The following is a 72,089-nucleotide window of genomic DNA, read 5'->3' as shown; positions in this document are numbered from 1 at the left end:
TACTCAATTTTTTAATAGAAAGATTGCCTAGGCTAACCTTCTAGTCACTTGTACTTGTCTGATAGTGAGTTGGTCTTGCCATTGCATGTGGTGATTTTAGGAAACACGTCCAGCACCTTCCTTCAGTCAGTGTTCACTTTTCTCAGGACAACATGATCAATTAAGAAGTGGAAGCAATAATAGATCTGCCAGAGGCTGGTTTTGCTTTATCGTGTTTTAGGAGACTTCCCTTCCCTCAAACCAGGTTGCTAGGGTGATAGGTGACCTCTTTCTTTAAAAACTCCCTTTAAGCAAAGAAGTCAACTAAGCCAGCAGGACAGTTTTTGGAAGAGTGAAAGCGCAAGAAGAATTTGATATGAAATGTGTCAGATAAGCAAGAAAACTCTGATGGAGGATAGCTGAGGCTCCCTTTTGCCAAATAGACAAAAGCATCTACACTGAACCAGAGAACTTGTGACAGGCAATTGATTTAGTTATATCCTCTTGAACTTTTGAACTAGAACCTTAATTTTCAGCCATTATATGCCTAATTGAAATGTTTGACCTATTACTCATACGTGGGTATGCACTTTCCAAACTCTACTAATTCTCCTCAAAAGAAAAATAATAAAATAATGTGATAAGGGTGGTATAATATTTATCTTGAAACATTAAAATGAAGTTCATTGCTGGGAAAATCAACTGATACCAAGAATAAAGGACCTGAACAATTTATTTTTATTGAAAACTGCATATTCTCCAAGTCAAGGTTTTATTAAAGCAGTAGAATTCAATACACATGCACTTCTCTGCTTCTTGAAGAAAGAACCATCTATTAAAATGATTATGTTGGAGTTCCCATTGTGGATCAGTGGGTTAAGGACACAACATTGTCTGTGTGAGAAAACGGGTTCAATCCCTTGCCTCATTCAGTGGGTTAAGGATCTGGTGTTGCTGTGGCTGTGGTGTAGGTTGCAGATGCAACTCCCTTTTGACCCCTGGCCTAGGAACTCCTATATGTTACAGGTTCGGCCATAAAAGGGGGAAAAGAAAATTGTTATCTTTTTAAATAAAACCAAAGAAAAATATGACAGCATTCAAATGAAAAAGAAAATGCTGACTTTCAGTCCAAAATTTCCACTTGGCCATCAGTACTTGGAAATTAAATAGAGAAAAATGTTCACGACTCTAGAAAAACACAGCATTAAGGATATTTCCTTCAAAAAGACCACTAAGTAAGTAATTTACTTGTTTGTTTATTTCAGTTTTTAATGAAACTGTGTGGGAAGCCCTCATCTCTGTCCTGAGGAAAGGGCTAGCCATTGAGGTTCTGCTTCAGAGTCCTGGTCGGAAGCACTATTTGCATTGGTCTCCTCGACATCTCTGTCCTCTCCATAAAGGTGAAAGGCCTCTCGGCCCTGCGCTGATCATTGCAGCAGCAAATTGTGAAGAATAATGAGAGCTAGAGAGGCTGTTGCTATAGATTCTCTACTCTAAGAGGTGAACAGAGGAATTTCAGATGAGCCAAAAAGTCTAATGAAGGAGCTGACTCTCTTGATGAAGAATTGCAGTCATCAAAGAATTTTAGCAAAGTAGATGCGTAAATAGGATAAAAGCTCTGAAGGAAACCAGAAGAAACGTATTTCCTAGTTTTATAGGCCTATACACAATTTCTCTTTGAAGCAAGGTTTATTGCTAACAAGTGTTTTTAATGTTGAGTTTTTAAAAAAATACACTAGGGGTCCACATGACTCAGGCTCTGCTCAGAGTGAGAGGCAAAGGGGCAGAGTCCAGAGTCTGGAAGTAAGAAGGAAAACAAGCATAACTCGAGTAACTCAAAGAGTATCAAAGGTGATTGAATTCCCATTTGGCTCAGTGGGATAAGAACCCGATTAGAATCTGTGAGGATGGGGGTTTGATCCCTGAGCTCACTCAGTGGGTTAAGGATCTTACGTGGCTGCAAGCTGCAGTGTAGATGTCCAGGGTTGCTGTGGCTATTATGTAGGCTGGCAGCTGCAGCTCCAATTTGACCCCTAGCCTGGGAACTTCCATATGCTGTAGGTGTGGCTGTAAAAAGAAAAAAAGAAAAAAAAAAAAGGCAATTGACTCATAACCAACAACATCTGTCTAGCCTCATTTGTTTCATACATAATGTACTCTGGAGCCTTTCAGATGTAAGCCCCCAGTATTCATCTAAACCCATTTCTGCTTTATAGGAATTTTTTTTGTCCCCCATTCCTCTTCCTCTGAGTTCACCTTAGCCTATTAGTCTTACTTCTCTATTATATCTTAGCTTTATTCAAGGTATAGGTTCTGTGTCACACACAGAAACAGGAAAACACACTGCATCACGTGAGGTCATAGGGCATGAAGCATGAGTTAACAAGTATGAGGGTCTCCAAACTGAACTAACAGACAACTTGTCCCCTCAATCATCTGAAAGTTATGATTTTAGGGAAGTAAATACAACACGGCACTTGGGAGGTGCTTTGCTGTGATGAGAATATGGATATTACATGACTGTCATTGGTGCATTCTTACTCCACATCCATGCTCAGATGAGGAAAGGCTGGCCTATGTGGCCATTTGAAAGTGGCTGCCTTGTGCTTATTTAGGATGAGATTGTCTCAGCTCAGGGTGAGTTCTTTCAAGGTCACTGCAGGTTTTATTGTCTTTCTTTGCATATTTATGACAAGACGCCCTAACTAAAAAACAGTTCTTTTTCCTTACCGTTTCAGTCACATGACATGCATGGTTAGAACTTGAATTTTGTGGACCCCACTTATACTGCTATGGAAGGATTCACCTTAAATTGGTAATGTAAAAAATATATACTCATTATAAAGAATGAGAGTAATACAGGGAGTTTATGCTGTGGCACAGCAGGTTAAAGATCCGGTTTTTCTCTGTGGCTGCACCAGTTCCATCCCTGGCCCCAGCTCAGTGGGTTAAGGACTGGTGTTGATGCAGCTGCAGCATAGGTCAAAGTTGTGGCATGGATTCAATGCCTGGCCCAAGAACTTCCATATGCCAGGGGTGAAGCTGAAAAAGAAGAAAAGAAAAAAAAAAAATACCAAGAATGAGAGTAATACAGAAAGACAAAAGAAGAAAGTAAAACCTTCACCTCCGGTCGTATCACAAACAACAGGGATGAATGTTCTGAACACTAGTTCACACTTCTCTCTATCCAGTCTTTGGTATGTCATATTTCAAGTAACAAAAAGAATTTTAAAGATCATCTTCATCAAGAAAAAGTACCTGAGGAGCTCCCTGGTGGCCTAGTGGTTAAGAAATCAGCATGTCACTGCTGTGGCTTGGGTTTGATCTGGCCCAGGAACTTCCGCATCCTTGGGCATGCCCTCCACCCAAAAAAGAAAAAGGTGTCTGCAGTAGACATAGCCTGGTGAGTCTTAGCTAGCTCACAAGGTAATACACTTCCATCCCAGACCATCCCAGAAGAAGGGTCATTCTTTCTGTGTGAGCATCAAAGCTGTGGAATCTTAATGTACAGTGTGGTAAGCAGTTCATCTCAACAAATCTTTTATGTTGTTAGTATGGACTCCAAAATTAGGAAGCCTTCCGGCACAAAGAGTCCCCATATAAGAATAGCCATCCAGATGCTCAAACCAAGGAATCAGCAAGCCAGCTGAACAGCAGCCCTCACAATATGGAGCTTGAGTTGGGCCCCCTTGTTCTAGCATGTTTTCCCTGCTAGTGGGATGCACCCGTTCTAGCATGTTCTCCCTGCTCGTGGGATGGGCCTGAGTGGGACAGGATGGTCATAGACTATTCACCACCTGCCTGTAATCCTCATCAAATTTTTTTTTTTTTTGTCTTTTGTCTTTTTTGTTGTTGTTGTTGTTGTTATTGTTGCTATTTCTTGGGGCGCTCCCACGGCATATGGAGGTTCCCAGGCTAGGGGCTGAATCGGAGCTGTAGCCACCGGCCTACGCCAGAGCCACAGCAACGCGGGATCGAGCCGCGTCTGCAACCTACACCACAGCTCACGGCAACGCCGGATCGTTAATCCACTGAGCAAGGGCAGGGACCGAACCCGCAACCTCATGGTTCCTAGTCGGATTCGTTAACCACTGCGCCACGACGCGAACTCCCTCATCAAATTTAATTACTCCCAGTAGAGGCAGATGGAGAAGGAGAGAGTTGTTCAACCTAGGACCAGGAGATAGCAGATTTTTTTTTTTTTAAAGGCGACATAGGGTACAACAAAAAGAGAACAGGGGCCTTGAACTCAGATGCTAAGTCTCAAGTCCTGACTCTACCCCCAGCCAGCTGTTGACCCATGTAAGTAATTTAGTCTTCGAAGCCTCAGTTTCTTCCTTTATAAAATAAGGATACCATCTTGAAGTTGTTGCCACAATTATCAAGAGTCACAAATTTTAAGATTCTGTTGAGAGAGTTCCCATTGTGCCTCAGCAGAAACAAATATGACTAGCATCCATTGAGGACACGGGTTCAATCCCTGGCCTTGCTCGGTGGGTTAAAGATCATGCATTGCTGTGAGCTGTGGTGTAGGTCGCAGATGTGGCTTGGATCTGACGTTGCTGTGGCTGCGATGTAGGCCGCCAGCTACAGTTCCAGTTCAACCCTTAGCCCGGGAACCTCCACATGCTGCAAGTGCAGCCCTAAAAAGACAAAAAAAGAAAAAGATTCCATTGAATTTTGACAAGTGTTAAAATTCCTAGTTCATCTTACTCTGTTTTCCTTTGTTCAGATTTCTGATTAATGCCATTATACCTCAAGAACCTAAGATGACACATCTCCAGCAAGAAAGTGAGGTCAGATGACAAGAATGGTTAGGCAGGATTTGGAAAATACGCTGCATCTCTCACCTCCAAGCCCATTCTGTGTTCTCTGGGACATGTGACTTCTTTGAAGGGTTCGTGCACTTCCCTTTTATCACTCTGAAAGGTAAGTCCTCTTTAAACTCACTGCTAAAAAAGACTGCTTTTAGTTTCACAGCATGAGATGGGGAAAAGCTGTCCCTGGCTCTCCCAGACACTGAACCCAGCTGTTTCTTAGAGAAATGATTTATTACGTCCTAGTAGGTAGAATTTATTCATGTGTGTCTATTCCTGTTCAGGAAATGAAGGTCCTAGATTATTAAATGAGAATCAGGGAAGCTACTTGGGTTCAGACAGTCTGATTATTAGCAGGTTGAAGATGCCAAAGAGGAGAGAAAATCCAGGCCTTCCAAATTTCTGAACAGTAACTTACATAGTCTTGCTGTGTCCTAGTGAGAACATCCATATAGCTAGGTTTTGTTTTTGTTTTTTCTTTTTATGGCCATACCTGTGGCACATTGAAGTTCTGGGGCTAGGGACTGAATCAGAGCTGCAGCTGCCCTCTATGGCACAGCTACAGCAACACTGGATCTGAGCTGCATCTGTGACCTATACCACAGCTGGTGGCAACGCTAGATCCTTAAACCACTGAGCGAGGTCAGGGATTGTACTTGAATCCTCACAGACACTATGTCCAGTTTTTAACCTGCTGAGCCACAACAGGAGCTCCATTTTTTTTTTCCATGTAGCTAGTTTTGAACAACCTTTTGTAGAAAGGCTGTGATGAAAAACACATGAGACGTTGTTTCTATATATGGGCTTAAAAACAACAGTTGCATCAACCATATGCATTTTGAGAAGATAGGTTTATCAGTGAGAAAACCCACAGGATGAAGGTGTGTGTACAGACACTGTGGAGAAATTTGGGAATTCTGTAGTCCTGTCCGCATGCATCCTCCATGTCCATCTATTTGAGTCTGACCTGGACAAGTTTAGAATTGCAGAGTCAATCTTTAGGAGGAGTGGTGTGGAGGTCATAGTGGACCACATTGTAAGAGATTACAGAATTACCACTTCCCAGCCCTGGCACACTCTCCAGAACTTTCCACATGCTAGCATATTTAATCTTCACAATGCCTAACATCAGTAATAAGACAATAGCGACCATAGATCGTAGTTTTCTCATGTACGGAAGCTGTGCTAAGTTTCTTTTACACACAATCTTCTTTAATTTTCACTTAATCTATATGGTCATTTTCATTTTCTACTTTACAGATGCAGAAACTAACCCTCCAAGGTTCTAACAATGTAACTTACTAGAGCTGTGAATATATCCTGTGTATTTACACAGTTATAATCGGTGCAGAAAGGATTTAAATGCACAGCCATGTGATCATACAGCCTGAGCCTAGTTTTTATCATTATTTTATGTTGCATTATTCAGATATATTTTATAATTGCCATTGTAATTAAAAGATCATTTTTATTTGGGTCCTATTTATTATAGCAACCATAATACTAGATGTGTTCTTATGTTATCTTGATTATTGCTCATATTTATGTATGCTATTGCCTTTATCCCTATTTAATAGCTGAAGATAATAAGGTTCAGAAAAATGGGTTCCTCTGGCCAAGGTTACACATCAATTGAATGACTCTTGTGAGATACTGATCTAGTCCTGTGTTGGTCCAAATTCTATGTTCTTTCTGCTAAACTTGACTGCTAAACAACTTGGGGAAAAAAATAATAATGACTGCATCCTTTTCTAGGTATACAGATAGTACCATAGTTTAAATAATGGGTAGGTAAATCTCTAATAAGTCATATTAAATGTGAAATCACTAAGCTGCACTGACATACAAAGATAATGAAAATACCAAATGCTGGCATTATCTCTTTAATCATGCCCTGTTTAATTGCCACTTGTCATTAAACCCCTGTATGATAATGTCTGAAATACCCCTCAAATTTCGCCTCATGAATTCAGGTGACGTGAACAAAATTTGAGTTGTATTTTATCAGAATAATAGGCATTGTTATGCAGGGTTACAGTAGTAACAGGACAAGTCTTCAGTTCTTTAACTGATTTTAGGTTTTGTGTGACAAGCATAGGTTTGGCTGTGTGCACAGAAAATAAATAGGAAATCTTTCCCCAAGACTGGGAACAAGACAAGGATGCTTACAATCACCAAATCTATTAGCATTATGATAAAAGACAAGCTAATCTCTGATGTCAAGGATAGTAAACAAAATGTATATGGATGGGAAAGGAAGAAATAAAACTGTTCATATTTGCAGATAATAGGATGGTATATTTAGAAAGTCCAAAACAATCCACATATAAGTCATTAGAATTTATAAGCAAAATTAGAACATTTACTGACTAGAAAATCACTATAAAAATAATATTTTCATATACTAACAATAAAGAATTCAAAAATGAAATGTTTACAATTTTGCGATTAACACTGAAAATAACATTTGAAAACACCAAATACTTAGCAATACATCTTAAAAAAATGTGCAAACTTCTATACTGACAACTACAACACATAGCTGAAAGAATTGAAACACTACTTAAGTAAATACTGATGGATTTGAAAATTTGACATGGTAATGATTCAATTCTACTTAAACTGATTTATAGATTTATTGCAATCCTATTCATTATTCATAATGACAAAATGAAATGAGTTATTATTGTACTCTGGTGTGGAAAGTCTTAAATTTATTGTAGAAGTGCAAAGGGAAAAGACAAGCCAAGGTGAAGAACAAATCTGAAGAACTTACCTATGAAACATCAACTCATCAGATCTATGGGAAAGTATTGCTTTTTCAATAGTGTTGGGTGACTGGAATATCCCTGTGGGGAAAAATAAATTTCAGGCCATACTGAAAAATAATTCCAGATGGACTGTAGTTCTACATGAGAAAGGTGAATTATAAAGCTTTTAGATGAAAACACATAAGATCTGTGTGACCTTGGCAAAATTTCTCAACCAGACCATAAAAAGCAGTTTACCATAAAGAAGAAGTTCAATCGATTCAAATGAACTAAATTAAGGACTTTTATTCTATAAAAGTATGATAAGACAAACTACATAATGAGAAAACAAGGAAGGTATCTATCCATATGAAGAATATATAAAGGCCAATCATCAATCAATAAAAACAGACTACTCATTATAAAAATGGAAAAAAACCTGGACAGGCTTTTCAGAAAGAAGAATAACCAAATAAATGATAAACACATGAAAATGTGCTACTCTACTAATAATCAGAGAAAGGCAAGTTCAAACCACAATGGGCTACCACTAGACAGTCTCAGGAATGGCTGAGATTTAAAATAAAACATAGAAATGAAAAGTCTGACAGTAGCCAATGTAGGCAAGGATCTGGAGCAAAGGGAGCTCTCAGGCTCTATGAGGCTGGTGGGAACATGCACTTGAATTGTCCTGTTGGAAACTAGCCATATCCATTGAAGCTGAGTGTGTGTACAACCTGTGATCCAGCAGTTCCATTCCTAAGTACACACTCAACCAAAGTGTGTGCAATATACTCATCAAAAACAAGTGCAAAAATGTTCACAGCAGTTCAATTTGGGCATAGCCCAAATTGGAAACTACAGGAATTTCCATCAGTTCCAGAATGAATAAATAAATTGCTCTAGATTCATCCAGTGGGAAAATAAAGCACTGAAAATAAACTCCTAATACATAGAGTGAAATGACTGAATCTCACATATAAAATGTGAAAAAAAAGCAGACACAAACATATCTGCTGCCCCAGCCTTATCATGAACAGTACCAGCTTTTCATTCTAAATGTTTGTAGTGTAGATGGTGAAGCATGTAGCTACTTCCCTCAGTGAGTGGGCTTGGTAACCCTCCACTACTTCTATGTTGGGCTGGACAACTCTTTGTTGTGGGGACCATCTTGTGTTTTGTAGGATGTCTAGCAATCTCCTTGGCCTCTTTGCGAGGTGCTTGCACTCCCATCTCCCAGCAGTCGCAACCAAAAATGCCAAAATGACTCCCTTCTGGAACCACTGACACGTCATGTAAGAGTAAAAACAATTCTAAAAAAAAAATTGTATTTTCCCTGGTACCCAAAGGGAGAGAAATCACCTTCTCTTTATATAATTTCTTTTTTAAAAAAATTGTTTATTAAAGTATAATTGACTTACAATATTGTGCCAATTTCTGCTGTACAGCAAAGTGATTCAGTTATACATACATACATACATATATATATATATATATACACACACACACACACATGTTCATTTTTTATATTCTTTTCCATTATGATCTATCCCAGGAGACTGAATATAGTTCCCTGTGCTGTATAGTAGGACCGCATTGCTTATCCATTCTATTTTGTGTGTGTGTGTGTATGTGTGTGTGTCTTTTTACCATTTCTTGGGCTGCTCCCGAGGCATATGGGGGTTCCCAGGTTAGGGGTTGAATCGGAGCTGCAGCCGCTGGCCTATACCACAGCCACAACAATTTGGGATCTGAGCCAGGTCTGCGACCTACACCACAGCTCATGGCAATGCCGGATCCTTAACCCGCTGAGCAAGGCCAAGGATCGAACCCGCAACCTCTTGGTTCCTAGTCAGATTCGTTAACCACTGAGCCATGAGGGGAACTCCTGCTTATCCATTCTAAATGTAATAGTTTATATTCCACTAACGCCAAACTCCCTGTCCATCCCACTCCCTCCCCTTTGGCAATAAGTCTGTTCCATATGCCTGTGAGTCTGTGGAAACAACCTAAATGTCCTTCAACAGGTGAGTGGATTAAGAAAATGTGGTAAATATACACAGTGGAATACTACTCAGCCATAAAAAAGAGAAAATAATGCCATTCGCAGCAACATGGATGCGACTAGAGATTATCATACTAAATAAAGTCATAAAGGGAGACAAATACCATGTGATATCACTTACATGTGGAATCTAAAATATAGTACAGATGAACCTATCTACAGAACAGAAACACTCACAGAAATGGAGAACAGACTTGTGGTTGACAAGGATGAAGGGGAGGAAGTGGGATGGATGGGGAGTTTGGGGTTGGTAGATACAACTATTACATTTAGAATGGAAAAACAATGAGGTCCTGTACAGCACAGGGAACTATATTTAGTTTCTTGGGATAGACCATGATGGAAGATAATATAAGAAAGGTTATATATATATGACTGGTCACTCTTTTGTATAGCAGAAATTTGCAGAACATTGTAGATCAACCATACTTTAATTTTATACAAAAGAAAAAACTTAGGAGTAAGTTTTCATGACCTTGGGTTAGGCAATGCTTTCTTTAACGTGATAATAAAAGTGTAAGGGACAAAGAAAAATTAGATAAATTGTACTTCATCAAAATTAGAAAACTTTGTGCTTCAAATGATACCATAAATAAAATTAAAAAATAAACCACAGACTGAGAAAAAGCATTTGCAAATTCTATATTTTATGAGGTACATTTGTCCTGAATACGTAAGAAATTCCTACAATTCAACAATAGACAGACAAATAACCCAATTTTAAAATGGACAAAGATTTGAATAGACATTTCTCCAAGGAAGAGACATAGATGGGCAATGAGCATGTGAATGGTTAATAACCACTGATCATTAGGGAAATACAGTAAAAACTATGGAGATACCACTTCATGTCAACAAGCCAATGTCAAAAAATGCATTGGCAAGTAGAGTATGGTATGTCAATAGAGGGGAATATTAATTGGCAATAAAAATGAATAAAGTACGACATGGATGAGCCTTGAAGACTTTACTAATGAATGAAACCAATGATAAATGACCACATGTGATTCCATTTTTATGAAATGTTGGGAAAAGACAATTCCAAAGAAATAGGAAGTAGATTAGAAGTTGCCAGAGTAAGAGAAGAGGGGAAATGGGGAGTGACTCCCACTGGGTACAGGGACTTTTAGGGTGGTGAACACATTCTAAAATTAGATAGTGAGGCATTCTCATTGTGGCTCAGCAAGTTAAGTACCTCCCATTGTCTCTGTGAAGATGCAGGTTTGATCCCTGGCCTCATTCAGTGTGTTAAGAGTCTGGCGTGGCTGCAAGCCACAGCATAGGTTGAAGATGTGGCTTGGATCTGGTATTGCTGTGCCTGTGGTGTAGATGGCAGCAGCAGCTCTGATTTGACCCCTAGCCTGGGAAATTCCATGTGCTGGAGGTGTATCCATAAAAAACCAAATAAATAAAATAAAATTAGATAGTGGTAACTCTGAATAACATAAAACCCATAGAACCATACACTTTAAAAGGGTGAATTTTAAAGCATGTTAGTGATATATCAATAAAGCTTATTTAAAAAAAAAAGTTTTGTTGCTGGAATAAGCATAAAATAAGTATAATGCAGATGAGTTGAATTTTTTTTAATCAGGTAGTTCAAAGCTTTCTGTATCTACCTGAAAAAGACAGAGTGGAAACATCAACTTCTGGTATTGACCATAGTAAACCCATCATCACCTGCCTAAGCAGTAGGAGGACTTCTTACTACTTATTACTGTCACCTGGCATAGTGTGCTCACCTTAATTAACTTCTACTCTATCAATGCTCAAAGAGAATATGCTAAAAAAAAAAACAAGTTTTCCAAAGTTACAAAGGCACAAAGTAGACATTATCTCTTTTTTTGTGTTTTTTAAAATGAATTTGATTACATTTATATTTGTACAATGATGATCACGTCCCAATTTTATAGTATTTATATCCCAAAACCCCAGCACATCCCCCCCACAACCTGTCTCATTCATTTTTTTGTTTTTTGTTGTTGTTTTTTTCCCATTTCTAGGGCTGCACCTGCAGCATATAGAAGTTCCCAGGCTAGGGGTCTAATCGGAGCTGTAGCTGCCAAGCCTATGCCAGAGCCACAGCAATGCGGGATCCCAGCTGTGCCTGTAACCTACACCACAGCTCACGACAATGCCAGATCCTTAACCCACTGAGCAAGGCCAGGGATGGAACCCGCAACCTCATGGTTCTTAGATTTGTTAACCACTGGGCCATGATGGGAACTCCCCAACCTGTCTCATTTGGAAATCATTAATTTTTCAAAGTCTGTGAGCCAGTATCTCTTCTGCAAAGAAGTTCATTGTGTCCTTTTTTTTTTAGATTCCACATGTAAGTGATAGCATATGACATTGGTGTTTCACTGTCTAACTTCACTTAGCATGATAATTTCTAGGTCCATCCATGTTGGTAAAAACACCATATTTCTTTCCTTTTAATGGCTGAGTAATATTCCACTGTTTATACGTACATCTTCTTTATCTACTCCTCTGCTGATGGACATTTAGGTTGTTTCCATGTCTTGGCTATTACAAGTGTACAATAGTGCTACAATGAACATGGGAGTACATGTATCTTTTCGAGTCATGGTTTTCTCTGGATAGATGCCCAGAAGTAGGATTGCTGGATCAAATGGTAGTTCTATTTTTAGTTTTCTGTGGAATCTCCATACTGTTTTCCACAGTAGTTGCACCAATTCATATTCCCACCAAGAGTGTAATAGGATTCCCTTTTTTCAACACCCTCTCCAGCATTTGTTTGTAGACTTTTCGATGGCGGCCACTCTGGCCAGTGTAAAGTTGTACCTTGTAGTGGTTTTGATTTGTGTTTCTCTGATAATGAATGATGTTGAACATCTTTTCATGTATTTTTTGGCCATCTGTTATATCTTCTTTGGAGAATTGTCTGTTTGGATCATCTGTTCATTTTTTGATGGCATTATTTGTTTGTTTGGTATGGAGCCATGCGAGATATTTATAAATTTTGGAGATTAATCCCTTGTCAGTCGATTCAGTTGCAAATATTTTCTCCCATTCTGTGAGTTGTCTTTTCATTTTGTTTAGGGTTTCCTTTGCTGTGCAGAAACTTTTAAGTTTAATTAAGTCTCATTTGTTTATTTTTGTTTTTCTGTCATTATTCTAGGAGGTGGATCTGAGAAGATATTGCTGTCTTTTGGAGAGTGCTTGGCCTATGTTTTCCTCTAACAGTTTTGTATCTGATCTTATATTTAAGTCTTTAATCCATTTTGAGTTTACTTTTGTTTATGGTGTTGGGAAGTGTTCCAATTTCATTCTTTTACATGTGACTGTCCAGTTTTCCCAGAACCACTTATTGAAGGGACTATCTTTTCTCCATTGTATATTCATGCCTCCTTTATCATAGATTAGTTGGCTGTAGATGAGTGGGCTTAATTCTGGGCTTTCCATCCTCTTCCACTGATCTCTATTTCTGTCTTTGTGTCAGTACCATAAGTAGCTTTGTAGTAGTGTCTGAATTTAGGGAGCATGATTCCTCCAGCTCCATCTTTCTTTCTCAGGATAGTTTTGGCTATTCTGGAAATTTTGTGCTTCCAAACAAACTTTATAATATTTCGTTCAAGTTCTGTGAAAAATGTCCTTGGTAATTTGATTGGGATTGCATTGAATCTGTAGATTGCCTTGGGTACTATAGTCATTTTGATGACACTGACTCTTCCAATCAAATAGCATGGTGTGTCCTTCCATCTGTTTGTGTCATCTTTAATTTCTTTCATCAGTATCTTATAGTTTTCAGAGTACAGCTCTTTTGTCTCTTATTCCCAGGTATTTTATTCTTTTTGATACAATGGAAAATGGGATTGCTTCCCTAATTTCTCTTTCTGATATTTCATTGTTAGTATATAGAAATGCAGTCAATATCTATGTATTAATGTATCCTGTGACTTTGCCAAATTCATTGATGAGCTCTAACAGTTTTCTGGTAGAGTTTTAGGATTTTCTAAGTATAGTAAATATCATGTCATCTGCAAATAGTGATAGTTTTACTTCTTCCTTTCCAATTTGGATTCCTTTTATTTGTTTTCCTTCTCTGACTGCTGTGGCGAGGACTTCCAAAACTATGTTGAATAGTAGTGGCAATAGTGGACATCCTTGTCTTGTTCCTGATCTCAGCGGGAATTCTTTCAGCTTTTCACCATTGAGAATGATGTTAGCTCCAGGTTTGCCATATATGGCCTTTATTATGTTGCAGTAGGTTCCCTCTATGCCCACTTTCTGAAGGGTTTATATCAGAAATGGTTGTTGGATTTTGTCAAAGGCTTTTGACATTTTGGGGTGCAATTTTAAAAAGTATTGTATTTTCGTATTTCTTTTCTAATATTTCATTGTTAGTATACAGAAGTGTGACTGGTTTCTGAATGTCAGTTGTATATCCTGCTAATTTGCTGAATTTGTTCATCAGTTCAAGTAGTTTTTAGGCTGAGTCCTTGGGTTTTCTATATATAGTATCATGTCATCTGCATACAGTGACAATTTTACCTCTTCCCTTCCTATTTGGATAGCTTTTATTTCTTTTGTTTATCTGATTGCTGCGGCTAGGACTTCCAATATCATGTTTAATAAAAGTGGTGAGAGTGGGCATCCCTGTCTTGTTCCATATTTTAGTGGGAAAGCTTTCAGCTTTTCTCCATTGAGTATTATATTTGCTGTGGGTTTGTCATAAATGGCTTTGATTATGTTAAAGAATGTTCCCTCTATACACAATTTGGTGAGAGTTTTTATCATGAATGGATGTTGGACTTTGTCAAGGGCTTTTTCTCCATCTATTGAGATGATCATGTGGTTTTTGACTTTTCTTTTGTTAATGTGTATGATGCTGATTGATTTGAATATGTTGAACCATCCTTGGGCACCTGGGATGATTTCCACCTGGTCGAGGTATATGATCTTTCTTATATGTTGCTGGATTCAGATGGTTAAAATTTTGTTGAGAATTTTTGCATCTATATTCATCAAATATATTGGCCCATAGTTTTCTTTTTTGGTGGTATCTTTGTCTGGTTTTGGAATTAGGGAGATGGTGGTATCATAGAATGTCTTTGGGAATGTTCCTTCTTCAACTTTTTGAAAAATTTTAAGGAGGATGGATATAAATTCCTCAATGTATGTTTGGTAGAATTCACCTTTGAAACCATCTGGTCCTGGACTTTTATTTGCAGGGAGTGTTTTTATGACATATTCAATTTCATTTCTAGTGATCAGTCTGTTCACTTGATCTATTTCTTCTTGGTTCAGTTTTGGCAGGCTGTAAGGCTCTAGAAAGTTGTCCATTTCTTCTAGATTGTCGAATTTGTTGGCATACAATTTTTCATAGTATTCTCTAATAGTTTTTGTATTTCTATAGTATCAGTTGTGACTTCTTCTTTTTCCTTTCTTATTTTGTTTAATTGGGTTTTTTCTCTCCTCTTCCTGATGATTTTGGCCAGAGGTTTGTCAATTTTGTTTACCTTTTCAAAGAACCAGCTCTTGGTTTTATTGATTTTTTTTCTGTTGTTTTTTGAATGTGTATTTTATTGATTTCTTCTCTGATCTTTATGTTTGCCTTCCTTCTGCTGACTATAGGTTTTATTTGTTTTTCTCTTTCTAATTCATTTAGGTGTTGGGTTAGTTGTCTTTTTGAGATTTTTCTTTTTGGGGTGGAAGGCTTGTATTGTTATGAATTTCCCTTTGAGCATTGTTTTTGCGGCATCCCATAGATTTTAAGTGGTTGTATCTTCATTATCGTTTATCTCAAGGTATTTTTAAATATCCTTTTTGATTTATTCAGTGATCCATTGGTTGTCTAGTAGCATGTTGTTTCGTCTCCACGTGTTTGTGTTTTTTGCATTTTTTTCTTTTTGTTGATTTCCAATTGTATAGCATTGTGGTCAGAAAAGACGCTTGATATGATTTCAATTTTCTTAAAGTTGCCAAGGCTGGATTTGTGGCCCAGGATGTGATCCATCTTAGAGAATGTTCCATATGCACTTGAGAAGAAAGTGTATTCTGTTGCTTTTGGATGGAATGTCCTATAAATATCTATTAAGTCCATCTGGTTTAATGCTTCATTCAGGGCCTGTGTTTCCTTATTGATTTTCTGTCTGGATAATCTGTGCATTGCTGTAAGTGGGGTGTTAAAGTCTCCCACTAATATTGTGTTATTGTTGATTTGTCCTTTTAAAAGCTTGCTAGCAGTTGCCTTATATATTGTGGTGATCCTGTGTTGGGTGAGTAGATATTTAAAATTGTTATGTCTTCTTCTCGGAATGATCCTTTGATCATTATGTAGTGTCCTTCATTGTCCCTTAAAATATTCTTCATTTTAAAGTCTATTTTGTCTGATATGAGTATTGCTACTCCAGCTTTCTTTTGATTCCCGTTTGTATGGAATATTTTCTTCCATCCTCTCCCTTTCAATTTGTATGTGTCCCTAGAAGTGAAGTGGGTCTCTTGAAGACAGGAAATATATGGGTCTTGCTTTTGTATCATTCAGCCAATTTATGTCTTTTGGTTGGGGTGTTTAGCCCATTAACATTTAAGGTAACTATTGATATGTATGCTCTTATTGCCATTTTATTAATTGTTTTGGATTTGTTTTTGTTGCCTTTTTTCTTACCTTCTTATCTTGTTCTCTCCTCTTTTGGTTTGATGACTATCTTTAGTGTTGCATTTGAGTTGATTTTTCTTATTTGCATGTGTATCAATTCTAGATTTTTGGTTTGCAGTTACTCTGAAGTTTTTATATAAGAGTCTATATATATGAAATTGTTTTAAGTTGTTGGTCTCTTAATTGCAAGTGTATCTCCAGTTTTCTGTATTCGTACCCTCCTCATCTCATGATTTCTGATTTTGGTAGCATAATTGTGTTTAGATGATTTACTGTATTTATGCCTTTACTGGTGAGCCTTGTCATTTGTGGTCTTTTTGTTTGTAGTTGTGGCCTTTTCTTTTCTGCCTAGCAAAGTTCCTTTAGTATTTGTTGTAAAGCTGGTTTAGCATTGCTGAATTGTCATAGCTTTTGCTTATCTGTAAAGCTTTTGATTTCTCCTTCAAATCTGAATAAGAGCCTTGTTGGGTAAAGTAATTCTAGTTGGGGTTTTTTCCTTTCATCACATTAAGTATATCATGCCACTCATTTCTGACTTGCAGAGTTTCTGCTGAAAAATCTGCTGATAACCTTATCGGGGTTCCCTTGTGTGTTATTTTGTTTCTTTTCCCTAGCTGATTTCATTATTTTCTCTTTGTCTTTAATTTTGATCAATTTGATTAATATGTGTCTCAGGATGTTCCTCCTTGGGTTTATGTATATTGTACTCGTTGTGCTTCCTGGATTTGAGTGAGTGGTTCCTTTCCCATGTTAGGAAATTTTTCAGCCTTTATCTCTTCGAATATTTTTTCTGTCCCTTTCTCTCTCTGTTCTCCTTCTGGCACCACTATAATATGGATATTGGTGTGTTCAACATTGTCCCAGAGACTCTCTACATTTCTTTTTAATCTTTTTTCTCTTTTCTGTTCTGCATCAGTGATTTCCCCTAATCTGTCCTCCACCTCATGTATTCATTCTTCTGCCTCCTGTATCCTGCCATTGGCTGCTTCTAATGAAATTTTTATTTCAGTTATTGTATTTTGCATCTCTTCTTGTTTAAGTTTTATATCTCGTATTTGTTTGCTTGGTGTTTCCTGTAAATTATCCATCTTTGCCCCCAGTTTATTTCCAATGCCTTGCATCATCTTCAGCATCATCGGTCTAAAGTCTTTTTCCCAGAGCTGAGAATCTCCTGATCACTAAGCTGTTTTTCTGGGGTTTTTTCTTTCTCCCTTACCTGAGCTATAATTCTCTGTCTTTTCATTTTTATAGGTTTTTGGTGTGGTGACCTTTTTACAGACAATAAAGTCGTGGCCTCTCTTACTTCTGGTGTCTGCCCCCCTTGTGGCTGAAGTTGGTATGGGGGCTTGCTGTAGGCTTCCTGATAGGAGAGACTGGTGCCTGCCCACGGTAGGTGGAGCTGATTCTTATCCCTCTGGGGCTTTGTCTCTGGGTGAGATTAGAGGTGGCTGTGTGCCTGGGGGGTTCTTAAGGCAGCCTCTTTACTGATGAGTGGGGCTGTGATCTCACCTGGATTATTGTTTGGCCTGGGGCTTCTCAGCGCTTATGGGTGGGGCCAGATTATCTCAAAATGGCCACCTCTAGAGGAACATACACTGATGATTATTACCGAGACTTTTGCCTCCAATGTCCTTCACCCACAATGAACCATAGTCACCCCCTGTTTTCCCTTCAAGAACTGCATTCAGGTCCAACCCAGATTCCTATGGAGTCTCTGCTTTGCTCTCAGGCTCAGTACACATGAAATCCTGTGTGTGTCTTTCAAGAATGGGGTCTCTGTTTCCCCCAGTTCTGTGGAGCTCTTGCACAGAAGCCTCACTGGCCTTCAATGCCAGATGCTCCAGGGGCTCTTTATCCCAACGCCAGATCCGCAGTCATGGTGACTTGATGTGGGGCTCAGAACTGTCGCTCTTGTAGGTGATTCTCTGTGAAACAGTTACTTTCCAGTCTGTGGGCTGCCCACCCAGGGAGTATGGGGTTGCTTCTATTGTGTAATCACCCCTCCCTCCTACTGTCTTGATACAGCCTCCTTTTTGTCTTCTGGAGCAGGATATCTTTTTGAAAGTGTCCATTCCATTTGGTGGAAGGTTGTTCAGCATTTGGTTGTAATTTGTTTTTTTTTTTTTTTTTTGACATTATCTTTGAATTATTTACCTTTCTTTGCCACCCATTGCTGATCCCTATTCCTTTTGATTAAAATATCAAATTACTATGACTTGTGAAATATTTGCAATTAGGATGAGACAAATTCCAACAGAGTATGGATATCTGAGGTTATCTTTCCCGTGGGAAGATAATAAGCAAAGAAACTTGGGTTCTGATAAAATAGTGGATGTATATGCCTTAAAAGGTTTAGGAAGGGAAGGAAGAAACCTCTGAGTATTAATTTGTTGACCTGAAAAGTGTCACTGTTCCTGGCACAGATCGCCTGGGACAACAGTTAGGCAAGGAAAAAATTCCTGTCTTTATCATGTTCTAATAAGTCAAAGAAGGAAACTCTTCCTGATAATTTAATTTAATTAAGGAAAATCTTCAAAATGAGGGCAGGAAAAGTCTGCCACAGTTTTAATCAGGATGCATAATAAAATACAGGAAAAGATGGAGGAAATGTTACAGCAAAAAAAAAAAAAAAAAAAAAAAAAAAAAAAAAGAAAGAAAGTGAAAGATGCCTGGTTAACTCTTGAAAAAAAAAAAAAGAGGTAAGATAGATTCACTTGGGACGAGGACTTCAAATCAGTTACTCTTGAATATGGGAAGCTTGAATCAGCAGAAATTGAATGGAGAAAAAGAGAAGATAATCAAAAGGACCAAGATTATAGTGAGCATATTTGTCCCTTTCTTTCCTATCTTCTGAATTGCCACCAAACATCTTATCTCAGGACTATGTGCACATAGACACAAAAGTACTTATCGAGATGCCAAAGCTACTGCTAATATTATCTTTTATTTTATTTTGTTTTATTTTATTTTATGAGCAGGGGAGATATTATTTCAAATGACTTTTAATAATATCCACTACATCTTTAGAGAGATTTAGATTTTTTATGTCTAACACATAATGTTTTAAATTACTTTAAAATAAGTTGGAATGACTTCACGAATTATAATATTTTTGATGATGGGTGTATATTATATATCTAAGTGCAACTCAATGTTTATGAAGGCGTAATATTTTTTTTAAAGAACTGTTTTCATGACCTGATGTCTGGCATTGCTTCAATTTGCACTTCACACATTCAACCTTTTAATAAAAATACTCTTGTGTTTTGATCCTAGTAACTAAATATGTTAGACATTTAGACTTCTCTTTATAGAGTACTTTGCTCCAAAGCTTTATCATGGATTTGAATAATCTTTATTCCCAATAAATCAAATACCAAAGAGGCCCAGTTATTTTCTCATTTTAACAACATTTTTATCAGGTTTATAGACATCTTAATGTGTCATATAAATTTTTAATTAAATGACACAACTTCCAAAGCTGTTGAATAGCATTTTGAGACAAATTTGCAAACTTATCATCATGTTCATCCTCCTCATTAATTTGTAATTTAACATGGTGTTCCTTATTCTTCTTGTGAAAAATGGTCCCTGTTAAACAATTTAAGTTTAAGACTAAACACAATTAAAACTTATGGTCAAAAGCACCACTGCGGTTTCAGGTGTTCAGCTAAGTGCTTTCACAACTGAGTTATTGTGTCTGAACTACCTGCCTTAACTTCTGCTCAATGTGACGTGGGAACTCTCCAAATTGATCTATTAAAAGAAAGGAGACTAAATAATAAATTATTTATATAAACATTTAAATAGTACCTATTTGTCCTTACAGTGATTTCAGTGGCCCAAAACACTTCATGAGCTCCACAAAGGTCTGTAGACACACTAAGAAAACCCTAGGCCAAAGCTGTGCCAGGTAGCGCTGTCCTTGAAGGTGAGGTTGCCAATGATACCATTTACATAAAGAGCTTTCAGTATGTCCAGCAAATAAGTCTCTAATGTTGATAATGATGATGATGAAGATAATGGTAGTAAAGACAATGATAACAAAGAAGAAGATGAAGACAAAGATGAAGATGATAGTGATGATGAAGACAATAGCAGTGATGGTGATGATGGTAATGAAGATGGTGATAAATGTGTGCTCTCCTTTTTAATCACACTAATTACCACTGTGGTGTTTTCTAGGTGTTAGGTTTAATTCAATTGCTTGTTCATTTGTTTTTAAAGAGCTGCTAGAGACTGAACCTGGGTTAGAGGATAAAACAGAGCTCAGTCAGCAATAATACTGCTCTTTGTCCTGGCTTCTCTCCCTCTAGGAAAGACTGATCATAGCATCCCTCTCTCCAGAGAGCAGAGAGGTCTTCACAGTTCCTACTACAAGATGTTGCAATCTAGACTAATCAGAGTTGCTATGCCTGATGAAAATGACTGCTGTTCTAGAGGTCTTATCTCAAGAATTAGGGAATTTAAATGGCAGTGATTTCCCAAGCTAGTGCCTAAGAGAAGGATATGAAGTGTAAAACTAGGAGAGAACTGGGAAATACTGAGACTCCCTTTAAACACATACATATATACATATATATGGGATAAAGAGATTATTCAAAGACATTATATACAAAATTACAGTTGATGGAGAATAAGAAAGTGGTAGCTACATGGATTATTTATCCATAAGCCTTTGTACAAAATCTGGGGTCAGATGTGTTTAGAAAAATATTAATATTAGGATATCTATACCACACATTTTCTACCACCAGTGTGGAGTAGCAATCTATAAAAAAAATAAATATTTCTGAAGGAAAATATGTAAATATACCTACTGAATGGTAAAAATAAGGTCTGTAATTAACTTCATGTAAGCTTAGATTATTTCAGGCCAGAAATTGTAGGTAAGAGTTTGTTAACATCTATTAGGATGGTATACTAAGAATAGGAAAAATTTTATTGTATAATGTACAAGAATACAGTTGTAATATTTTTGGCATCCTTTTATCACTGTGAAATAATGAGAAATATATATATTTGGTTTCTGCTCTGGTTTATCTTTTGTTGTAATGAGGCAGTTCTTGGTGGGCTCTTGGATAGCTTTGGGTTGCAGCTGGTCACCAGAAAGATCAAGTCATGATTAGAAGCCTGGAGCTTTTAGCCTCACTCTCCATCCTCTGGGGAGAAAAGAGGAGATGGGGGTTGAGTTAATAATTGATTATACCTACCTACCTGTGGACACGTCCATAAAAATTACCAGCTTTGAAGAGCTCCTGGGTTGGTGAAGAAGACATCCATGTGCTGGGGGGATGGTTGCACCCCAACTCCATAGGGATGGAGGCTCCTACACAGATCCTTCTGGACCTCTTCCTATGTACCTCTTCATCTGGATGCTCATCTGTGTCCTTTATAATATCCTTTATAATAAACCAAAAAGTATAAATAAGGCATCTCCTTGAGCTCTGTGAGCCATTATAATCCCTCTCTCTGGAGAGAGGGACGCTATGACTAATGATCAGTCTTTCCTAGAGAGAGAGAAGCCAGGACAAAGAGCAGTATTATTGCTGACTGAGCTCTGTTTCATCCTCTAACCCAGGTTCAGTCTCTAGCAGCTCTTTTAAAACAAAGTAACAAATCCGAGGAAGGATTGTAGGAAACCCAGATTTATAGTCAAATGCTTGACAACTGGAGGCTTGTGAATATATCTGAAGCGGGGCAGTTTGGTGGGACTAGGTTCTTGCCTGTGGGAGCTACACGAACTCTAGGTAGTTAGTGTCAGAATTGAATTAAGCTGTAGGACACTCAACTTGTGTCCTATGAATTAGAGAATTTGTTGTTGGTGTGAAGGAATACCCTGCACATTATGTCAAAGTGTTCTGCAGGTAGAGAAACATATTTCTGCATTATCCAATATCAAAAGAACCTTATTTATTTATTTTTGTCTTTTTAGGGCCACACCATTAGTTGTACTTTGTAGTGGTTTACAAGGGTTTTGTGGTTTTGTTTTGTTTGTCTTTTTGTCTTTTGTAGGGCCACTCCCGTGGAAGTTCTCAGGCTAGGAGTTGAATCTGAGCTACAGCTGCCTACTTATGCCACACCCACAGCAATATGGGATCCGAGCCACATCTGCAACCTACACCACAGCTCACAGCAATGCTGGATCCTTAACCCTCTGAGCGAGGCCAGGGATCAAAGCCACATCCTCATGGACATTAGCTGGGTTCGTTAACCACTGAGCCAGGGCAGGAATTCCTATCAAAAGAACTTTAAAAGGTAGTCTTTGACCGGCAGTGTGCTTCCTGCTTCAGAGACAAAGCATTAATGGGACCAATCCAGAAAAAGTGTTCTTCGTCCAGGTCTTATTGCTGTTCAATTGAAAGACTTGCAGCTGAAGTTTATCTTTTCCCTTCAAGGTTTGGGAGTTAGCAGCTTTACAGAAAAGCACAGTCTAGATCATAAACCCAACTATACTTGCACAGAACAGAGGAGTTAACCTATCCCTTCCTGCCTTAGATCCTGGTGCTCACTTCTCTTCCTTATAATGAAGGTCCTTTGTGGCATTTTTTTTCCCAAAATAGGACACTTTTTTCTCATTAAAAAAATGTTCATGCAGATGTCCTTTCTCTTCAATGACTTCCTTTGTGATGTGTGGAAACTCATCTGCTACTTCTTGGTCAGCAGAAGCTTCTCCCATTAATGCAACATTGTTAAAGCCAGAACTCTTTCTAAAATTATCAAACCATCCTTTCCCTCCATTAAATTTTCCAGCTTTAGATCCTTCAACTTCCTTTGGCTTTAAGTTGTAATGTAATGACTTCATGTCAGTCTATAGGTGTGCCTTTCTTACGGCAACCCTGCACCTACAACAAAGCTGCAATTTCAACATGAGATAAAAAGGTACTTTGTAAAAAGTTCAAGCTTTATGCCTCTGCTGACACAGCTGCAGCAATGACCTTATTAATTTCTTTTTCTTGTTTCACAGTTATCCTTAAATTGGATTCATTTATCTTGAAATCAAGGGCAACCAAGCTGCAGGCCTCAATCTATGGCACACATCAAGCAATTCAACATTTTCTTGTTGGATGACTTTTCTCTGCCACTTGGGAGCATTTCCAGAAACATTAGTTGTACTTTGTAGTGGTTTACAAGGGTTTTGTGGTTTTGTTTTGTTTGTCTTTTTGTCTTTTGTAGGGCCACTCCCGTGGCATATGGAGGTTCCCAGGCTAGGGGTCTAATTGGAGCTGTAGCTGCCGACCTACACCAGAGCCACAGCAATGTGGGATCCAAGCTGCGCCTGCAACCTATACCAGAGCTCATGACAATGCTGGATCCTTAACCCGCTGAGCAAGGCCAGGGATTGAACCCACAACCTAATGGTTCCTAGTCAGATTCATTAACCCCTGAGCCACAATAGGAACTCCCTGGTTTACAAGGTTTATGGTTACTCAAGGTTTATGCTATTGCACTAAACATGATGAATAACATGCGAGAACTTTTTATTGTGAAATGAAATTTACCTGACAAAAGAACTGCTCACATGGAGATGCTAAGTGTCATTATCTTAAGCAGAAGATGGTTGCAAAATTATTACAGCATGTACTATGGTTAATTTAAAACTGCATCTTTAATTTGTTTATATTTCTCTCAGTTGTGAATAGCATCATGTACAGTCTGTGCTTGTATACATAGAATTTGGTACATTTTAACTTTTTTTTTTTTTTTTTGTCTTTTTAAGGCCGAACCTGCAGCATATGGATGTTCCAGGGTAGGGGTCACATCAGAGCTACAGCTGCTGGCCTACACCACAGCCAGAGCAACGTGGGATCTGAGCCACATCTGCAACCTACACCACAGCTCATGGCTGTTGCGAGACATGTTTCTACAGTATTTTCTTAGCCTCTTTGCTTCTACTTTGTATGCTGAAAACTCCATCTTGTCCTGCTTTACTTTACCCCCTCTTCCTGCTTGAAAAACAGTCCCAGTGCTGGTAAATGACTTAAGCTTAAGAACAAAGACCTAAAGGCATAAGTTATTCATGTAGTCAGCTGAATGAGGACATAATGCGTTGGTCTAGGCACGCTGGACCTGTGCAGATAGGCACACCATTTACACAGCATGATAATGTCCTCTAAAGAATAAGAGGAAGATGAGCCTTATGGCCCCAAGGTGTTTATGAGGGATCATTAGCAGGATATGCATTATCAAGGAGAACTGAGGTGCAAACCTAGGCATGCAGGGTTGCTGCAGATAGGCATGCAGTCAGCAGAAGCGCAATGGTGATTCTCTAGAATGCCATGCATAGATAGCTGATACCAAGCTTCCTCAATGCTAATGATTGTTAAATGCCTAAAAGTCAGAATAAAAACTTAATCAGCAGCTGGCTATGTGACTTTTAAAATAATTTTAAAAAACTTATATCCTGCACCTACAACCCCCTCCTCACTTGATGTAATCCTAAAGAGCACAATAAAAGCAGTGTGATTTCTTGAGGCAGCCCTATTGATCCCTGAGAACTTGAGTCCCCCGTTTCCCACCTTTACTTAAGATAAATGTCTCTGTGTCTTGTTTTAGGTTAACTTTTTTCCTTAAGTTTCACAGAACCCATTCTTCAGCCCTAACCTGCTGAGCTCGTCTCGGCACATGGCAGTGCCAAATCCTTAACCCACTGCGCGAAGCCAGGGATTGAACCCATATCCTCACAGACAATATGTCAGGTTCTTAATCCCCAATGCCACAACAGGAACTCCTGATCTCAGATTTTTCAGCCTTCGGAACTGTCAGACAATAAGTTTCTATTGTTTTAGGCCACCCAGCTTGTGGCACTTTGATAAGGCATGCTAGGAAATGAATATGTCTAAATATATACTACATCATTAGTATATAATTCATGTTTTATTGTTCTAATTGCTTATGTTACTATTATCTTATTACTATGTCAGCATCATGCCACTGACCCCACCCCTACCGCCAGAAGCAAAATCACACCAGCAGTTATCTTTTTCATTGCTGTATCCCAAGCACCTAGAAGAGGTCTTGGTTTACAGTAGGTATTCAATAAATACGTGAATAAAATAATTCTCACGTTTCTTCATTATTTAGTCATTTTAGATCCTCTTTGTGCTTTTTTTTTTCATTTAGTATTTAATTATCCACTGTAATGGGCAACATAGCCAGGAGGAATAATTTAAAGATCCACTAAAACTTAATTTAACAGGGCTTTCTGAGTTAAATATTTTTAAATAATTGTTTAAAAAGTAGTAAGGCTGACTTTACAATTTCATCTCCATCTGTTTGCTCTAGCCACACTTTCAGAAGGTGTTAGGAAACAGGCAATCAAGTCAGACACTAGCAGAGAAGAGGAAAAAAGTTAGATAATCAGCTTTTGAGCCATGGAGAGGAGATTGAACATAAATTGTTTTAATACACCAAGTCTCCATGGAAGAAATTAGTGTCTATAATAATCTTCTAAAACCATTAATTCCCCTCCTAATGACTTCTATCCACCAATCTATTCAAACTTATCAACTTTCAATTACTAAGAACACTCAGTCATTTCTGGTTAGGGAAGATAAATGGCTTCCTTTGAGTTCAATAGTTTAAAAGCCCAAAATTAGCTTAGGCATTTTGACTAAACTCATCTATCAACAGCATAAAATCTGTGAAGTCTGACAGTTATTGTCCATTTGCTAACAAAAGTTACTCTAAAAGGATAAATTACCACCTTGTGTGTTTATATTTGCCCTTATCAGTGAGCTTTTGCCCCCTTTGGCCACTAAAGCTAAACCTTAGAATTGAAGGTGAAAATAGCTATTTTGTTTAAATAAAGGTTATTGTTCAACTTGGACTTTTTTGTTTTGGGTCTAGGGTGAGGCAGTCTAGAATCCCAGCCTTTAAAGGGGAAAGTAGGGAGTTCCCTCTGTGGCGCAACCTATCAGCGGCATCACTATAGAATCAGGATGCAGATTCAATCCCTAGCCCAGCACAGTGGGTTATCGTAAACCATAGTGCAGAGAAAAATTAAGATTTTATTGACAAGAAGCATTCTGAGTGTGCAGAAAGACGCAGAAGCCCTTAGAACAAAAAGGTAAGGAAGAGAAAAGCAAAAGTGAGCCAAAGTGCTGTGAAAGCAGAGGGGGCACGGACTTAGTTTCATGTTTGAAAATCTAGAAAGGGGCTGAAAAGCAGAGCACTTCCGTAGCCACATAAGGCAAGGACACCAGTGCAGAGGGGCAGCTGGTAGCGTTTGGGGGAGAAGGCAGGATAAGCCCGAGAGGTCCAGCTTCAGGTGAGCGACCTGCACGCAACAGGTGTTCTCGGTGATGACTTTCAAGCTCCTGAACAGTCCCCAGACTGGAAAGCACAGGACCCCTCAGAGCAGACAGCTCAATCCTAGAACAAATTAGAGGATGTGGCTGGGTTGATGAGATTACAGCATCAGTAGGGGTGTGTATTCTGGGACCAGGCCCTCTAAGTCCTGACCCTGCTGGGAGCAGACCATGCTTCATACATCACTGTCAGAGGCCAGGGTAGCAAGGAGGCAGTCGAGATAGTTATTTCTCAACTGGACTCAGGTGGGAGCCAGCAGAGGGCACATGGCCCCTACATGGAGGCATCATCTAGGGAAGGGGTAGGTGAAAGAAAGCCCCCAGAGAGTCTGGACTTTCAATGGACTCAGTGACAACCAGGGTTACCTATTATTTGAAAACCTGAACAATATCTTGTTTATCTATTTGTTTCCCCTTATGAACAGGAATCAACACAGTGGGTGGTTACATCAGTGACTGGAACTGAGGATAGTGTTATTATTCTGCACATCTGAACCTTATGTGAAAAAAATATTCAGGTGTTGTCAGGGACTCAGTTCTATTATAAACTGACTAAAACAGGACTTCCGTGGTGGCTCATCAGGTTAAGGATCTGGTGTGGGTTTGAACTCTGGTCCTTGAACTTCCACATGCTCAGGGTATGGCCAAAAACAAATAAAATTGACTAAAACAATAAGCTCCAATTGAAAAGACTGACCTCAATTCAGTAAGAGAGCATATGAGACCTCACAACTGAAATAGAATAAAGTATACTAATCATTTCATATCTTGACCAAAAATTCTAACTAACTTTTTTATTTCCTTGTGGATACTTCAAGTATTCTTTTAAGATTATTTAATATTTGGAGAACCAGATACCATTACATTTCATATATAAATGGTAGAACAAAAAAAGATGTATTTGAAAACAATCTTTGTTTAATAATGCTAAGGTTCTGGAGTTCCCGTCATGGCGCAGAGGAAATGAATCCAACTAAGAACTATGAGGTTGCAGGTTTGATCCCTGGCCTCACTCAGTGGGTTAAGGATCTGGTGTTGCCATGAGCTGTGGTGTAGGCCAGTAGCTGTAGCTCATTAGACACCTGGCCTGGGAACCTCCACATGCAGTGGGTGCAGCCCTAAAAAGCTTAAAAAAAAAAAAGTGTTGATGTTGTTATGTAAGTCTAGGAAAGATTTAAAATTTGTTTTTACTTGAAAAATTTACTGTTTGTCACTTAGATAATGGGGATACATCTATAATTTGATCATCAGGAACAAGAAATAAAAATTCTTCTGTAGAGGCTCCAAAACTGAACCCTGTTTTGACAATGAAAATCATGACTTGGGCATATGTTTGTCATTTAGTTAGGGTTTGCTGAGCACACTAAAAGTTTTTTGTATTTTCACAAACTCAATATTAAGAAATCTGTGAAGTAAGAATGCAGATTCATAGATATCCCTCATACTTGAAATTAAATGTGTTTTAGGGAAAATATTTTTATTTACTTTAACTTTGAACAAAAAAAATACTGAGATGATTAGATATAACTTTTATTTTCAACAAGAACTTATAATTCATTTGTTTATAAGACAAGGTGAAATAAAAGGTAATATAACCACTCTTTAAAATATTAGATTGTATCAATAGTGACTTCGTAGAACTAAATGAGCTTATTATGTCCTAAAACATTAAAATTATCTTCCATATATTATGAACTGGCATTCAAACCCAGAGTTCTTATACATAAATTCCATATGTTAACAAAATTTATTATACATACATAGCTGTTGTGAATATATTTTAGAGGATCCCAACACATGTTCTTTTCTTGGTAAACAATGAGCATTATGACACATGAAGACAGTGAATAAGGGACATTAAGTCAGCTTTGATCCCATTATTCAGAAATCCATACAGAATAGGGTTAAGACAACAGGACATCATGCCTAGCAAGTGACAGATGCAATACACCAGTTTGAAGTGCCTGTTTGAAATCAGGTTATCATTGAAATCAGTCACCACGTGGAACAGGTGCAGAGGCATCCAGCTCACTGCAAACACTAGTATCAAGACGGTCAGTCTGTAGAAGACACTTCGAGACCGTTTTCTTAGTCTCATAATAGAACGGCTTACTCTCATCTCAGGAACATCTGAGTTTTCTTCTGGTTTCACCTCGAAGCAGGTGGGCACCCCTGGCATGAACTTATTGGATGGAGGGGGCTGGCTCTGCATGGAGCCCACCTTCCCTGGAGGCCTTCCTTCACGGCTCTCGAGGGCAGGTCCGGCTGGAGCTGGCCGCACACAGGCTGTTTTCTTGCTGTATCTCCTTCTGTGTCTTCGTATGAATGAGTAGGTCCATTTTGGGTGGTGGGAGAGCTTCGCCTGAGGTCCGCTCCTCTTGGCAGGCTGAAGAGTCAAGTTGATCATCTCGTTTTCTTCCAGCTTGCTGTCTTGACTGGACAACCCACAGCTTATGGTCCTGCAGACACTGGTATGACTCACGGTGAGACAGACCAAGGGCAGAATGTACTGAACAAGCAACAGAGAGATTGTAAAAGCAATTCTGTACGAATCAGATGGCCACGACTCAACACATAAATACCGGCTGCTCAGCCACGCTGAGCCAAAGCTTTCCTGGAGTTCCACGAGGCTGTGAAACACCGGGAGGGGAGAGCAAATGGCAAGGCCCAGCGTCCAGACTGTCGCAATCAGGAAGTAGCCATGGTTTGCTGTTAAATTATTGGACACAGGATGTTTTATCATGTGATACCTGACGATGGCAATTGATATTAAAATTAAGGTTGAAACCAGAACTGTCACACACTGAAGAAAAGGCATAATGTGACACATGACCTTGCCAAACATCCACTGATCCAGCAAGACAGAGGTCAGAGTGAAGGGTGAGCAAAAAAGCACAACCAAGATATCAGAGAAGGCCAAGTTCCCTATGAGGAAGTTGACAGTGGTTTTCTGATTTCGCTTCCTCATGACAGCCATCAAAATAAGGAGATTCCCCATGAAACCAAGAAGACTTACAAAGGTATAGAGTCCAATCAGAAAATACTGCAAGTCATCCACACTGCCTTTATAGTCCTCCCAGACAGGGAAACCAGAATTCCGAGTGGCCACAGTATTGTTCTCAGAGGCAAGTGTCTTGTTGTAATAATCTGGGATCTCTGAACCCATGTTGTACCCCTGGGTGGAATAAAAAGGCGCTAATTAGCCACCTGAAAAAACATGACTACTCTCCATTATCCACTGAGAAGGAACCAAAGGTGTACAGTCTGCTGCCATTACTTTAGTCACCTCCTAAAAAGGTAAGCGACATCTTTAACTGGCCCCAAGAACAAATATTAGCTGATAACAATTACTATAAGTTTAAATCTATCATCATTTCCATGGTGGGTTAAAACTGCAGAACTTGTTTTTGTTTTTTGTTTTTTTTTTAAAGCCACATCCTGTGCAGGCATATGGACACTCCCAGGCTACAGGTCAAATCAGAGCTACAGTTTTTTGCCTACACCACAGCCACAGCACTGAGGGATTTAAGCCACATCTTTGACCTATACCACAGCTCAAAGCAATGCTGGATCCTTAACCTACTGAGCCAGGCCAGGGATCAAACCCAAGCCTCAAGGATACTAGTCAGACTCATTTCTGCTGAGCTGCAGTGGGACCTCCTTGATTTTTTTGTTTTCACAGAAGGTTTTTTTTTTTTTTTTTTTTTTTTTTAATGTATGTTCCTGGCCTAGGGGTTGAATCGGAGTTGCAGTTGGGGCCTACACCACAGCCATAGCAACACCACATCTGAGACATATCTGTGATCTACACTGCAGCTTGCAGCAATGCCAGATCCTTAACCCACAGAAGGAGGCCAGGGATCAAACCTGAATCCAAAAGGAGACTATGTTGGGTCCTTAACACGCTGAACTAAAACAGAAACTCCTAGGACCTTGTTTTTTATTTATTTTTTTGTCTTTTGTCTTTTTAGGGCCGTGTCTGAGGCACATGGAGGTTCCCAGGCTAGGAGTCCAGTTGGAGCTGCAGCTGCAAGCTTACACCACAGCCACAGTAATGCTGGATCCTTAACCCACTGAGTGAGACCAGGGATTGAACACACAACCTCATGGTTCCTAGTCGGATTCGTTTCCACTGCTCCAGGAAGGGAACTCCATTTTTAATTTTATGTAGAAATACTCTAAAGGAAAGGAAAAGCAAACGTGGATAAGAACTTCAGGAGATCTGATTTACTAGAACTAATTAATAGTGTTCTCTAGTCAAGGTAAGTACTACATGTTGTTGTCTTATAATCTCACCTTAAACGTTCCTTCTTTCCTGACATCAATCAAGGTCAGACTTAAAAGTCACCTGCCCTACAGTATTCCTTGATCTATTCAGCTGAACATGACTCCTTTTGGAACCCCTGCATATTTTTTGTTCATAGCTGTCTGATGCTACAGGACACAATTTGTTTTGCCCTTCAGTGATCATAAAATCCAGTCTACCTTATTTATGTATAAGCAGTGGGAAAGCAGAAACTGTCCTCTACCATAAAACATGGCACAGTAACTTCACCATGGAAGGTGTTTAAATATTTACAGGAAAATGAAGAAAAAATAAATATTTATGGGAAAAGTAAAGTTCGAACAAAAATCGAGTTCATGAAGTCTTCAAATCTAAGCTTCTCAAGTATAGAGACACTAGCTCAGGATCTACGTGTATACAGTAGGCACTCAATAAATGTTTATCAAGTGGTACTACAGATACGAGACCATGATCCTATAAGGCAAAGTCATCTCATGACCAGCTCTCGGTCCTCTGAGCTGTTCATATTATTGTGAATTAAACTACTGAATGGTTGCTGCTGGTGTTTTATTTATTTATTTTTTGTATTTTTTAAAATTAGAGTTGATTTAAAATGTTGTGCCAATTTCTGCTGTACAAAAAAGTGACTCAGTCATACACACACACACATCCTTTTTCTCATACTATCTTCCATGGACACAATTCCCTGTGCTGTACAGTAGGATGCTGGTTTTCTTTAAGACAAAACTTACCAGAGTTCCTGTCGTGGCTCAGTGGTTAACAAATCCAACTAGGAACCATGAGGTTGTGGGTTCAATCCCTGGCCTTGCTCAGTGGGTTAAGGATCCTGCATTGCTGTGCCTGTGGTGTAGGCTGGCAGCTACAGCTCCCATTGGAGCCCTAGCCTGGGAATCTCCATATCCCGCAGGTGCGGCCCTAGAAAAGACAAAAAAGAGAAAAAAACAAACAAAAACCAAAATTTACCTGTTGATTTTTTAATTTAAAAATTGAAAATAGATTTCAACCTTAAAAGACTAAATAAATTCATATTGTTTCAGGAAGATATCAAAGCATAAATTAAATGTAGAAGTGAGACTAATACAGCATTCTGTAATAAGTTTTTTCATTTCAAGGAAATTAATAATGTAATATTAATACCACAATATTACTTATTTATTGCTACATATTAGAGATTGGACAGGATTGCCTAATGAACTACAAAATTACCTGTAATACATCAAAAAGAGACAAAGGAATGCCTCATTGCTGATATGGGGATAGTCTTAGTGGTCTGGATAGAAGATCAGACCACCCACCACAATCCCTTCAGTCAAAGTCCAATCCAGAGCAAGGATCTAACTCTTTTCAATTCAATGAAAGCTGAGAGAGAGGTGAGGAAGCTGCAGAAGAAAATTTGAAGCTTCTGGAGGTTGGATAACAATGCTGAAGGAAAGAAGCTGCCTCCATAACATAAAAGTACAAAGTGAACCAATAAATGATGATATAGAATCTGCAGCAAATTACTTACAAGATATAGCAAAGATATTCATGAGGTGGCTACATTACACAACAGATTTTCAGCATTGACCAAACAGCCTTGTAATGGAAGAAGATGTCATCTAGGATCTTCACAGTGATAGAGAAGTCAATGTCTGGCTTCAAACTTCAAAGGACAGGCTGACTCTCTTGTTAGGGGCTAATGCAGCTAAGTTGAAACCAGCACTTATTTACCATCTGAAAATACTAGGGCCTTTAAGAATTATGCTGAATCTACTCTGCCTGTGCTCTATAAATGAAACAACAAAGCCTGAAGAGCAGCACATCCATTTACAACATGGTTTACTGAATACTTTCAGCCCACTGTTGAGACCTACTGCTTAGGAAAAAAAAAGATGCCTTTCAAAATGTTACTGCTCTTGGACAAAGCCCCCAGTCACCCAAGGGCTCTGACAGGGATGTAAGAGATTAATGTTGTTTTCTTGTCTGCTAACTACAGCATCCACTCTGCAGCCCAGAAGTCAAGGAGTAATTTCATCTTGCAAGTGTTATTATTTAAGAAACACATTTTTTTGTAAGTCTATGGCTGCCATAGATAATGACTCCTCTGATGGATTAGGTAAAGTCAGTTGAAAAAGTTCTGGAAAAGATTCACCATTCTAGATGCCATTAAGAATATCTGTGATTCATGGGAAGGGGTTAAAATATCAACATAAACAGGAGTATGGAAGAAGTTGATTCCAACCTTCACGGATGGCTTTGAAGGGTTCAAGATTTCAGGGGAGGAAGGAACTGCAGATGTGGTGGAAACAGCAAGACAACTAGAATCAGAAGTGGAGCCTGAAGATGTGACTGAGTTGCTGCATCTCATGATAAAACTTTAACGAGTGTAGAATTACTTCTTAGGGAAGAGCAAAGAAACTGGTTTCTTGAGCTAGAATCTACTCCTGGTGAAGATGCTGTGAAGGATGCTGAAATGACAAGAGAGGATTTAGAATCTGGCATAAACTTAGTTGATAAGACAGCAGAAGGCTTTGAGAGGATTGACTCCAATTTAAAAAGAACTTCTACTGTGGGTAAAATACAATCAGACAGGCTTTCGTGCTACAGAGAAATCATTCCTGAAAGGAACAACTGATGCAGCCAACTTCAGTGTTGTCTTAGTTTAAGAGATTACATCAGCTGCCCCAACTTTCAGGTACCACCAGCCTGATAGTTAGCAGCCTCAACTTTGAGACAAGACTCCCCACACCAGCAAAAAAGGTTTATGACTCAATGAAGGCTTGGATGATGGTAACATTTCTTAGCAATAAAGTACTTTTTAGAGTCCCTGTTGTGGTGCAGTGGAAGTGACTCTGACTAGCATCCATGTGGATTCGGGTTTGATCCCTAGCCTTGCTCAGTGGGTAGGGAATCCAGCATTGCTGTGAGCTATGGTGTATGTAGCAGATGCAGCTCGGATCCACCATTGCTGTGGCTATGGTGTAGGCCAGCAGCTGCGACTCCAATTCAACCCCTAGCCTGGGAAATTCCATATGCCAAGAGTGCGGCCCTAAAAAACAAACAAACAACAACAAAAAAATTACTTTTAAATTAAGGTATGAATATTGTTTTTAAAGACAGAATGCTATTGCACATTTAGATTATAGTATGGTGTAAACACACCTTTTATATGCACTGGGAAACCAAAAACTCATGTGACTTGCCCAATTGCAATGACTTGGAGCCAAATCAGCAGCATCTCTGAGGTCTGCTCATAAATATTTTTATTGATAAAGGCTATCACATAGCAACAGAAAACTTAAATAGTAAAAATGACTTACAGCATTTTTTATTTAAATGAAAAAGTACACCAGATGGCACCATTGATCACTGATAACTTTTCTATTTTATGCACACAAATACTGGCTTCATTAAATAATAAAACCACTGACTTGTTAGTAAGCAAGGAAAAAAATGCCCCCTCAAGTATTCACTGGACACAGGAAAAATTGAGGGCAACACTTCTTTCCTTCCCTAAACAACACTAATTTACACATAATTTTCAAGGAGGTTCCTTTCTCTAGTAACTAAGAAAATGAGTTGTTTCTTCCTTTATTCATTCAACTAGCATTTACGGAACATCTAATACACTAGGCGCTTTGCAAGACTCTGGTGGATAAGGTGCTTTGCAAGGCTCTGACTCATATAGGTGCCATGTGAGGAATATTCTGAGAACTTAATTCAAGGTTCCCACCAATAATTACAGACTGCAATGACTGATATATAAAAGGCTCTGGGTGATGGATGATGGCTGACTGAACAAATGAATAAATGAATGAACAGCATTCTTCTGATGGTCAGCGATGTTTTTTTTTTAACTACAGCCTGAACACTTGCATTGTCGGGGATCAACGATGAATATTTATGTGTACCTATTGACAGACTGATAAATTATCACTTCCCCTTATGCTTTTCTCTCACCTAACATTCGTTCATTCATTCATTCATTCATTTTATTCTGGCGTAACTACATGGTTAAACTTCCCCTATTTTCCTGTAGCCCAGCCACACACAGAACACCTAATATGGTGCTCTTCACGAAAGGAGCAGTCTGCCAATCTTTGCTCTGGTGGGTGACCCCTTACAACTGCATAATGGATATTGCAAAAATGGGGGGGGGCGGTTAATAGGGGAGGCCAAGCCGTTCCTTCAAAAGTGCCTCCTTGTAGCCAAGGGACATTTGAAACATATGAAAATTCTGTCCAATAAGATTCAAGTCTTTGTTTTCTTAAGATCGAAAAATCTGGAGTTCTCTTGTGGCACAACAGAAAAGAACCTAACTAGTAACCATGAGGTTTCAGGTTTGATCCCTGGCCTCGCTCAGTGGCTTTGGGATCCGTTGTTACCATGAGCTTCGGTATAGGTTGCAGATTCAGCTTAGATCCCACATTGCTGTGGCATAGGCTGGTGGCCTGGGAACCTCCATATGCCATGTGTACACTCCCAAAAAGAAGAAAAGAAAAAGGAAAAAGGAAAAAGAAAGATCGAAAGATCTACGGTAGAGGCATAACTTTAAAATGAAAGGAAAAAAGCACACAGGATTTCTTTCCTGAAACTTACCCCTTCACTTTTTTTTTTTCCCCTGAAAAGCACAAAAGGCAAGCCTATCATGGGAATGTAAATCTCTTTAATAACCACCTGCATTTCAACAAGTGTTACAAGGAAAGTTGTACCATTTCATGCAGCCCAAGCATTTTATCCATAATAAAAGTCATGTTAAATGTGAACTTCTCTTCATCCCATATCACTAGAGAAATTATGAAACAGAGACTGTTTAAAAAAAGAAATATTATTTTAGAAGAAATCTGATATTGACTTATGAAACCTCTGCAATGCCTAATTGTGAGATTTTGTTCTTCTCTTTTATACCTCGTTTTTAAAGCCCTTGCCCTCAGAATTCCCGGGCTGAAACATTAAACTTAAATTCTCAAAGTAAAAAGTGAAAAAAAATTCAAGCTCTTGGTCAAACTGTGGTGACTCAAAAAAAAAAAAAAAAAAAGAGAGAGAAAGAAAAGAAAAGAAAAAAGCAATGTCTTATAAAGACATATTTAGTTATATTGTAATTTATGTGACACCAAGATGAAAGGAATCTTGAGAACAGACTTTAGATATGCTAATTAAATAATTCTTAAAAAAAGAATGATGAGAAGAATGGCCAGGAACTTGGACGACTGAGCTTATACTTTTAAATAAGGTCGCTTTGTTAGGGTCATTTCCTGCCTTATGAAAATGCACATCTTCTAAAAAAGGATGCCAATCACACAAAAGAAGAAAAGACATGTAATTTTCTTTTTTTTTCCCCTCTAGCAAAGCTAAAATGTCAACCATGCCTACTTTGCTGCCATCTGGAAAAATGGCGAGATTCCATGTTCTCAAATATTCCTACGATTTATTCCTAAAGCCAAAATCTGGAAAAATTAGGATCCGAAATTTGAATCAGCTCCGCTCAGCTGATAAAGACGCAGGCACTTGCCACGCTCTCCCCAATTCTAATGGCAGTTTTTCTACTGGGAGAAATCTGAAATCTACAATTGCCTTGGGAGTGCAGATTCCGCTGGGAGCGCCTCAGGCGACTTCAACGTCCACCCCGATGTCTCCGGGCTTCGAACCAACAGGATGGGTTCAGTCCATTTAAAAGGAACCTAAAGGTCCGCGAGATGGGGAGAAATACCGGGTTTCGGAACTCAAGGCGCAGAGCCGTGTTAGGGCGCCCGTCCCCGACCGCAGACCTGGGCTCACAGCTTCCCTGTCGCCGGCATCATTGGGCAGCGCGGCAGGTGCAGGGCGCCGCAGACCCAGCCGGGACCCCATACCCCACTGGCCCGCCTCCCAGGGGACCCCGGCCCTCTCTTCCAGCTCGGCTCTGCGCGCCCACCCGGGGGCGCCTGTTTCGCAGCTCCTCCGGGTCTCTCCGCGGTCTCTCCACGCCGTACAGTGGCGGACCCCGCCACCAGCTCTACCCCTTCCCGACCTCGATGCTCCCCGAGCCCCCCCCCCCCCCCGGGCGACCCTACCTGCGGGTGAACGAGGAGAGGCGGAGGATGGAGTACCCAGTCTCCCGGGCCACCTGCCGAGGCCGCGCGGGAACGTGTGTTTCGGGGCCGGCGTGGGCGCGGCGCCTTCACAGCTCCTGCGCCCAGGGGACGCTTCAAGGCCACGTTTTCTCTTTTTTCGGAGAAATAATAACAATAAAAACCTGAACCAAAGCAGGGTGCTGCTCTCTCGCACCTTCCGGAGTGAGATGGGGAGGCGCCTGGGCTGAGGTTGGCTTGACCTGCAGGGATGCGGGGCCGCGGGGTGGGTGGCGAGACGCCCCCGCGAAGCAGGGACTGGTTCCTCTTGGAGCCGCAGAGAGAGGCGTGGGCGCGGGCTGGGGGTGATGGGGCTGGACCCACGGTTCCTGGGGCTGCGCTGGGCTTCGCGAGGATGTAAGAGAGGACGAGGTGGAAAAAGTTGTAGGTTAAAAAGCAAAAACAAACAAAACTTGTCCTCCCCTTTCTACTCTATGAAATCTCTATTCCTAATGCCTCCAAATTTGTATAGCACACCCTTGCCTTATTTTTAGTTATTACTTGTCAGGTACTTTAGGCTGTGTGTGTGTGTGTGTGTGTGTGTGTGTGTGTGTGTGACACAGAGAGAGAGAGAGAAGGGAGAAGAGATTGGGGATGAAATGTATACAATCCTCTGTGCCTCCGCCCCGTAATTTAAACGGCTTATTCTTCCAGCCTTCCTCAAAAGGCTGGTTCCAGAGTTAATGATGAGGAACCTTGAAGATGTAGAAACAAAGAATAGCTGTTGGGCTGGGCAAGGTAATAATTTAGACTATAAATCCCCCTTGTAGCAGAATCCACAGAATCACCTAACTCCCAGTTCCCTGAAAGATAACGGATAAAAACCCCACATGTTCCTAGGTTGTTTTTACAGGAAATAGACACCCCCCCCTTCCACCCCTCCAGATGAAAACTGCTAACCACAAGCACAGAGACCCTGGACCAGTTGAAACTAGACTGTTGATGCTTGAAACTTCACCTGATGCCAACCAATCTGAGAATTTTCCAAGAGCTGACACACACTTTGCAGCCCCTTCCCTGGAACTGCATGAGCTGCTCATTGCCTTTGCTTGGTGCCCTGAACTAAACACTGTACTTTAATTCACTGCAACCTGGAATCAGTAGCTTGGCTTTACTGAACGCAGGCCAGCTGACCCACGTTTGGTTCTGTAGCAGATAGAGGTCCACATGTCTTTGACCATAGCCCCACCCAAGAAAGGATGTATTAATTGCACACCTTTTCTTTTCTTGCAGCACCTGAGGTGTATAGAAGTTCCCTGAGCTAAGGATTGAACATGAGCCTCCAGTGCAACCACAGCTGTGGCAATGCCAGATCCTTAACCCACTGCACCGGGCTGGGGATTGGACCAGAGCCACAGCAGCAACCTGAACCTTTGCAGAGACAACACTCATCCTTAATTTGCTGCACCAAAATGGGAACTACTAATTGCACACTTTAAAATTGAAGAATGGTTATGTGACAGTCACAGCATCACGTATGCGGTGATGAGTGCAATCCCGTGGGACAAGTACTCTATAAACTGGAGAGGACTGGTGCATAAAATCTATTTTCTGGGGGCAGCACCCACTAGCTCTTAGCACAGAAGTCACCGAAAAAGTCTTGTGGTCTTTATCTGTTGAATTTTAGCATTTGATACTTAAGGGATCTGTATAGATTGCTGTTTTATCTGCCAGGAGTCATCCAAGAGCCTTTAAATACCCCAGTGTATCTGGTTCCCATTTCATGCCTCACTGTTCTAACACAATAGGCCGTTTGAGCTGATCTGTGGGCTATGCAGTGGATGCAAGGAAGGAAGTGTCTAGAAGGGCTGCCTGGTGAGAAGAGAAAGCTTGGTTCTCGGACTTTCTTAACTCCAGCATCTGTACGGTGACGCGCCACACCCTCCACGTATGTTTCTACCCTTCCATGCCATGCCCAGTTACAATACACCTGGCTTCCAAGTGCACATTGGCTTTAAAACAACTTCCAAGTGAAGCCCATTGTGACTATTGCCCACAAGGGATAAATTTCCCCCCTTCTCCCTCTTAAGTTCTTGCAGCTGGACCAATGATAAAATTGAGGCAAGACAGGTGAACAGGAGAAAAAGAAACAAAAATTAATTCATGTGCATAGAGGTGTCCTAAAAATGAGAGCAGGGGCCAAAGCTGGCAGCTTTTACACCTTTTAGACAAAGAAACAACGCATTTGTGAAGAATTGACAGGACAAAGGAATTTACACTTTGGGTGTTTAATTAGGGAGGAACCTAAACAGAGTTTGGGGTTAGGGTGGGAAAGTAAAGTAACAAGGTGTATTCATACAGGCTTCTCACCCCAGATTTCCCACCTCTGATGGTAAGGCTGTAGGGAGGGCACCTTCCATACAGTAGGTTTATTTCTGTGTTTAGGGAGTCAGAGGAGAGGGTCAGACTGCTCTTCTTGCACTGGTCATTTCGTAAGTGACTTTAACTCAAAATAATGCATATGCCATTGTGGGATATTTGGGGATGTCCTACCCTTATCCCTATACCATCTTTCAAAAAAAAATATACAACTAGTCTATGCTACAAGCTTTTGCATATTAAAAGTATAAGATGGATTGTAATTCTTTCTTTTCCAGAATTTTTTTTTTCTTTTGATGACATGAACCCTGAGGTTGAAGTAACTATTATTACACATATATTTGAGATGAAGATTTTGGTTAACTCACCTTTTCTCTTCTCATCTCTCTCTCCCTATTTCTCTCTCTCTCTCTCTCTCTCTCTCTCTCACACACACACACACACACACACACACACACACGTCTCAAATATATAGTCAGAATTTCTTCTTTATATATTATATACATGTTTGATAGCCATGGAGAGAACACATTATTAGGAATACTTTTTTTTTCATTTGTTTGTTTAGGGGCGAATAGGAGGCATATGGTTATACCCAGGCTAGGGGTCTAATCGGAGCTGTAGCAGCTTGGCCTATGCCACAGCAACTCGGGATCCGAGCTGCGTCTGGGACCTACTCCACCACTCACAGGAAGGCCAGGGATCGAACCTATGTCCTCATGAATACTAGTCAAGTTCGTTAACCACTGAGCCATGATGGGAACTCCAGAAATCCTTTTTTTTGAATAAGTTGTGAATTTGAAAATTCTAACAAAATGCTACATAAAGAGGAAGATAAGTGTGCTTAGATCTTCAAATTTTCCAGGAGGGATTCAAGACTAATCATCATTCTTTTTAGAACATAATAGAGTAATTTTATTTCTATTTGATGGAGTAACATTCAAGCAAAGGGGAAAATACCCCTGGGAACAGAAATAGTAATGTCCACCTCTGCTTTATGTCTTTCTTCCACTGACAATTTATAAAATGTTCATTTGGGAAATTAAGTTGGATTTTATGTGTGTTACAAAATTAAACTGGCTGTTTTCCAGTTCCCATGGTTCTTTATCAGTTATAGAAGAAAAGCGTTATCTATAAAGGTAAAGGTTAAAAATTACTTGGGATGCCTAGACAAATTATTGAATAATAAAACACTTTCCAGACAATGCCTGGGGTGACATTTCTCTGAGGAATACCTGTTGTTTTTGTCAAAGTTATTGCTGTATTTTAATAACAGTTACCATTTGTGAAGGACAATTACTGCAGTACTTTGATATAATCTCAAATGATATGTGATCTCGAATTTCAGTTGTAGGAGTAGTGGAAGTAAGTAAACTTAAAGAAAATAGTATTGTCTTGTGTGTTTCATTTTTTCCTCTGAGAACTTTTGTTATATTTATTAAGCGTAAACATTTTTTTGTTTACGGTTTCTATCACAATAAATCTGAATATTTAATTCTTAAGAGGTATGGTAAAGGCCATTTCTGTGTGTTAAATTTTTTTTTTTGTCTTTTCTAGGGCCGCTCCTGGGACATATGGAGGTTCCCAGGCTAGTGGTCTAATCAGAGCTGTAGCACCGGCCTACACCAGAGCCACAGCAAAATGGGATCCGAGCTATGTCTGCAACCTACACCACAGCTCATGGCAACACTGGATCCTGAACCCACTGAGCAAGGCCAGGGATTGAACCTGCAACCTCATGGTTTCTAGTCAGATTCGTTAACCACTGAGCCATGACGGGAACTCCTAAAAATATTTTTATGATGCGTTTCTTTGGAATCAAAGTAGTGTGTTATATAATTAATATTTGGGACTTAAAACAAGAAACTAACTTTTAATGGTGAAATACATGCAATTTTTTAAGTAACAAAAGCTACTTTTAAAAAAGCTAACACTAAATATTTGCATGCATAGTGTCCTTTCCCCAGGGAATTCAGTGATAATTTTGAGGTGCTAACGGGGAACTATAAACATTTTATTACCTTCTTCTGAAAAGAACTATGCTACTTAAGCAAAACTTTTTCTTTTTGATTCTCTAATGATTAAACCATTAAATATAAAGCAGTGACTGATTCTAGAGAGAGTATACAGTTCTTTCTTAAAGTAATTTTTCATGTTAAAAATAGATACACACTTACATGCAAAATACGTGTATAGTTACGCAATCACATATCACACATTTATTTGTATAATGGTTGTTTGTCAGAACAGATGGATTGCAGCCAGGTTTTATTCCACATGAATGGTGTGGCTTTAGACAAAAACACTTGATCTTTTTAGTCTTTCTTTGTCTATAAAATGAGATGTTTTAATCAGCAGGTCTGAAGCCCCCTTTGAGCTCTGAGTACCTATGACTTTATGCCATTAGCAAGCACACATTACTGACATATGGGTAGAAAAATAACTTTTTTGGGTCTTCAGAAAAATTTGATGGTCATAAGCATTGTTTGTTTCCCCTCCATATTAGGAAAAAGAGAAAAAGAAGAAAGCAATATAATTGATAAAGTTCCCACTCACTGCACATTCTATACCCTGACTGGTAGGTAATAACTATATAATGATACTTGATTCATTCTTTTAAAAAATTGCAAGTGTCTTACAGTGACTAATTCTGTAGGTAATTGCATTATTCAAAATTGTTTATTACAAAACATATAAAGAGAACAAGGATTTTTGGAGACGTGGTATCCTGTCATGTAAATTCACATATGGGTCATATATTCTTCCCTTTGGTAGATTAAAATTCCTTTCAAAAAGTGTTGTTGATAAATATCACCTCATTATTATTTTAAGATACATTTCTATTTCTTCACTCATTTTTCATGGTATTTTAAATCTAGTTATTAGTCTAAATATAGTTTTGCTATATTTAAGTGGAAATGAAAGGGAAACAGTTTATTTATTCACTCTTGGCATGTCAGTTTGTTTTGAGTGGTCTTTAAAAAGGATGTTTAGAGAACTGTTCAAAGCATAAACTCAGAATCAAAAGTAGATATGGTCAAATAACATGCTCTTTATAAATGTATCTGTTGCCATATTTTGTTGTGCTCATGGGTAACTCAGCTTTTAAAAGTATATTATTTAGCAGGTAGAAACATGCATGAGACACATTCTCTATTAGATATCTTATGCATTTTCAAAGGCAGTGAGTTCTGGAGTGCCTGTTGTGGCTTAGCAGGTTAAGGACATGACGTTGTCTCAGTGAGGATGTGGGTTCAGTCCCTGGCCTCCCTCAGTGGGTTAGGGATCAGATACTGCCACAAGCTGCAGCATAGTTTGCAAATGGAGCTCAGATCTGGTGTTGCTATGGCTATGGCATAGGCCTGTAGCTGCAGCTCAGATTCGACCCCTAGCCCAGGAACTTCAATATGCCTTGGGTGTGGCTGTAAACAAACAACTAAGACAGTGAGTTTCGGTTCTCAAGCTTACACTTAATGGGGAAAGCAGAATCAATGCATAAGAAAATCCAAAAATATTTTACAAATCAATAGGAGTATAGTAGTAATATGTATGGATGTATATAATGTGTTATGTATATGTATAAAAATTATAATAATCCATCATAGCTACAAATGCTGAAGTTTTTTTTTTAATGTTTGGGATGAAAAAATGGGCTTGATCTGTGATGTTCATAATTTGCATAATCCTATCCTATTTCTTGTTCTTCGATCCTTCAACAAAACAGTTTTCAGTACCGTATTATATACCAGAGATTATTCTAGGCCCTGAGTTTTGAGAGGTGAAAAAGATAGTCATTGCCTTCCAGAGATCACAGTAGTGCAGTAGATTGTGTGAATATGTGGTTGATTGCAGTGTAGAGTGATAAATTCTGAGTTAGAAGTAAACTCAGAGTGCAGTAGGAATATTAATGAGTGAAGACTCAGACTTTGGAGGGATATGGGAAGATGTAGAGAGGGAAGGCTTCCTGGTTGAGGAGACACTTGACCTAAAGTTTGAAGAACTGAGAAAGTTAATCCACTAGAAGGAGGAGATGGACTAGTGGAGAAACAGCATATAGATGATTAAACAGTGACATTCAAAGATGTGCAAATAGTTCAGTCTGACTGAAGTGTATTTGGAAGGGGTAGAGATTGATACCAAAAATGTTGGCTCGAAGGACTTTGTTTACATTTTACTTGAAGGATCCTGAGAGCAACTGAATAATTTAAGCTGGGCAATGACATCACTGGAGGGCTGTGACAGCAGCTGGTAGCAGAGAGGCCAAGTAGTAGAGAAATAAGTAGAGCCTGATGGCTGTAAAAGAACATGCTTAAGAGGTATTATGGGGTGATATCAATGGGAATGTGTGACCAACTTCCACCCAACCCATTGAATTTCAGACCAACTGAATTTGAGAGTGTGACGAAGGGAAATACTGAGAAAAATCTTCAGGTTTCGGCTTGAGGTGTAGAGGTGATGAACCTGCCTTGGAACAGGTCTGCCAGCTGTGAGGCACTTCTGCCAAGGAAACCTGAAAGAGGGCTATATTTTACATGGAGATTTAAGATTACAAATGCACAAGTGGGTTATTGATGGCAGAGGGTGTGATTCTGCTTGAAAGAAAGAAATAGATTGAGAATGAGATCTCTGGCAAATTTGGGAATATCAGGGCCAGTCAGGGAAGAGACAGGACCACAGAAGGCAGGACACACAAGCTTTATCTTGTACAGGCTTGAATGACAGGGAAGTTTCTCCCAGCAAGAGACCTTCCAGAGACAATGGTGTGGACTAACACTAGGAAGAGGGTGGTAGAAGGAAACCCCGGGGGGAAGAAGGTAACAGTGTGGGCATCAGTGTCTAGGTAATATCACTCAGCAGCCAGATGGGGAGACTTGCTCAGTGCTCTGAAGGGCAACAGTAGGTGCATGTCTTTTATGGTTACAGGGTGTGCCCTATCAATGTTTAGCAGATGTTGGGCACAGTCACAGAGTATGTAAAGTAGGTGGGATTATAAGGCTAAAATATGTATTTTTTTGGACTTTATTTATTTATTTATTTTGTGCTTTGTAGGGCCGCACCCATGGCATATGGATGTTTCCAGGTTAGGGGTCTAATCGGAGCTACAGTTGCCGGCCTATGCTAAGCCACAGCAACACCAGATCTGAACCGAGTCTGCAACCTACACTACAGCTCACAGCAATGCAAGATCTTTAACCCACTGAGTGAGGACAGGGATCAAACCCATAACCTCATTGTTCCTAGTCAGATTCATTTCTGCTGCACCATGACAGGAACCCCTTGGATTGCATTTAAAGTAGATGTGTAAGAATGTAATTGCAAAGAGCAAATCTGACTCCACATTGAGTCCCTTTCTTTTACTTTAACCTTTGTGCTCTATTGCTTCTGCCTCAAGTTAAGAATGCTGCCCATAGCCTGAAATATACAGCAGAGCCCATTCTCAAGGCTCTTTAAAGGTATAGCACTTTTCTATTCACACAGAGATAAAATGCTGTAGAACAGAGAATATTTGTCTTGTTGGAGGTTTACAGAAACGTAGTGACCTGACCTCTGTGGACAGCTGCAAAAATGCAGGATTCTGATATCAAGAAGTTTGCAACAACCAACCACCCTTCTCCCTCACCTTGCCTTGAAAAATGCTCAGCTGAAACCCTCTGGAAGAGTTTTTGTGGGCACAAGCCACCCGTCTCCTGCGGTAAACCTTTCTCTGCTCTCAACTCCAATGTTTCAGTTTTGTTTGGTCTTACTGTTCCTTGGGCATGGAAATCTATGTTCAGTAACAAGAATTTGAGAATGGTCTGGTGCGATGTTGGTGTCCTGACCTGCTGTGAGGAAGTGAATACTCTAGGGGACATTTTAGGCCACCACACAGGAGCCACTTCTGGCCCATTGATATAAGAGGGTCCAAGGTGAAGACCACCCAAGGAGGAGATGGAGACAGAAGACCCTGAGGAAGGAGGCTGAGGAACAGCTCAGAAGCAATGAGAACCATCTGAAGTGTATGTAGATCCTGAAGTCAAAATAAAGAAGACTCCAGGAGAGGTTGGTCAAGAGAGTTACATGCAACATGAAGAAATAACATCAGAATAGTGTCCACTGGTTTAGTCAATGATGTCCCAGGCAGAAGCGGGTTCAAGTGGGCCATGGAGGGAGCTGTGGGAGGACAGTAAGTGTACCTCAGTCTTGAAGGAGCGACCAGGAGAGAGAAGGGCGCTAGAGAAACTATGGCCAGGGTAAGGAAGGTATCATGAGGAAGAGTGGGCAATTTTGTCTTCTTTTTGTTTTCAGTGTTGAGCCAAGGAAAGTGAATTGTTGTGTTATATTATGGTTGTGTAACAAACCTTCTAGAACTTATGGGAAAAACAGCTCCTGGATTCTATGCTTGTGGATTGAGTGGGTCAGGACCTCAGGACAGCACAAGGGTGATGGCTTGTCTCTGTCTGTGGTGTCTGGGCTATCAAGGGAAAGACTGAGGGGGTTAATGTGGTGGGCAATATGGTGCCTGTAGCTGGATTAGCGGGGCTGGAGCAGCCACGGCCAAAGGAGCAAGGTGAAAGGGAGTAATTACCCCATGGCTCTACTCCTTTCAGAAGGAAGGAGTCCACTGAGGTTGAGGGCCCGAGGTGGCATGCTGGTGGAGAGGGGTGGCAATCTGAGATAGCTCCAAAGAGGAGAGGTATTGGGAGAGACCCAAGCCCAAGAATTTCTGAGTACTATTTAAGGCTCAGCTGAGGTCTTAAATGTGTAGGTGCAGTTGAGTTCTTTCCACCAAGAGCATTTTAGGGAACTTTAACTCTTGCTGAAGAAATTCATCAGAAGACCAATAAAGTAATTACAGTGGATAAATTCTGGTAGTAAATATAGTAACAGACTTTTATCTAGATAATTATTGACTCATGGAATTTAAAGGGCTAGACCATAAAGTTCCATTTTTTTTTTTTTTTTTTTAGATAATAAAACTAAGATCTACAGAAATTTAATGAGTAGATCCTATTTCTCTGTTTAAGTGATGGAACGAACCTATTGCCCAAAAGAACATGAGGTTTTCATTAGTTTAATTCCCCTAGCCATGGTTTATAGATTCAACTATTGTGAAACTTCAGGAGGAAATATACAAGAGGCAAAAAAAATTCTCTCTCTATAGCAAACGTGAGGTTTTATCTAGTTTGCATCCCAAATAGGAAGTATGCAGCTGACTGTTGACTTAAGAGGAGAAAAAAAAAAAAAAAAAGAAAGGATCTTTAAACACAGAGCTTCTCTTTATCACAGTTGAGGAAGTCAGATGACTCTTTAACACATATTTCTAAGCAACTCTGATTACTTTATTTCAAATATTCCGTGAGATTACATTAAAAGAGCATCTTACATTGTATTTAGTTATTATACTATGCTTAAGTTTTCTAGTTTACAGATTGGAAAGTCATTAATAAATGATATTCATAGAGATTTGCATAAATTTGCTGTTTTTGTTCAGTGTTTCAAATTTCCCTTTGTAGCACAAAATTTTACTTAGAAAAAAGTCTTTCAGACCAAAGATCTTTCAAAGATTGGTTTTGACATTAATATCTTAAAAATATGGCTTTATAAATTTGCCTTTTGGGGACACTTTATAAAAACTAGTAAGATGACAAAATACAATGGCCACAGTAATTCAGACATTCTTGCAAATGTGCTTTTCTTAGTATTCCTGGGAAAGGAAAATGTCTAGTAAGTCCACATTATATTATTCAATCCAAAGTATTTGCTGACATAGCAAAAATACTTACGTAAAAATATATTCTTTTTAGAGAGTTAAATTATTTCATTTATAATTCCTGCAGCAGACAAAAAAATAGCCAATTTGATGATCAAGACCTTGGGGTGGATTTGCTCCCATGAAAGCAATTGTGATCTTAGGCATGAGGTAAATAGAAGGTGAACAGAAACCTAAAGGAGTTATTGCTCTTTAAATAATTGGAATTTCTAAATTATGCCCTATATTTTCATCTTTGGTTTAAAAAAAAAGGAAAAAAAAAGGGAAAATATGTAGCCATTTTACTCTTCCTTAATCTTTGGTGGGAATTTTTTAAATATACGCTCATACCTACTATTATGGTACATTTATTACATGATCCTGATGGCTTAATTCTCGGTCATTATTCCTTTCCAACTTCATAAAAATGTATCTAATGACAAATATTTTAGGAAGTTTTTCCCGGGGAGGAGGGGAGAGCAGAGTCTGTGTACATCTCTATCGATAGAAATAAATAAATTTGTAGTTTCGATGGATCTTTAAATAGTATGTATACATTCTAACAATTACAAAAACAAAACATTTTTTTTCAGCAAAGTTCAGGGAATTCCATTTGTCCTGGAATTCTGTTTTCAGTTTTAAGACAATGCAATCAGAGTGGTTATGTAATAAAAGTTGTATGCATCCCCTAGGCAGTGCCGCACATCTTTACTAGGAAGACTTGTTATTCGACAGTTTGACTTGGAAGCAATTGTTCCATCCACATCAGTAAATTGTGTGTGTATTATAAATACAACTTTGGCTTTCTGAAGTAAGCATAACGATGTCAAGCATCTGAGATCAGTGTGCCCGCTATTAGCCTGAATCACCAGGAAGGCTTTGCATCGTCGTGTACTCTGTGTACATTCTATTCTCTCCTTCCGTCGTCATACTGTTCAGCGCGGTAGTAGGTTAAGGATCCAGGAAACGGCCTTGTCTTTCTGACCAGCAGGAAAATGTTCCGCTCCTCGCACTGCCGTGAAAGCAGCAGCTCTGGGAACAAATCTGACTCAAGGCTTTTTTTCCCGGTGGAGAGTAAGAGCGCTTTTAAAAGCCCAGTCCATGTTATGCGAGATTCGCTACTTCTGCTTTTGAAAGCTTTTCCCTTTGTTCACTGTTAAAAAGAAAAAAACTTCTGGGCCTGGCGTAAGAGACTCGGGACGTCACGAGGGAAGGCGAGGGACGCATGGCCAGCGCAGACGCGGTGGGCTTCGCGCCCCTGCCCGGCGCTGGCTTTCGCTCAGTTTCTCGATAGCGGGCTCCGCCGGCACAGCCTCGGCCGCGAGGTGGCACCGACCGCCCAGGCCTACAGGCGCGACCTCAGCCGGCACAGAGCCTCCTTCCGTCCCTCGCTCTGGGCCGGCGGATCGCCTAACGTTCACCCTCCACCCCTGCGCGTGGGTCCACAGAGCGCTGCTCCCCGCGCCTCCTCCCCATCCCTGGGCAGCCCGGGCGAGTCCGCGGAGAGGGGTGCGGGGGGCTGCGGCACCGCCCGAGGCCGTCACGTGGCCGGGACGAGGTGGAGCCCAGCTTCAGGGGCGGCTCTTCCTACTCCCTGATCTTTAGGATTTGAGTTGCGATCTTTGTCCGCGCTCCGCTGCTTTCCACACCCGCCCTTCCCACTTTAATAAACGGGCTAAAAGACGGATCCAGCGGAGAGGGTAAGTTTTGAGAACACCTTTTAAGGGACTGACTTTTTGAGAAATGTCACTGATGAGGTGAAGGATAGAAAGAAGAAAAGGCACGCGAGCGGCGAAATGGGCTCCAGGGAGCTGCTGGCGCGCAGGCAGCCTTCAGCTCGGTCCCCGTGCGGGCGGGGATGCTCGGAACCACTTGCTACCCTGGACTGCCTGCGGTGTAGAGCGGACCCCGGTGACAGGGTTCTGCATGGAGTCCGAGGCGGACTCCGGTGAAACGCCGTCTCCCTCTTTCGCTGACTTTGGCATCCTTCCGGAGCCCCCGCGGGCTTTTGCGGAGGAACGCGCCGCTGGGACCTCCAGGGAGGAAGGTTTGGCGGCTCCGCCTTCGCCGCGCGCGCTGCACGTGTCCGCGGGGAGCCGCCCCGGACCCCCGTGGGCGCCCGGGCACGAGTTTGATGGAGCTCTGCTCCCCAGTACCCGCGCCTCTAGTTGGGCGCTACGACTTAGGAGAGACACCCTGAACCCGGTTCCCTACTTCGAGTTTTCGCCATCTAACTCTTCAGCTCCTTTTTATACCAGTGAGGGTGCAGGCCAGCTGGGTAAGGGGTTGCCAAAGGACTGGAGATAGATGCGACCTCAGAATGGTTCGTTGGTCCCAAGTAGAGGAGAGAGAGGAAATGTTTTAAAGACCGATGTTGGATCAGTGAAAACTGAGTTTGGGCTCTGCTTCTTTGGTTCTGGTTGTTGAGGATGTTTTCTGTTTTGCTAGTCTTATCATTATGGGTAGAGGCGCCCCCTGACAGATGGGTGGCCTGTGGGAGTGTGTGTGTGTGTGTGTGTGTGTGTGTGTGTGTGTGTGTGTGTGTGTGTGTCGCTCAGCGGGTGGGAGGTGTTAGGAATGAAGCCAGTTGGGGGCAGTTCACCTAGTTACACAATATGAAAAAGGTGGGCGTGGGCGCGGGAGCCTGCCGGCTGGAATTTAGACATAACACATCCCATTTGTACTTTGGTAACTCAGGAAAAAACAGGGGGGGGGGGCGTGTTTTGACATTCCTTTTTCCTTTTTATTTAGATCCATCTCAGAGCTCAGAATTGCCCTGCCCACCAGGATCCCCCGGGAAAGCGTACCTTGCTGGGTGGCACACTGTCAGGGGGAGCCCAGAGCTTGCCAGGCTCTGCCTGAGCAGGATCCCCAGCAACAGAGGCTGTCAGCCTCTATACTACAGACTGCTTCCCCCCACAAGCGAGAAAGCAAAACCAGCTGGCGAGGCTCCCCACCCGTGAGTAAAGACTGAGTGCTCTGCAGTGGGTGACTGCTGCTTTATTAGCTTTCCTTATTGGTTTAAGGTGCTGTCTGTTGAGCAAACCCTCCTGGAGGGGAAAAGAACAAAATTATGTAACTCATGTGGATAAACTAGCAATAACTTTGGGAGGGCATGTGTAACAAGGCAGACAGACATTTCTTTTCCAAAAACAGGGAGGTGAGCAGCCAGTTCTGAGTATGTGACAGAATGTATCTGTGGCAGGTTATGACCAGAAAGCTGTATTTTCAGGGATGAACATCACTAAGAACAGCAAGCAGTAAAGGCCACCGTTCTAATTGGAAGAGGGAAGGATATTTCCCTTAGGAAGGGGGCTAATTTGCCAACTGGTGATGAACTAGTGTCTCTTTTGGTTCTAAAGACACTTGACGGCTCTATTGAGATTTAACCACCTTTATTTTTTGCAATGTCTGGAGTTGCATATGTTATTTTAGAAATAGCTATTGGCATATATAGTAAATATCAAATCATTTTCTTTTGCAAAGATGATGTATGTAAATTCTTTATCAATATTGTTATTTTCTGACCATTATTCATTCTTGAGATTACACTAAAGATGGGCTGAAAATACACATTTTATTCAATGCAGAACTGTTTTACACAACTGGGATGACATGCACTTAGCAAGGAGATTTTTCAAATACACCAAAAAAATAAATAAATAAAGTTGCATTTTCTGTATACCTAAGTTAATTCCTACTTACTAGAAAACTACTGTTCCTCACAGGGTATGTCTAGCAAATGTAATTCCAAAGCTATCACAGTAGAGTTTCAGTCTATTGAATCTAAACTCATCTGAAAGAAAGTTTTGTAGCCCATATATTGTAAAAATGTAATGAATGTTTGCATTAACTCTTATATGGGGAATTTCCAAGGCCAGGGACTGAACCAGAGCCATAACAGTGACGGCATGGCGAGGTTTTTCTGTGGGCCACCAGGGGAGTCTTGCATTAATTCCCATATGTATTGAATTTTGTCAAGGTCAGTTAGTGGATATAAACTTTCTGTTTTTCTTTCTTTTCACTGCAGACACCATGGTCTGTGCCTCTGTTATCTCTCACCTGAATTATTGCATTAGCCTTCTTCTCTCTCTTAAATCCTTGAAAGCAATAGCTAGGGTAGTGATTTTTTAAACCTCATAGAACTGCATTCCTTCACGGAAGACTCTCCCATCTTTGTTAGAGGAGGTCAAACATCCTAGGAATAAGGCCCCAGAGAGTCTTCTCTTCTTCTGCTTCCCTTTCCAGTCACTACCCTAGAGTCTGTCCCTTATTCATGTCCCTTTTCATCTGTTTAATGCATCACATACTCCGGTCTTAAGGGTTTCACCTTTGTTTTCTCCACCTGATTTGCATCCCTGAGTCTGCCTGGCTTCCTCCCGCCCTCCCTGTCCGGTCTTAACTCACATGCCACCCAGTGATAAGTGCCCCCCTCCCTCGCTGCCCCCCAATCCCAGTTCCCTTTCCTTACTTTATTTTTCCTAATAGCATTTACTACCATCTGGTGTACTGTCTCTTTTAAGGAGTTATTTTTTGTCTTTATCTGCCCACAAGGCTAGAAACTCAATGGGAAAGTTCACCATTGTCTCCACTAAAACGCCACCTGACACAAAATAGTGTTCAGTAAATATTTATTGGATGAATGAATTCTCTTTCAGAAACAATCCCCCTCCCCTTTTTTTGACACAAACTAGAACACTCACCACCATATACCTCACTTAATAAAAGGACTATTATAATGAGCATCCATTTTGCATGTAAAAGGACTGTGATAGTCTGTACTAAGAATGCCACCTACCATATCAGAAAACAAAGGATGTTGCAGTCATCAAGCTATCACATCACAGCTGCCCAGGATTGTGGCCCCTGAGGGACTCAGGATGGGAAAGCACAGGACACTAGCCCCAGACAGCGGCAGTACATAGCAAAGAAATTATTTCAGTGAGCCAGGACTCTTGCATCTTCCCATACACAGAAAAGTGCTAAATTCATTCACTCGAAATGTCCAGCTTTCTTTAATTATTAATAAGCTTTTGATGTTCTCACTACCTAGTCTTTGTTGCCAAAACTCCTGATAGTCTGGCTCCTCTCTCACCTGGGAACAGTAGTGGCTCACAGGGATGTGAAAAGCTGCCCTCCCAACTTGAGTCTTCAGCAAGTCTGCTGAATAAAACACAATTCGCAACTTTTGTGTTGTGTGTTTTTTTTTCTAGTCAACAGGATTCGGCTATTGATGTTAGTATGAACTCACCCAAGAACCTACTCCTCCATCTATGCAGATGTCATGGACATAATTTTATTCTAAATTGAATATATGCAAGGAACTATTTAGACATACATGGTATCTACCTTAAAGAGGTTATGTTGCAATTGAAAGGGGCCAATTAAGGATTCAAGAGACTAACTGGTGCTTTGGAAGCTGGATGGAATTTGAACAGGTACTGAGAAGAGGGAGAGGCCAGGATGCAGGAGCTGATGGTGGCCAGGAACAATTGATGTGAAAGGTGCCCCCCCCCCACCTGGTACAAAGCATTCACAGTGGCGTTGTTGGGCCAGCAATGAGAGGCAGAGTAGGGGTCTTAATCACTTAAATAAGCCAGCATATATGTCAAAAAAAACTTTTTGTGAATGTGATGATAAACACAGGGAACAGCAAAAGAGTAAACATGAGGAAGTGAAAAAGGACATCAAAATCAAAATGTGGGGAAGGAGAATAAGATCTAGACTTTTTAACAATGTGTTTGAGCCTATAGGACTATCAGTCTAAAGTAAGCAGATAGAGGAAGGGGTTAATATACTTGAAAAACAGGGCAACCACAAATCAAAAACAAACAATACATTCACAAAAATCAGAAAGAGGGCAAAGGCATAAAATAAAAAGAAGTCATCCAACCAAAAAAGAAAAAAAAAAACAGAACAGGAAAGAAAAAGAAAGAAAAGGAAAGGAAAAAAGGAGAAAGAAAGAAGGTGCTGTCTGGTTGCACCTGGCAAATCTCACCTGGTGCTCTGTGCTGATGGGGAGCTGGCCGGGGTGGGGGTGGCGGGTCAGAGGAAGTGATTTCCTGTCATGCTTTGTCTACTTTAAATAATGAAGAAAACCCCAGATAAATGAGAAGTCATGTTAAACATCTTGCTAGCAGCCTGAGCATGAAGGATGATGCAGAATTTTCTGGAATTCTTAAGTGAGAAATTTCCAAAGAATTTGGAGATGAGCACTTGCTTCCCCCAGGTTTGACACTGAAAGACATGGATATTCTACCCTTTGATATTCTTGAGAGGAGAAGTTGACACCACAGAAGTTCAGGAGTCGTTGTGGTCTATGACATATAGGAGAGTGTTTCTAAGGGGTTTGGGACCATTTGCTGAAGTGGCTGCAGTGCTTGCAGTGCTGCAGTGCTTGCAGCCACTGGACAGACATCTTCTTGAGCAAAAAAAAATACAAAGAAACTGTAAAGGACTAAAAATAACTCCAGCTATGCAGCAGTTGGGGTAAGTTATGGGCAAGTAGATACAAAAAACCCTGAAATCCCAGCTGCCACTTCTGAAGAGCCAGAGCAAAAGCAGAGTGTTGGAAGCAAAAGCAGGGAACTACAGATGCCCCACTGCTCACAACATGACTGAGAAGGTGGGTAGAACACCTAAGCACCCCTCTGGCCAGATCTGGGACCCACCCCTACCTTCATCATATGTAAATCATCAGCTCACCCCTTCCCCTCCCTCAGCTAGCAAGCAAGAGAACCTGTTGCACGTTTCTGCTGCCTCCCCCCACTTGCAGCAGGGGCCCCAAAAAAGCCTTGCCTGAATTTTCCTGTCTGGCCTTTTGTCAATTTCTCTTGATTCAGGAGACCAAGAACCCAAGTTGGTAACAATCCTTTACCAACAATCCTTTACCAATCCCTCACCTTTCCTAGCCCTGATACTTGCCTTCTCACCAAGTGGTAACCACCTGTATTTTCAGTCATCAGTTTTATAAGGCCAACTTATAGTCTCATAATAAAAAACACCCCATATTCTAGAAAGCAAAAACAACCAAGGAAAGATTCCATAGAGGCATCATTAAAAGGCAAAGGCACATTTCGTTCATTAAATTTATCTCCTTTTCAATAGAAGTAAATCTGCATGATTTTCTTTATTGTCCTTAGAGACGAAAGAAAGAAATGCAGTCCCCTCTCTTAACACAGGCACAGTGCCCTGTTAATTAACCTAAGAAACCTCATCTCTCATGTATATTTACTTAGTAATCAAGGGAAATCAGATTTTTTTTTTTGAAAAGAAGGTTTTAAGCTCTACAAGACTATTGTCTTTGATTTGTTTTGTGGGTAAGAAAAGGGTATTCCCATCACAAAATGCTGTGAACAGTCAAAAAGACTGAAATTCAGATCCCTGCATTGTATTTGTACTGTGTAGTGGGGAAGGGGGTTGTTTATAAGACTACAACTTTAGAAATCCTTTGAAGTGGCTGTCATGTTAATAAAACTCTTGAATCTTAAAGTCAGGAAGATCTTCCAGCTTAACCAGTTGACTATTCGATACAATGTGAGAATGTCCCCGTCTTTTGCAGGGTGGTTATAAACCTTTATGTGTGGAACACTTGCTGGCTTTGCAGGGGGTTCATTCCTTTTGATGAAATGTTTGTTCCTCACAGTGATGTGAAATATATATATATATATATATATATATATATATATATATATATTAAGGTTGCACCCACAGCATATGACAATTCCCAGGCCATGGATTGAATCCGAGCCAAAGCTGCAACCCGAGCCTCTGTAGTTGGATTCTTAACCCAGTGCACCCTGGAGGAACTCCTGAAATATTTTCAATGTAATCCCACTTCCCTTGGTCCTCCTTCTAACTTGAGTAGATATAGTATTCTGAGCCGTAGGCTACTCATTCAAATGTGAGATGTCTGTGCCATTTGGGTAAGTCTTTTCTGGATCAAACATCTTTTCTTCCATCCGTCCTTCATGGGACCATGTTTCTTGATGCTTCACTATATTTATCATCTCCTTTTGAATGTACTTGTGCCAAATAGTCCACCCAAAAGAGCAGCTCAGTGTGGTAGAGCAATGAGTACCACTTGATTCATTCTTTCTTTTTTATAGTAAAAGGAAGAATTAGGTAACATTTTTTTTTTGTTTTTCTTTGTCAGTTTCATATCTTTTTCATGTTTTAATCTGAGCATTAAGTCTTTTGTTATACATTCATATTCCTACCATGTTTAGGAATGTGCTGATGGTTGTTTATGTAAGGCTTTGAGCATGGGATTTACACACACTTTGCTAGTGTACAGATAACTATACTTTGGTGAAACTCATGTGTAAGTATGTCCAATTAAAAGCGTTACTAGATTTTTTTCAAAATGTTTGAATTGTTTCTGCTATTTAAAAAAGATGTTTAGGAGTTCCTCTCATGGCACAATGGGAAATGAATCTTGGATCTAGGATCCATGAGGATGCAGGTTCAATCCCTGGCCTTGCTCAGTGGGTTAAGTTAAGGATCCGTCATTACCATGAGCTGTGGTGTAGGTCACAGATGAGGCTTGGATCTGGCTTTGCTGTGGCTGTGGTGTAGGCCAGCAGCTGCAGCTCTGATTCAGCCCCTAGCTTGGGAACTTCCATATGCCATAGGTGCAGCAGTAAAAAGATAAATTTAAAAAAATTAAAAAAGATGTTTATACAGAATACATTTTATCTCTTTATTTCAGTGTCTTCACTTTAAACAGTAGGATAAGTCAGAGTTCCTTTTGACAGCCCTCTATAAAGTTAGTAAAGCCATTGGTCATTTTCTCTACAGATTGTTCAGTTCAAGGGAATGAAGAATTCAGGATAATTTTGTGCAGTGGATTCCAATGTGAAGAACAAGTTGTGTATTTGACTTGTATTGAGGAAACACACTGTCCAGTTGTCTGAATCCACCTTCAACAGCCAAACCAATCAAAATGAATTCAACATTATCTTCTCAGGTGGAAAACCATTCAATCTACTATAACTTTTCAGAGAAGAATTCCCAGTTTTTGGCTTTTGAAAATGATGATTGTCATCTTCCCTTGGCCATGATATTCACATTAGCTCTTGCTTATGGAGCTGTCATCATTCTTGGGGTCTCTGGAAACCTAGCCTTGATCATCATCATCTTGAAACAGAAGGAGATGAGAAATGTCACCAACATCTTGATTGTGAATCTTTCCTTCTCAGACCTGCTTGTTGCCATCATGTGTCTCCCCTTCACATTTGTCTACACGCTGATGGACCACTGGGTATTTGGAGAGGTGATGTGCAAATTGAACCCATTTGTGCAGTGTGTTTCCATCACTGTGTCCATTTTCTCTTTGGTCCTCATTGCTGTGGAACGGCATCAGCTGATCATCAACCCTCGGGGCTGGAGGCCGAGTAATAGACACGCTTATGTAGGTATTGCTGTCATTTGGGTCCTGGCTGTGGCTTCCTCTCTGCCCTTCCTGATCTACCAGGTATTGACTGATGAGCCCTTCCAGAATGTGACGCTGGATGCGTTCAAGGACAAGTACGTCTGCTTTGACAAATTTCCGTCAGACTCTCATCGGCTATCTTATACCACTCTCCTCTTGGTGCTGCAGTATTTTGGACCACTTTGTTTTATATTTATTTGCTACTTTAAGGTAAGAGAAGTTTCCACCCCTCCTGTTTGCATTTTTAATCTTCTTTCCCCAGGATTCCTCATTAAACGAGTGGTTCAATTTGAACTCATTTTTTTTCCCTTTCTGTAGATCTACATACGCTTAAAAAGAAGAAACAACATGATGGACAAAATGAGAGACAATAAATACAGGTCCAGTGAAACAAAAAGAATCAATGTCATGCTGCTGTCCATCGTGGTGGCCTTTGCAGTCTGCTGGCTGCCTCTCACCATCTTCAATACCGTGTTTGATTGGAATCATCAGATCATTGCCACATGTAACCATAACCTCTTGTTCCTGCTCTGCCACCTCACAGCCATGATTTCCACCTGCATCAACCCCATCTTTTACGGCTTTCTGAACAAAAACTTCCAGAGAGACCTGCAGTTCTTCTTTAACTTTTGTGATTTCCGGTCTCGGGACGATGACTATGAGGTGATTGCCATGTCTACCATGCACACCGATGTCTCTAAGACATCTCTGAAGCAAGCAAGCCCAGTCGCACTGAAAAAGATCCACAGTGATGATAATGAAAAGATCTGAACCTGCCTGAGCCTATGGCCCCAGGTGACACTTGCTTTAGAAAGAAGAACAACCTGCTACAGATGCTCATTACCTGTTCTCCCAAGGAATGGAGTTGAAATCACTTAAGGAAGCCCATGATTGTCTTGTGTTGCTTTTTACTGCTTTTGTCATAGCCACCATCATATTTGGAACCAAACAGATGGGTTTTGGAATCTTCTGGCAATAGTTCTGACCAGACGTCTTTGAAGTGCTTTTTTGTAAACTTATGCATATACTGGAGTTCCCATTGTGGCTCATTGGGTTAAGAACCCGACATCGAGTCCATGAGGATTCGGGTTCTATCCCTGGCCTTGCTTAGTGGGTTAAGGATCTGGCATTGCCCCAAGCTTCAGTGTAGGTCACAGATTCGGCTCAGATCCGGTGTTGCCGTGGCTGTGGTGTAGGCCCCATCTGCAGCTCCAGTTCGAACCCTAGCTCGGGAACTTACATTTGCCACAAATGCATCTGTAAAAAGAGAAAAAAAAAAAACTTATGCATATGCTATAAAGGCTCTTATATTGTATTTATTAGAATGAAGTTTCTTTAAAGTGTTACTGTCCACTGACTTTAGAGCAGGACCCTGATGTTCTCCTTTGATTGGACTGTCCTAACAAGAGAGGAGATTGTCAGTTGGTCAAGCAGTCCTGGGTAAGAATAGATATCCTATTTGCCTGTCACAGAGGACGGCCTGCAAGAGCAGCTTTCAGGATGTGAGCTATGAAGAGTCTCTGTCCTATATCCCTAGTTTGAAGTCATTTGAACATAATTTGCATTTAAAAAATTTAAGTTGGAATCTAATTTGCTTCTTATTGATGATCACTTAAGATATGAAATGCATTTAAAAATACTTCTTAACTGTGAATACTGTGGTGGAATTGGGCTGCCCACAATAATTAAGTGGGAAAATAGTTCTCTGACTTCACATTTATTTTGGACCCTGACAACCAAAGGATTTCAGAGTAATTAGTTTAACACATAAATTAGTAATGCTACTGCTAGTTGAATTATATTTCTGTGAGTTAACGGTCAAGAGGCTTTCCATTCTTCACAGACTGTTCTGTGTTTGTCAAGCTTTTAGCTTAAATATACATGTAATTGAAAGGCATTTAATTCCAGCTTACAGTATGTATAACCGCAAAGTGTATTTTCCATACATCAGTGCCTATAGAGTAACCCCTTTTTTTGACTTTCAATGTCCATCTTTCAAAGGTTCCCAAGGTACAAAGTTGAAGAATGTCCAGCCTGGCCTGCGGGGGTCATACTGAAAACAAGATGTGTGACGAAGCCTATGTTAACTTGTCTGAACTGTGTGCCTTGCAGAGCCTTATCAGTCATATCCCGTAGACTGAATTATGGTGTCACACTCGTGTACTTCATTTCACGTGCCCTGTAACCATGATGGGGCTGAGAATCACAGAGAGGGAAGAGATTTTAAAGAACAAGACCTGTCTTTGATGTATTACACAAAGTATTAAATGTGTTTGGTTTTCAAAGGGCAGATATTCTCTTTATTAAAATTCTTTCTGCTTTTTCTGAGTGATCTCTTGTGTATCTCTTTAGCGTCATTTATTTTTTCTTTTTTAGCCTCTTGTCTTCCCTCCCATAAAATTCCACAGCATCCTCTGCTTGCTCACAGGATGTGTTTTCTACCCTGTGGTGTAACCCTTGATGGCCCGGCCCGGCTTCCTGAAGGCAGGAACTGTTTCACTTGACTCTGTGTCCCAGGGCGTTTAGCACAGGGCCAAGTCCTTGGTTTTTTTTTTTTTTTTTTTTTTTTTTTGGTTTTGTTTTGTTTTTAATTTCTAAAACAATCAGATGAATAAGTAATGACCCAAATCCTTCCTTCTTCTTTATGATCATTGACATTACACCCTGGTGTTTCCTTGGACTCCTCCTCCTTAATTCATCTTTACCAAGGAGATATTTTCTCTTTTATTATGTTATTTTCTTTCCTAAACAAACCTAAATGAAGCAAAAATCACATTTTAGATTTTAGAATCTTGCACGATTAATCTTGGCAAGTGAAATAAATGTCAGTCTTTTACTTTGAATATTAATGTGAATTCAAATTAGAGCCTAAGAATGACTTTTAGTTAACTGAACAAAGAAAAAAATTCTAAAACCAACCTTTCATGCATATTAGAAAATACCCTCATCTTCCCTTGCCACCACCTTAAACTACCTGGTGTTTTCTACTTTAGGGGAACTAATGGGAAATTTTGTCTTTCTCTCCTTAGGTGCTATGGAAACAAACTGCTGCTTGAGAACAGTGTTAATTATGCAGGTGGTTTTTTTTTTTGTCAGCACATTTGCTGAGATGCCATTTCTAGGATCCTCGTTCAGCCATAGAGGTTGCTGATTCCTTAGGTTTTCATAAATAATGAGATTTTCATAAATACCAAATAGTCTTTTATCCAAAAACATCAATGAACTAGTAGTGAAGTCTAGGGTGCGCTACAGATCTATTGTGATTAAAGAAGAAATAAACATGCATATGAAACACAGACCAATCCCTGGGTTTTTTGAAACTTAAGAATAAAAATCAGTGATTAGTTAGTTACAGGGTGTAATTATAATGCAGCTTATAGAAATTAATACTGAAATGATTATAGCCAGAATTTTTAAACACTTTGCATGTGTGGGCTATGTCAAGTGCAGAAGTCCCTGTGAAAATGTGTGGCTGATGTGACCACTTCACAGAAAAGGCAACTGAAGCTCAATGAATAATTTGAGCCCTACCCTAAATAGCAGGTGGAACAAGGACCAAACCCAAGGTCTGGCTGGTGCTACGAACCCATCAGTGTGCTGACCCCATGGTAGAGTTTTAGGAAATAAGTTATCTTTCTTTCCTGACAAGTTCTGTTATTAGGGCATAACAATACTGTTCACCTTTGTTCAGACTTTGGCTACAGAGGGGAGTGAGGTGGAACCGTTGAGAGAAAATGGCTGTAATATTCATAGCTCTTCTTAGGGAATTCTGCTTAAAATAGAATCTGATTATTCATACTACCATTCTTTATTGTTAACTAGATATTCTATTCCACAAAATTCCAAGAATATGTACGTGCACATCTTACAATACCTTCAAAGTTTGACAGCCAAATGAATTTATATTTTGACTGTGAAGTGTTTCTCCACCAAGAGTAAATGTGGTGGAAGGAGGCAAATTTAAGCTGGGGTCCCAGCCCTGTTCAGTGAGTTCATGGCACTATTGTGTCTTCCTCATAGTCAGGATTGCTTTTCTCAGCAATCAAGTATTCTTCTGAAATATAGTTTCTCAAGGAGACAGAGATTGTTTCAGTCTCCACCCCCGCTTTTTTTTTCATCTGCCTATTCCCTTGGTTCATCAAACAACATGTTAGATGTAACAACATGTAAGAGTTGGAGCCCATGAGAAAGAGAGCATTGCTTTCTGGGTCAAATTAATAAGATTTCTCAAATTTCTTTCATTTAGTGAGGTCTTTATTAATGTTTGCGTGTGAATGTGTATGCAACACATTGTATGGGTATGGGTTTATATATTTTTAAAACATACAATTTTGCAATTGGTTTATTTCCATTGCTATTTATTTCTTAACTTCTAATACAAATTATCACTTACATAGCTTATCACAAACTACCCTATAAAGTATTGCTATTGCTCTCCTCATGTATCAGAGAAACCTGAAGCACAGAGATGTTAAGTAACTTGTCCAGTGTTGCTCAACTAGTGAATCACTGCCAGGTTCAAATTCAGGCTGTTTGGTTTCTGATAATGAGTAGTTTTTGTTGTCTTTTGTTTTTATGGCTGCACATGCAGCATATGAAAGTTCTCTGGCCAGGGATTAAATCCAAGCCACAGGTGTGACCCAAGCCGCAGCTGTGGCAGTGCTGGATTCTTTAACCCACTGTGCTTGCCAGGGATCCAACCCACTCCTCCACAGTGACCTGAGCCACTGCAGTCAGATTTCCAGCCCAGTGTGCCACAGCAGAGACTCACTGACGATAAGTCTTTAACATACATCAAGAACTTTCCCTATAAATTCTGGCCGATTTCCTCCACCTCTGCCTCACCTGTTTGTTCACTGAGAAAAACATGCAACCTGAAATTTCAGAATCATGGTTTATTTGGCAGGCTTTTTGAGGACTTCAAGCTGGGGAGGCAGCCTCTCAGATCCTCTCTGCTCTGAAGAGGTAAGGGAGGAGCCAGGATAGATAGGAGGTTTTACAACAAGGACCATGTAGTGGTGTTATAGCAGGTATGAGCAGAGAAAGGGGAGCACAGGCCAAATGGCAGGAAATTCCACATCGTGCAGACAGTGAGGCCCATGGGCAAACAAAGACAATCGGGAACCTCCAGACTGATAGGAAGTCATACATTTTGGGGTGATAGGTATCCCAGAGGCAGACAGAAAGGCGGGAAAATGGTGTAAATCTCCAGCGACAGAATGTAAGCTGTTGCTCATTATGCCCTCATTATAATAAAGTTAGCTATGCATATAAGAAGTTCTAATCATGGACTGATGTCATGGCACTTCTGATCAAGGCTCGATTAGGCCAAAAATAACTCCTCTCTTCAGGAAGGTGAAGCTGGAATGAAAATTAAGGAGTAGGACCCCTAAATCTCTCCTTCCCATTGAATATTCTACCCATGCAATTGGATGCTCCTTATAACCAGTGCCAGAGAACCGTGGAGCAGCTGCTAACCTCTTGACCACCTCTCTTTAAGAGGTATGTTTCTCAATTCAGTGAACCCTCCCTTACTTTCTCACATTCAGTCTCATTTCTGAATTCCTTTGGTAAGGAAGAACTTCTCTGCAGGAACAGTGGGCACATCACAAGATTACTGTTAATTAAAGAAAACCAGACATCTCAAGTTAATAAAATTTAGCACTTTTCTATGTACAAGAAGATGCAATAGTCTGTGCTAACTGAAATTATTCCTTTGATATGCACTTCAGCCATCCAGGGCCAGCATCTTGTGCTTTCCCATCCTGAGACCCCTCAGGTGCATAGTTGGGGGTGGCTGATGTCTTATGGTTTGTTTGATGGTGGCAGCGTGTCACCATCCTGAGTTCCCTCAGTGCTCACCTGTAAGGTGAAGGCTTGATGGCTTCGATATCTTTTGGTTATTGATATTGCAGGTAACATTTTTTTCATTCACATAATCTTTCCATTATTGGATCATTCTTTTTTTTTTTTTTTTTCTGCTCCCGCGGCATATGGAGGTTCCCAAGCTAGGGGTCGAATACGGAGCTGTAGCCACCGGCCTACGCCAGAGCCACAGCAATGCGGGATCCGAGCCGCATCTGCAACCTACACCACAGCTCACGGCAACGCCGGATCATTAACCAACTGAGCAAGGGCAGGGACCGAACCCGCAACCTCATGGTTCCTAGTCGGATTCGTTAACCACTGCACCACGACAGGAACTCCCATATTGGATCATTCTTGACCTTTATCTACCCCAATCTTTTTTTTTTTTTCTCCTGTCTTTTCTCTTTTTAGGGCCGCACCTGCAGCATATGGAGGGTCCCAGGCTAGGGGTCTAATTGGAACTGTAGCCTCCAGCCTACACCACAGCCACAGCAATGCCAGATCCCAGCTGTGTCTTCGACATACACCACAGCTCATGGCAATGCTGGATCCCGAACCCACTGAGCGAGGCCAGGGATTGAACTCACCACCTCTTGGTTCCTAGTCAGATTCATTTCCGCTGCGCCACAATGAGAACTCCTATCTACCCCAGTCTTAATCATAGAAAGATAAAAAATAGATCTTTTCATCCTCTGAGATCTAACACAAATTCCTAATTTTGGTGATTCAGGCCCAGTTGCAGAGATGAGACACAGATCTGTCTCAACCAAGTGTTATCAGTGCAAATCTGCTCTTCTTTCTCCAGGTGTCCTCCTCTGCCCTCCTGGTTTATACAACCCCTAGTCTTTCTAGTCTCCCAGCTAATGCTTAAGTCATCTCCTGGGGTTATTTTCCCAATAAATCGGTGGGGCTGAAACCTGACTAATTTCTGCCAACCTTCCTCTTTGGAGCCTAGAGCATCACCACACATGGTCTCATGCTCCAACCCAGAGGCTGGCGAACCACTGTCTGAATAGAGTCTTAGGACAAGGACTGCTACCTACCAGACTCCTAATTCTTATTTTTATTTTTTTTGTCTTTTTAGGGCTGCTCCAGATGCATATGGAGGTTCCCAAGCTAGGGGTTGAATCAGAGATACAGCTGCCAGCCTACGCCACAGCCATAGCAACACCAGATTGAGCCGAGTCAGCTCACAGCAACTCTGGATCCTTAACCCACCGAGTGAGGCCAGGGATCGAACCTATGTTCTCATGGGTACTAGTCAGATTCGTTTCCACTGAGATACAACAGAAATTCCAGACTCCTAATTCTTGAATGCTGCCTGGGAGACGACCCAGAGGACCATCAATTAAAAGGGTGAATGGTATTTCATTAAACCAAAAACATACTGAAGCAAAGTTTACCGATGGCATTACACAACTGTTTTATTGAGATATAATTGGCATGCCATAAAATTCACTTTGTTTCTTTTTTGGCTACACCCACTGCATATGGAAGTCCCTGGGCTAGGGATCAAATCTGAGCTGCAGCTGAAACCTATGCCACAACTGTGGCAACACTGGATCCTTAACACATGTGCCAGATCCAGGATCAAACCTAGGCCAACACAGTAACCCGAGCCACTTCATGGACAACACCAGATCCTTAACCCACTGCACCACAGCAGGAATTTCAAATTCACTTTTTTTTTTTAATGATTTTTTTTAATTACTCAAATGAATTTAACACATCTGTAGTTGTATAATGATCATAACAATCCAATTTCAGAGGATTTCCATCCCATAACCCAAGTACATCCCCCCCCAGCCCCCAAACTGTCTCCTCTGGAAACCATAAGCTTTTCAATGTCTATGAGTCAGCATCTGTTCTACAAAGAAGTTCAGTCTGTCCTTTTTTCAGATTCCACATGTCAGTGAAAGCATTTGATGTTGCTGTCTCATTGTATGGCTGACTTCACTTGGCATGATAGTTTCTAGGTCCATCCATATTGCTAAAAATGCCAGTATTTTAATGGCTTTTAATGGCTGAGTAATATTCCATTGTGTATATGTACCATATCTTCTTGATCTACTCCTCTGTCTATGGACATCTTGGTTGTTCCCATGTCTTGGCTATTGTGAATAGTGCTGCAATAAACATTGGAGTACATGTGTCTTTGCGAGTCGTGGTTTTTTTCTGGATAGATGCCCAGGAGTGGGATTGCTGGATCTAATGGGAGTTGTATGTTTAATTTTCTGAGGAATCTCCATACTGCTTTCCACAGGGGTTGCACCAATTTACAATCCCACCAACAGTGTACTAGGTTTCCTTTTTCTCCACACCCTCTCCAGCACTTATTGTTTGTAGACTTTTTGATAATGGCCAATCTGGCTGGTGTGAGGTGGTACCTCATCGTGGTTTTGATTTGCATTTCTCTAATAATGAGTGATGTTGAACATCTTTTCATGTGTTTTGTGGGCAACTGTATGGCCTCTTTGGAGAACTGTCTGTTTAGATCTTCTGCCCATTTTTGGATGGGGATGTTTGTTTTTTTGGTATGGAGCTGCAGAAGGTGTTTATAAATTTTGGAGATGAATCCCTTGTCAGTCAATTCACTTGCAAAGATTTTCTCCCATTCTGTGGGTTGTCTTTTTGTGTTGTTTAGGGTTTCCTTTGCTGTGCAGAAACTTTGAAGTTTGATTAGGTCCCATGTGTTTATTTTTGTTTTTATTGTCAATACTCTGAGAGGTGGATCTGAGAAGATGTTGCTGTCGTTTATGTCAGAGAGTGTTTGGCCTATGTTTTCCTCTAAGAGTTTGCTAGTGTCTGGTCCTATATCTAGGTCTTTAATCCATTTGGAGTTTATTTTTTTGTATGGTGTTAGGGAGTGTTCTAATGTCATTCTTTTCCATGTGTCTGTCCAGTTTTCCCAGCACCACTTATTGAACAAGCTGTCCTTTCTCCATTGTATATTCTTGCCTCCTTTGTCATAGATGAGTTGGCTATAGATGTGTGGGTTTAATTATGGGCTTTCTTCAAATTTACTTTTTAAGCTTTTTGGATATTAATGGAGTTGTGCAATCAACATCCATATGATTCCAGAGGTTTTTCATCATCCTAAAATGAAACCCCAACTTCTGGTTCCCAGGCAGGAAAGTAAGGAGCTTGGAAGTTGTCACATTGTCCTAACAGGTAAACAACTGAGCACACTGAAAACCTGCAGCTTTCCTTAGATCCATCAGAGACGTGAGGTCACTTGGCCCCAAGTTGGGGAGACAAGCAGATACAGAGAATCACAACTAACTGGAGCAGAAACTTCCGCTAGAACTGGTGCTGGAGCAGAAAAACTTGAACTGTACTTGGTGAATTGGTGGAGGCTTAGAGTGGATGAGTGAGAGTTAAAACTTCAAGGGAACCCATGTGGGAGAGGAATACTTTCTTTGTTTACCTCTAGGAACTTGACTACATTTTCACAGTGAATACTGAGAAAAACTAGTGCCTCCAGTAGGAGGAGGGGAAAGAGAACTTTTTAAAAATATGCCAGAGCAACCTGTGCTTCATAACAAGATCTGCCCTTAAGGGGATTGTTTTATCAGAGCCTAACTTGCCTTTTTTTTTTTTTTTTCTTTCTTTCTTTCTTTTTATAGCTACATCTGTGGTATATGGAAGCCCCCAGGCTTGGGTTCGAATTGGAGCTGCAGCTGAGGCCTATGCCATAGCCATGACAACACCAAATTTGTGCTGCATCTTTGACCTATGCTGCAGCTTGTGGCAATGCCAGATCCTCAACCCACCGAGCATGGCCAGGGATTGAACCCACATTCTCACAGACACTATGTTGTGTTCTTAACCCGCTGACCCTCAGCAGGAACTCCCTGGGTTTTTTTTTTTTTTCTTTTTAATCAGAATTTAATTGATCTGGGAGAAAGGAAACACCAACTCCAGCCAAATGTAACCACTCTATCCCTCCCGGAGGCGGGGGGACAGAGGTGGTAGGGTGGCGGGGTTGGGGGGAACAAACTGAGAAGCCCTTGTGAATTCCTGGTTCAAAGGGTCACTCCAAGATTGAGATCTACTCCTAGGATGGTTGAATGTAACATCTACCTCATCTTTCACCACTAGAGGCCTATTTATCACAGTTCCTTTACCCAACAAGTTCAGTTATTTCAAAAAATTTCAAAACATGTCTGCTCTGAGACCAAGATGGAAATAAGCTAGAAGTCAATAACAATAAGACAGCTGGAAAATCCACAAATACTTGGAGATTAAGCAAAACAATTCCAAGGAACACATAAGTTGAAGAACCCTCTGAAAAAAGAAAAAATTTAAAATAAATGACAATGAAAATACAACTTCTCAAAATTTGTGGCATGCAGTGAAAACCATGTTTACAGGGAAATTTATAACATTAATGTATATATTTAAAAAATAAGAAGTTCCCATTGTGGCTCAGAAGTAATGAAACCGACTAGTATCCATGAGGGTGCAGGTTCAATCCCTGGCCCTGCTCAGTCAGTTAAGGACTCAGCATAGCCGTGAGATGTGATGTAGTTTACAGATATGGCTCAGGTCTGGCATTGGTGTGGCTATGGAGTAGGTTGGCAGCTGCAGCTACAGTTAGACCCCTAGCCTGGGAACTTCCATATGCTAAGGGTATGGCCCTTAAAAGAGAGAGAGAGAGAGAGAAATAGGAAATATCTAAAATTAATAACTTCAACTTCCACCTTAGGAACTAGAAAAAGAAGAGCAAATAAAATCCAAAATAAGCAGAACAAAAAATATAGAACAGAAATCAATGAAATTGAAAATAGGAAATCAGTAGGGAAAATAAATAAAAGCAAAAGCTCATTCTTTAAAAAGATGAGTAAGGTCCATGAGGAAACAGCTAACTAAGAAATAGAGAGGACACAAATTATTGTTAGAAATGAAAGAGGATCAATAATTAAAGATCTCATGGACTTTAAAAGAATAATAAAAGGATACGATAAACAGCTGTCCCCATAGATTTGATAACTTTAGATGAAATGGAAGAATTCCTTTAAAGACGCAATTAGCCAAAACTAACATAAGAAAAAAATAGACTGAATATGCCTATATCTACTAAGAAATTGAATCAATTGTTAATAAAATTCCAAAACAGAAAACACCATTCCCAGATGGATTCACTGGTAAATTATATTGAATATTTAAGTTAGAAATTACATTAAATCTATGCAGTCTTTCAGGAAATAGAAGCAGAGGGAATGCTTCCCTAATTAATTCTATGAAACTAGCATACTTTAATATCAAAATGAGACTAAATCATTACAAGAAAACTATATATCCATGTCCCTTATGGACACAGATGAAAATATCCTCAAAAATATTAGCAAATTGAACAAAAGTATAAAAAGAATATTGCACCAGGATCAGTTGGGCTTCATCCTAGGTATGCAAGGCTAATTCAACATTCAAAAATCAATTAACACAATTCATAACACCAAGAAGCTAAAAACGACAAATATCACATCAATAGATGTAGAAAAAAGCATTTGATAAAATCTAACAGGAGTTCCCGTCGTGGCGTAGTGGTTAACGAATCCAACTAGGAACCATGAGGTTGCGGGTTTGGTCCCTGGCCTTGCTCACTGGGTTAAGGATCGGGTGTTGCCATGAGCTGTGGTGTAGGTTGCAGACGCGGCTCAGATCCAGAGTTGCTGTGACTCTGGCTTAGGCTACAGCTCGATTGGACTCTTAGCCTGGGAAACTCCATATGCCACGGGAGCGGCCCAAGAAATGGCAAAAGACATTAAAAAAAAAAAAATAGCATTATTAATTCATGATTAAAACTCTCCACAAATTAGGCATAAAGGTGATTTCCTCAATTTAATAAAGAATATCTACATAAAACATACAGCTAAACTTATACTTTATGATAAGAAACTTGAAGCTTTCTCACTTAGGTCTCACTGAGGTAAGTATGGTTCCCATCACCTTTTTTTTTTTTTCAGGCCATGCCAAGCCACTGCAATGGCAACACTAGATCCTTAACCCACTGCACCCCAAGAGAATGCCTCATTACTCTTTTTAAGATAGTATTTGAGGTCCTAGCTAAAGTGATAAGATAAGGTATACTGATTGGGAATAAGAAAACAGTCTGTTTGCAGATGACATTACAATTTATGTAGAAATATAGATCAAAAAAAAAAAAAAACCCTTAAATCTGAAAACCAGTTATGGCAAGGTTGCAGGATGGAAGGTAAATATACAAAAGTCAACTGCTTTTCTACATACCAGCAACAAATAAGTCGAATTTGAAGTAAAAAACCCCATACCCATTAGAAGCCACTTCTTACGCTTTTATCTTCCCTCCCCTTGACAATCACCTGTCCAGTTTCTATCTCTATGAATTTGCCAATTCTGGGCATTTCATTAAGTGGATCATCTAATATGTGATCTTTTGTGACTTGCCTCTTTTAGCAAAATGTTTTCATGGTTCACCCATGTTGCAACATGTATCAATAGTTCATTTCTTTTTTCTTGCAAAAAATATTCCAATATACGGATCAATCATGTTTTGTATATCCATTCATATGTCGATGGATATTTGGGTTGTCTCCACTTTTTTGGTTATTATGAATAATGCTCCTATGAGCATTCACATATAAGTTTTTGTGTGGACATACCTTTCCAATTCTTTTGGATATACATCTGAAGGTGAAATGGTTGGATTATCTGTTAACTCTTTATTTATCTTTTTGAGGAAAAGCAGTTGCACATTTTACATTCTTACCAGCAACATATAAGCTTTCCACTTTCTCTACTCCTGCCTGTTTTGATTAAGCTCAGACTGGGGTTTGTAAAATGGTATCTCATTGTGGTTTGCTTTGTATTTTCCTAATGAATAACATTGCTGAGCATCATTATCTGTGCTTAATGGGCATTCATATATCTTCCTTGAAGAGATGCCTATTCAAGTCCTTAGCCCAGTTTTAAAGCCCAGTTATTTCTCTTCTTATTTTTGAGTTGTAACTATTCTCTATATATTCTGGATACTAATCCTTTATCAGGTACATGCATTGCAAATATTTGCTCTCATTCTGTGAGTTGCCTTTCTTAATTTAATTTTAAAATATAAGTTCCTAGAAGGAAAACTGATATAAGAGGCACTTGAGTTATCATCAAAATTGTATTTTATTTTCACAATAACTTATCAAAGGGAGAAAAAAGTACAGAAGACCAGAAGAGAGATGCAATTTGAGCAACTACTATGTTCCAGAAATTTGATGTATGTTATCTCATTGGAGCTTCATAAAATATCTTCAAAGCAGCCCCTTTTATCTTCAATTCACAAATAAGAAAACTGAGGCTCAAACAGATTAAATAGCATTCAAATTCACTTGCATTCGTAAAGGCTGAATCAGAGATTTAATTTCATGCTTGACTCAGGCTTGTGCCAGTTCTCTTCTATCTGATTACCTCCCTCATTTTCTACACATTTCTAAACCTGATCAGAACAAAATTATTCAGATGATTCTTGTTTGCCCTTAATGAGAAAACTCTGTGCAATGCTTCAACACTTTCCAGTGAAAGCTTTGGCATAAATGCTTACCTGTGCTCACTGGATATGCACTAACTATCCCCTAGAAACAATGTCACAGATCTGCTATGGTTCACTGAAGCCAAGATTTGCACTTGCATCTTATGCTCTGAAGTGAAACAGAGAGATTTGTTGATTAAAACTGTCTTGGGAATATTGCATGAAAATGTGTATCTGACTCAAAGTCTTTTGCCGGATGCTTTCTTTGTATTTTATCTTGTGATACTGCAGGTGAGTAAGCTGATGCCCCTAAAAGGTGATCAGATTCAAGCCTAGATTCATGTGATTGCAACATTGATGGCTTTTCCTTCTATACATTCATACCAGTGAATAATTGAATGACACCATAGAGTTTACTCATTTTGCTTATGTTCTGTGTAACACACACTACTGGTTGAAAAGTGAGTAAAGGCTGAACGACAAGAAAAAATTAGTGTGAAGTACTTGTTTTTGCTTTTATTTTTAAACTTAAATTTACAGGTTGTTGTGCTTCCCGCTCCTTTATGGAAGTAGATGTGTATTCATCTTGAGCCATAGTATATTACTTTTTAAAAAAAAAATTAATGAAATGAGTAAGCATCCATATACACATTTGCTCCAGTTCCATCAGTTTTGTTTTGTTGCTTACCTCTTTTGGAAAACTGTTTTGGAGACTGCTCTACTTATCCTATACATGCATTTCCCCAGATAATATCAAATAGACTTTAATAATAATATCAGATATGGAGCACTTATCAGTTGGGTGCTTATCATAATTTATCTCTAGTTCCCACTTCAGGTTTGTATTATTGTCCCCATTAAGGCCCACAGAGGTTCTATGACTTAACCAAGCCTATGAGGTAGCGAGTGGTCAATTCTGATCCAGATATGTCCAGCTCCAAAGCCCACGAACTCTGTTGTAAAACACAACACACTGCCGTTATGCGTATTGAGTTTATCCAAAGGCCTAATAGAGGCAGGGGACACCACAGAAATATGGCCCAGGCAGACATTCCAGATCACCTTCTGCTGTTGCCATTACCCACCACAACAAGCATCACCTATTATGGGCTGAGTGTTTTGATAATTAGGCCCCCAAATTATATCGAAATCTTTTAGGGTATTGAATTATTCTATTAGCACCAAAGCAATTTAGATTTTATAGACACATGGGATGTGCATAAAATGTAATCTCTGCTTTCAAGGAGTGATTTTAACTGAAAGAAAAGATAGGCAATGCTTGTTCTACACCAATCTTTCATGGCCTGGGCGTGCTCATTTGTAAGGTGATCTATCTTTCCCCTCAAAGGCTTGAAATCTGAAAAGGATTCAATTAGAAAGAAGTAATGCAGAATGTCGACAAACAACAATAACAATAGCCAATAAAACAATCTCATTCTGATGCAGGAAAGGGGTTTCGGACAAAGAAATCCTTTGTCATCAAGTGACTAGTAATAAAAGTTATTTCATAGAGGCTTGTTAGTGCCTCACAACAAGCTATAAATTAGATAATGTTATCACTTTACAGATGAAAAAGCTGAACTCCCATTGATTATGAAGTTTCCCCCAACGTCAGTTAGTAATTGGCACAAAGTGAATTTAATCCCACATCTGGGTAACTCCAGAGATATCTACCTAAACACTGGATTACTGTGCTTCCCACTCATAGCCAAATGGAAGTTTTAAAAATTACATACCTGGCTTTCAGCCTGAGCACCTCTATGCAGCAGATCTCCCCCCCACCCCCCACAGTCTCAAGTTACCACAGTGAGCCTATACTGAATGCTAAATAAGAACACAAGACAATTTTGAAAAAAAGTGCAATTTTTGTCAAGGAAATATTATTTACCCATTTAAGTAGTTCTTTTGGGAAAATTGTACCTTAATATGATTATGTAATGTTTTAAAATTTTAAAAAAGTCCCACCTCAAATAAAAGTAGAATTTATAATTAGATAGCCATGATTAATACTCCAAATATCTCAGCATTACTAGCGTATATTAGAAAAAATTCATCCAAATAAGAAAAACAAGGGGAAAATAAACTAAAATGCTTGTAATTGTATATAAGTGTTCAGTTAAGAGATTTATTCAAACATTTTCCTTTTGAGAAAATTACAGACTTGGCACTTTGAAAATATTTCCATTGCTCCTGGTTTCCAAGTCACCTTAACACTTCTGTAGTTAAGGACACAATATTCTCAATGCTTCCTATAGTTTGGACACAATATTCCCTTTGCAGCCAGCTTTGTCTGAACAATTTAAC

The 72,089-nt window shown here is 40.0% G+C and overlaps 2 protein-coding genes across 5 annotated transcripts; one reads left to right on the top strand and one right to left on the bottom strand.

Annotated features, from left to right (window-relative positions):
- On the bottom strand, positions 28,059-37,489 carry NPY5R (neuropeptide Y receptor Y5). Of its 2 annotated transcripts, none has more exons than XM_003129011.4 (2): positions 36,882-37,481; positions 28,059-29,718 (listed from the first exon to the last, which is right to left on the bottom strand). In XM_003129011.4, the coding sequence occupies exon 2, from the start codon at positions 29,707-29,709 to the stop codon at positions 28,369-28,371; it is 1,341 nt and encodes a 446-aa protein (XP_003129059.1). In that variant the 5' UTR covers positions 29,710-29,718; positions 36,882-37,481; the 3' UTR covers positions 28,059-28,368. The 2 variants fall into 2 exon arrangements, 1 of the variants encoding a protein (XP_003129059.1); XR_002346654.1 differs by lacking the exon at positions 28,059-29,718 and adding an exon at positions 33,879-36,509 and having other exon boundaries at positions 36,882-37,489.
- Positions 48,315-58,746, top strand: NPY1R (neuropeptide Y receptor Y1). 3 transcript variants are annotated; one of them, XM_005666676.3, is made up of 4 exons: positions 48,315-48,686; positions 49,738-49,945; positions 55,786-56,629; positions 56,738-58,746. In XM_005666676.3, the coding sequence occupies exons 3-4, from the start codon at positions 55,931-55,933 to the stop codon at positions 57,188-57,190; spliced, it is 1,152 nt and encodes a 383-aa protein (XP_005666733.1). In that variant the 5' UTR covers positions 48,315-48,686; positions 49,738-49,945; positions 55,786-55,930; the 3' UTR covers positions 57,191-58,746.

This window comes from Sus scrofa, chromosome 8, assembly GCF_000003025.6.
Source record: "Sus scrofa isolate TJ Tabasco breed Duroc chromosome 8, Sscrofa11.1, whole genome shotgun sequence".
Lineage (NCBI taxonomy): Eukaryota > Metazoa > Chordata > Mammalia > Artiodactyla > Suidae > Sus > Sus scrofa.
This window is presented reverse-complemented; position numbering and strand designations above follow the sequence as displayed.

What these genes read in the sequence shown, in the direction of transcription:
- NPY1R (XM_005666677.3), top strand. Translation starts at nt 55,931, where the DNA reads ATGAATTCAACATTATCTTCTCAGGTGGAAAACCATTCAATCTACTAT. An exon ending in TATTTATTTGCTACTTTAAG is followed by an intron (nt 56,630 to 56,737) that starts GTAAGAGAAGTT and finishes CCCTTTCTGTAG; the next exon opens with ATCTACATACGCTTAAAAAG.
- NPY5R (XM_003129011.4), bottom strand. Translation starts at nt 29,709, where the DNA reads ATGGGTTCAGAGATCCCAGATTATTACAACAAGACACTTGCCTCTGAG.